We start from the raw sequence: 53,891 nt of genomic DNA, 5'->3' as shown, positions 1-53,891 counted from the left end.
GGCAGGGAGGGCTTGCTGGCGGAGGAGGCATCCATATCAGTTTTTGAAGGATGGTGCCATTCAATTGGAATCTCAGCACTCAGGAAGCTGAAGCAGGAGGATTGCTGCAAATCTGAAGAAGTTACCCTGGGCTACTAGTAGTGAGTGCCAGGCCATTCTGGGCCACACTGTGATACCCTGTCTCAAACAAAAAAGTATATGGAGGATGCATAAATTTTATGAAAATATTACACCATCTTTTCATTATTAAAAAGTTCTTAGCTGGACAATGGTGGTACATGCCTTTAATCCCAGCACTTGAGAGGTAGAGAGACAGGTGGATCTCTGTGAGTTCGAGGCCAGCCTGGTCTACAAGAACTAGTTCCAGGACAGGCTCCAAAGCTACAGAGAACCCTGTCTCATCTTTATTTACTGTGTGTGAGTGCATGCCCGTCAATGCGTTGGAGTCAGAGGACAACTGGCACTATTAGTTTCTCTTGTTCTATCTACCATGTGGTCCTGGGGATTGCACTCAAGTCTTCAGGCTTGGCAGCACAGCCTTCTCTGCCACCCTGTTTCTGTACCGTCTTCCCAGCAGCCACCGCACGTGGTCCTGCTGTGCATTTGTTTCACTTCCCCTAATTCATTAATGTAAACCCAAGTCCAGGGCTATAGCCGTTCAGTTGCCAGAGGCACAGGAGCTGGGAGCTAATTACATAAACTATCCATTTCCTGCTGGCCCCGCAAACCTGCTCTGTCACTGGAAGGGTCAATAGCCCCTGCTGGGAGACAGGAAGCCCCTGTAGCACAGGGTTCCGGCAGAACGTGTAGAATGCTTTGCGTACAGACAGCGCTTTTGAATTCTGCAACAGACAGAAGCCAAGGACTGAAAAATGAGGCTGAAATGTGAAATCAAAAGGGACCCATTTTTACCAATATTGAATTTTTTTAGGAATTTAACTGCACATACTCTAAAAGGAAAAAGACAAGGAACGGGGGAGGAGAAGGAAAGAAGGAAGGAAAGAAAGAAGCCAGGGAGGGAGAGGCAGGACAAATCTATTAGAATCTGGACAGGTAACATCAGTGAGTATTTTATTTAATGTATTATTTTATGTGGATGGGTGTTTCACCAGCCTGTGTGTCTATGTGCCACATGCATGTCCTTAGAGGCCAGAGGAGAATGTCAGATGCCCTGGAACTGTAGGCAAAGACGGTTGTGAGATGCCATGTGGTGTTGGGACCTGAAACCGTCTCTCCAGCTTCCAATTCTTTGCCATTCCAGCGGGCAGTCAGGACTGTTTGTGATTGCTGTGCAGCCTAACCTATCCCCACTGAAACAGCCTGATGAGGGAGGAAGAAATAACTTACTTTAAATTTTTATGAGGACATTCTCTTTAGATTAATTTATGTGTGTGTGTACATGTATTCACAATGTATAGAGGCCAAAAGACAACTTTAAGGAGCTATTTCTATCCTCTGTGAGTCCTGGGGATTGAATACAGGTTTGGCAACAAGTGCCTTTGTCCATGGAATCATCTTGTTGCCCCCCCCCCCTTTTCTTTCTCACTCTCTTTAAAAATAAAACCAAACAAAACAAAAACAAAAAACAAGAAGCTGGGCAGTGGCCCATGCCTTTAATCCCAGCACTTGGGAGGCAGAGGCAGGTGGATCTCTGTGAGTTTGAGGCCAGCCTAGTCTACAGAGTGAGTTCCAGGACAGTTGGGGCTACACAGAGAAACTCTGTCTCAAAAACAAAACAAAACAACAACAAAGCCAGAGTCTCTCTATATATCCCTGTTCTGGAACTCAATGTGTAGGCTGGCTTTGAACTTGAATCCTCCTGCTTCTGCCTCCTGTTTGCTAGATTACAGATGTGTACAACCAGGCCTAGTTTGCAACACAGTTCTAAGGTTAAACTGTGGATGTGTGTGAGCTGTTGTTAACAACTGTGTGCCCCAAGCTGGTACTACAGTGTTTCGTCTTGTCCCTTGACACTAATCTATACACGTGTATTTTCATTCTATTAAACATTACAAACTAGGCATAGCCAAGCACTTGGGAGGCCGAGATAGTAGGACTAACACAGTCTAATCTGAGCTACACAGAGAGTCTCTGTTTCAATCGATCAATAAACAGGATTCAGAAACACAGCTCAGTGACAGGATGGACACTTAACATGCACAAGGCCCTGCGCATATCATTTTCAGAACCAGTTAAATAAACAACTAACAAAGAACATAAATAAATAAAGAGGCTATTGTTTCAGACTAGGCTGCTGCCTTGGGTCCCAAAGGCCTATGGGAAATGAAATGGTAAGATTGGAAAGAGGGCTCAGTGGGTAAAATGTGTGCTGTGTGCTTACAGGAGGACCTGAATTCTAGCCCCAGTGCCCAAATGAAAAATTATGGGGCTGGTGGTGCACACTTGGATCCCGGTACTGGGGAGGCAGAGAACTCAGGCCGTTTAGTAACCTGGACTCTCCTGCTCCTACACTGCTCACCTCCAGAGGCTGCGTCTGCTCATTCTGCAGGACTGGGGGTGGAGGTGGGGACTCTTCCCATGTCTTCTGTGTCCCCTGATATGGGTCTGCATTGGGACAGGTACACCAAGATCAGGTGTGGTTCAGAATTGTAATCACAGGACTCTGGAGGCTGAAGCAGGAGAATGACTGTAAATTCAAGGCCAGGCTGAGCTACAAAGTAAGACCCTCTTTTTCTTTTTTTTTTTTAAGCTGTTAGTTATGGTGGTGACATCCCATAATCTCAGCACTTAGGAGTTAAAAACAGGGGGATCAGAAGTTCAAGACCAGCCCCAGCTACGTAGTGAGTCTGAATCCAGTCTGTATTACATGAGATCCTGTCTCAACACAAAACAAAACCAGGCAGGAGCAGGGCTGTAGCTCAGTTGGTCACGTGCTAGCCGAGCATGAGGAAGCCCCAGGTTCCGTATACAGTACCCCCAACACTGGATAAAACTAGCACTGTGGTGCATCTCTTTTGAGCCAGCACTTGGGAGGTGGAAGCAGTAGGCTCAGGAGTTCAAGGTCATCCTGGGGGTGGGGGTGAAGGAGGCAGCAGGTGTAGCCAGAGAGTTCCTGCAGAGCCCTGCAGCTGGTTTGATTCCAGAATGTTAGCACTGGGACAAAGAAGGGACTTGACAGGTAGGAGCTTTGGTTTGCTTGAGTTGAAGGCCTGGAGCTTCCTGCCCCTGGCCTCTGAGTCTGGAAACTGGAGAAGGTCCCACCCCGCCTTTCCTACCTTCCTACTTACTTATTTACAAGCTGGCTCTCCCAGCTGTAGCCTGTCAGGCCCGGTGGTTTGCGGCACAGCACTGGTCACTCCTCTCTAGGCCTGGAGGCCTAGCCTTTCCTGGGGCCTGTGCCCTTGCCACCACTCCAGACCCAGGAGTGGACCCTATAGGTGTCTCTGGACTCAGATGACCTGGATAGACAGATGTATGATGCTTCTGAGAGACAAGACACGATAATGGTAGAGAAGTGAGGGTCAGGCACAGGCCGTCAGACTCGTTGGGGACCTCGATGGAGAGGGAGTCACCTGACCCTCAGGTCCTTATCTGTGTGGCTTGGGAGGACAGCAATAACTATCCCAGGTAGTAGAAGGACAAAACAAAACCACTGCTTAGCTTGGGGTGGTGGTATACCCCAGTAATCCCAGCACTTGGGAGGCTGAGGCAGGAGGATTGCTGGGAGTGTCAGAGTAGCCCAGGCTATACTGAGATGCTTTTGTCTTCAAAAGAAAACAACAGGGGGCTGGAGAGATGGCTCTGCGGTTAAGAGTGCTGACTGCTCTTCCAGAGGACCCAGGTTCAATTCCTACCACCCACATGGCAGTCAACAGCTGTCTGTAACTCCAAGATCTGACACCCTCAGATAGACATACATGCAGGCAAAACACCAATGCCGATAAAATAAATTATTAGGAAAATAAATATATAAAAAAAAAGGTTGTTTAGCCTTTAATCCCAGCATTAGGAGGCAGAGGCAGATGGCTCTCTATGAGTCTGAGGCCAGTTTTGTCTACAAAGTGAGTCCCAGGGCATACGCATACAAGGGCACACAACGAAACCCTATGTTGAACAACCACAAATAAACAAACAAATAAAGAGATAATAACAATAAAAAAAAAAAGAAAACAACAAAACTGGGGGCTGGAGAGATGGCTCAGTGGTTAAGAGCACGGGCTGCTCTTCTAGAGTTCCATGGTTTGATTCCCAGCCCCCACATGATGGCTCACAACTGCCAGTTCTATGGGATCTAAAACTCTCTTCTGACCTTCGGGGGCACCAGACATCCATGTGGGCAAAGACCCATACCTATAACATCAAATGAAAATAAAATTAAAGACAAAACAACTACATCAAACCTAGGAAGCTGGAGAGTTGGCTACGAGTTTGTACTGCTTCTGCAAAGGACCTGAGTTTAGTTTCCAGCACTCAAGTCAGGCAGTTCACAACCACCAGGGGATCCTACACTCCTGTGTGAGTATAATTCCCTCTTCCCCCCACACACGTACACACACCAACAATTACAAATCTCCCAGCCTTCAGGCCTGATTACATGGTTCCGAAGGTAAAGGGACTTACTGCCAAGAGTTCGATCCTGAGGACCTACATGGCAAAAAGAGAGAACCAACTCCAGCAGTTGCCACCTGATCTAACATTTTACACTTTGGCATGCATGTGCTGACAGACAGACAGACATAAACAAGAGTTAGAGACCAACCTAGCACCCCGTCTGAGCGCTCACTCCTGTGGCAGTGCTGATGTAGCTGTCGCTCTGCCTTTGGATAAAGACATACTCTGTCATTGGAAGAGGAAAAAAGAAAACACAGGAAGAAACAGCTAGCACAAAGTCCAAATGCTTACTTCATGGATGTAAAATGGCCAGGTTGCTACAGGGGTGCCAGGGTTTTCAGCCATGCTCAGAGAGTGGCTCTTTGAGTAGGGTGTGCCAGTCCAGAGGAAGAAACGCCAGGCTCACAGGAGGCTGTGTAGGCAGCCCACAAATACCTGTAACTCCAGCTCCAGGGAATCCCATGCCTCTGACCTCTATGGGAACCTGCACTCTGTGTATATAACCCCCCCCCATATACATAATTTAAAATGGAAATCTTTAAAACAAACCATTGTAAAGCAACACTAATGATCGATACAACCTCCTGAATTTGTGTTTTCTCACAGAAAGTCTGTCTTTAAGTTCAGCTACTCTACCAATATGATATTATGTTTGATGTTTATCATACACGTGCATACGCACACACAAAAAATGGTCTATTTTGGTGTCAATTTTTTCAATAAGGTTTTAATTGTGGGCAAAACATTTTGAAGAACACAGATACCACATGGATGGATGTGGGTTATTAAATGAAGAAATTAAAAAAAAAAAACAAAAAAAAAACACAAAAAATACTCCAGCCTGATCTCCATGGTGAGTTCCAGGACTGTTTCACAGAGAAACACTGTCTAAAAAAAAAAGAAAAGAAAGAAAGAAAGAATGAAAGAAAGAAAGAAAGAAAGAGAAAAAAGAAAAAAACAATAAGGTCGCATATCTCATGTAGTCCAGGCTGGTCTTGAACTTGCTTTGTAGGCAAAGACTGAACCCAGGGCTTTGTGCATGTTAGGCATGCACTCTCTCCCAATTGAGCTGCATCCCTAACCGATTTGTTTGTTTTAGTTTTATGTTTATTTATTTGGTGAGAAGGGGTATGTCACAGTGTCCATGAGGTCAGAAGCAAACTTGGAGAAGCTGGTTCTCTGTCTCCATTATTAATCCTGGGGATTAAGAAATACACACACACACACACACACACACACACACTTACATGTGCATGAATTCAAATAAGTAGCAACTTTTTTTTTTTTTACAAAGTTCAATAGTTTCTCAGTGAGGTGGCTGTTGGCAAAGGAAAACAGGCATCTGAATTTATTTCGGCCTCCGTCACAGATATGGCCCCCGCCCACTCGATGCTGTTCAGAGAACAAAGTTGGAAAGCTACCTACTCAGAAGAGGCTGAAATCACTGCTTAACTTTCCCTTTAGAAAACAGGGCATGGTGGCGTGTGCATGTGATCCTGGCACTTAGGAGGTGGCGTCAAGCGTCAACTTGGGCTATGTAATGAGTTTGAAACCAGTCTGACTCAAAAACTCCTAAACCAACCAACCAATCAGGCAAACAAGAACAATTTTCCTTTCCAAAGCAAGTTCAGAAGCAAGTCAGGCCATGTGTGTGTGTGGGGGGGGGACGACACACGGATGGACACGACACCACACAGACAGACGGACACATGACGCGATGGGACATGGGACTCTGAGAGGATTCAATCCCATGTAGTGTCAGGTGTTGTGTGGAACAGGGCTCTGTTCTGGGGATTCTGAGGGAACACAGGTACCTGTCCTGAGTTAACTCAAGGACTAGGACCTTGTTAGCAGTGAACTCAGAGAGCAGACACCAGACCCATTCAAAGCACCTCTGTGGGTTTTCCCTGAGGGTCAAGCCTGAAGAACCAGGACATTTTCTATCTGGGAGACACTTGCCTCAAACTGCTGCAGCACCCCAGGGAAAGATGTCACCACCATTGTCTCCTTCTCCCTGCCTCTCTCCCTCCCTCCCTCCCTTCTCCCCCCCCTCCCGTGTGTATGTGTGAAAGTGTGGTGTGTGTGCCATGAATGAGGATGGATTTGCCTGGATGTCCATAAGAGGGGTCTGGAGTAGGGCATTTGATGTCCTCTTTTTTTTTTAATGATTTATTTATTTTTATTTTATGTGCATTAGTGTTTTGCCTGCATGTATGTCTGTGTGAGGATGTCAGATCTTGGAGTTATAAAAAGTTTTTAGCTGCCATGTGGGTGCTGGGAATTGAATCTGGATTCTCTGGAAGAGCAGTCAGTGCTGTTAACTGCTAAGCCATCTCTCCAGCCCTGTGTTCTCTCTTACTCCAAAGTGTTTATTTGAGGCAGGGTCTCTGTAGTGGTCTGTGCTGTCCCTTGAAGAGACATGCCACGCCCACTTCTTCTCCATCTCCTCCCCAATCTGCAGAGGCAAGCTGATCTTCAGCTTCCAGCCTAAGTTCCTTCTTTTCCTTCTCTCTCTCTCTCTCTCTCTCTCTCTCTCTCTCTCTCAGAGGCAGCTCCTGTCTCTCCCTTCTCCCCAATTTACCCTTCTCTCCTCTCTGTTCTCTCTCTCTCTCTCTCTGCCTCTTTCTCTGCTCTTCACCTTTCTCCCCTTCCCTTCTGTAATCCACTAAATAAATATCCAACTTCACTCTGCATGGTGTGCCTATCCGTCTTAGTCTCTCACCTGCTATGCAGCTTCCTGCCTGGAACTCGGCTGCCTTTGTGGCCTGCCGTGGTCTTGGGACCCGCTGCCTACTGCCTACCACCACTCAGGGACCTGCAGCATGGCCTCATGGCCCACTGCCCACTGCCGCCACTTGGGGACCTGCAGTGTTTTACTCAGACCATTACATTGGTGCTGTGGGACTCAGTAGGCTCTCTCGCCCCTCTCTCAAGGTTGTGATCTGGAATCGGGTATTTTTTCCACAACAACCACATGTTCCATCTGCCTGAGCGCTGACCTCTATCTACACACACCAAAAGCTTCGGTGTCGAGTTTTCCCCTTCCAGTCCCCAACCACAGCCTTCACAGCTACAGCTGAGCCCTTCGCTGCTTTCCATAGCTAAAAAAGTGACCAGACGAACCAGGGTCAGTCCTCCTGCGCTAGCACTGCACACGCTGTTTGGTGCATTCAACTGGGGACCCAGGGCCCCTTGGATTTTTCTTCCTCCCTTCTTTTTCTTTTCTTTTGGACCACTCATCAGTTTTCCCCGCTGTGAGAGACCACTTGGAGCAGCCTCTAGCCTCTCTGGCTTCTGAGTCGCCCTTACCGGAGCCAGTCAGGCTTTAACACCCACCTGTAGATAGAGGACGCTCTTCTACAAGTCCTGCAGTGTTCACCACCATTTCACTCACCACCCATAGAGGGGAGACATCTTGTGGTGTCACCGTTTTCGTGGGTTTTTACATTTTCAGCTATGGTATAAACCCTCATTCTGCCAGTGTCCTTCCGGCTCCACTGGCTCCACTTTTCCTCAAACTGTCCCTGCCACCACCACTGCTGTCAACAAGATTGGTCAGATCCATGAGGTGGCTGTTTTCAATTCTAGCCTTTTGCTCCCTGCCATAGCCTGTGGCATGGTAGCTCCACAAAAGGGCAGACCAAGCCTCTCGGTCTCTCTTCCATACAACATGTAACTGCTGCCATTTTGACTGAGGTCAGGTAACCTTATCACCATCTTAACTGAGGTCAGGTGACCAAGTTCTGCCATCTTTACTGAGGTATTCCCTGCCTGGTTCTGGTTTACTTATGTTTTTGTCTGTAAATTCCTCTTGCTGACTCTGTCACATGTGTGTTTTGCACAGTGGCATGCCTTTGGAAGGGCCCACTAAGAGCATCCACTTCACCCATCCTATTCACTCTGTGTGTGTGTATTCATACATGTATCTTAAATGCATCTATGTTTACTGAATTGTCTGTTCATTGAATCTCATTTCAGACTGCAAAACAATAAGTCTCATGTTTTAAACTGGTATGTACTTTTTTTTAAAAAAATATTTATTTATTTATTTATTATGTATACAATATTCTGTCTGCGTGTATTCCTACAGGCCAGAAGAGGGCACCAGACCTCATTACAGATGGTTGTGAGCCACAATGTGGTTGCTGGGAATTGAACTCAGGACCTTTGGAAGAGCAGGCAATGTTCTTAACCGCTGAGCCATCTCTCCAGCCCCACTGGTATGTACTTTTAAGTCTCTTACAAAAATACTTTATATTTAATCCAGTCCTGCTTTACCTGTTAAGTTGAGAGCCACTACAGTCAAGCTTGGACCCAGCTCTTCAGGCTGATTCTGTATTGTGGCTGTACCTGATAAACAGCCCTCAACTGCTCAAAGATCTGGGAAGTATGACATTTAAATATTTAATTATTAAAAGACTTTTCGTAACAAAAAGAGACAGGTTGGTTCCTAGCAGCAGCGCTCTATTTCCTCCAAAGAAGACAGAAGACAGATGGCACAAAACAAGGTCTACCTGCAATTTGCTTCAACTGCCAAGTGCTGACCACTGGGCAAACTGCCTTTTATCTAAACTGAAGAACTCCAGACAGTGGACAGAATCACTGGAATCAACAGCCTAGCTGCTCTGGTCAAGGCAGGCCTGTCTTCCTACAGATTTCTTAGCCCACAGGATCTTTTGAAGCCTGGCAGGCCCTGAGCTAAATAGCAAAAGGCAAATACGACTTCAGCAACCATGGAGGACCCTGAGGAATATCTCTTGGTGCCAACTAAGTAAGTTCTCTGTTGTTTTTAAATCAATAACTCAAGTAAAATTTTATCCTTCTCAAAGATCTCTGATGCAGTTTGATAGCTGAGAGGTTTTGTCGTTTAAAAGGACAACTTCACCAAACAAATTTCAACAAAATACAAGTCATTAAGGTATATACCTATAAATTATAAAGGTGTGAGGACAAATACACGCTATGAAATTTCTCTCTCATACTGCCTTCCATAGTCTTAAAATACTTTTCATTGTGCAAAAACATCTGTGCACAATCATTCTACTGCTGTCTAAAACTTCTGTTTTCACAAACCCATAGAATTCTTGTGAGTTCCAGGGAGCTGAATTGAAAAATCCACCTTAAACAGGTCAGATACAACCCTCTCAATTCCCTGGTCCTAAATTTTTTTTCCCCTAAACTTTGTCCTCTGTTCTGCCATTACCTTAAACATGTATAAGAAACACAAGACATTTCCATACCACAAACACTGGACAGGAACAAAGAGACCAGCTACGCCAGGATGTGACCAGCACCCAGCCTTCTCAGGTTTGCTCCCAAGATGATGCCCACATATAAGTATGAAGCAGTCTTGAGAATCTGCCATCCCAATTCTTTTAATCTTTTGTGCCTAACCTCCCGCCTTTTTATTATAAAAAAAGATATGGGAATGTAATGATCTGTCCTGTCCCTTTAAGAGATAAGCCACACCCATCCCTCCCATCTGCCAAGGCAAGCTGATCTTCAGCTTCCAGTCTGAGTCCCTTCCTTTCCATCTCTCTCCAGAAGAGGTAGCTGCTGTTGTGCCCCCCCACCCCCGCTCTGGTTCTCCCTCGCGTGCTCTCTCTCTCTGCCTCTCTCTGCTCTTCTCTCTTCTTCCCTTTCCTCTTTTCTCTTCCCTTCCATAACCACTAAATAAATATCCAACCTCACTCTGCATGGTATGTCTCTCTGTTTCAGTCTCTCACCTGCCATGTGGCTCTCTGCCTGGGACCCGGCTGCCTTCGTGGTCCTGCTGTGATCTTGGGACCCACTGCCTGCTGTCTGCTGCTGCTCAGGGACCTGCGGCATGGTCTCATGGCCTGCTGCCCACTGCTGCCACTTGGGGACCTGCAGCATTTTACTTAACCATAACAGTCTCTCCCTCAACATGGAGTTCACACTTTTCTGGTTAGGTTGGCAGCCAGCAAGCCCTAGTGATTCAGCTTTCTCCATTACCCCACACAGTGCTGGGTTGTAGAGGTGAGTGAGACCACACCCACCTTGCTGTATGGGTACCAGGAATGAAACTCAAGTCTTCATGGCTGCTCAGCAAGTGCTTCTAACCACTAAGCCATCTTGGTCAATCTGTCTTCCTTCCTTCCTTTTTTTCCTTCCCTCTCTTTCTTCCTCCCTCTCTCTATCTTTCTTTCTTTCTTCCAACAGGACAGCATACCTGTGAACAACTTGTGAGAGTCAGTTTTTTCTTTTCACTGTGAGGGTCCCAGGGATTGAGCTTGGGTCATCAGGCTTGGTAGCAAGCACCATTACCTGCTGAGCCTTCTCACTGACCTGATCTCGCAGGGTGCTCCCACCCTCCTTCCCTCCCTTTCTTCTTTCTTTTCTCTCTTTCCTCCTCTGCCTTTTTTCATTTTCTTTTTTCTTTTTTTGAGGTAGGGTCTCATTATATCATCACCCTGACTGACCTGGACCTTCCTATGCAGACCTGGCTGACCCAGAACTCTCAGAGAGTGGCTTGCCTCTGCTTTCTAAATTCTGGGATTAAAGGCATGAGTTACCATGCTCAGCTCTCCTCCTCATCTTTTGAGATTTTTAAAAAACATTATTATGTATAAAGCGTTTTGCCTGCATGAATGGCTGCACGCCAGAAGAAGGCACTAGATCTCATTCTAGATGGTTGTGAGCCATCGTGTGTTTGCTGAAATTCAGGACCTCTGGAAGAGCAGCCAGGGGTTCTTAACCGGTGAGTCATCTCTACAGCCCCCCCTCCTTTTTTTTTTTTTTTTTTTTGGTTTTTCAAGACAGGGTTTCTCTGTGGCTTTGGAGCCTGTCCTGGAACTAGCTCTGTAGACCAGGCTGGTCTCGAACTCACAGAGATCCGCCTGCCTCTGCCTCCTGAGTGCTGGGATTAAAGGCATGCGCCACCATCGCCCGTTTCCCCCTTCTTTTGAGATTTTTGTTTTGTTTTGTTTTGTTTGTTTTTTTCGAGACAGGGTTTCTCTGTGGCTTTTTGGAGCCTGTCCTGGAACTAGCTCTGTATACCAGGCTGGTCTCGAACTCACAGAGATCCGCCTGCCTCTGCCTCCTGAGTGCTGGGATTAAAGGCGTGTGCCACCATCGCCTGGCCTTTTGAGATTTTTTAAATTGTATTTTTATGTTATAGTGGTTTGAACAAGAATGACCCTTGCATAGGCTCATAGATTTGAATGCCAAGTCATTAGGAAATGGAGCTATTTAAGAAGGATTAGGAGGTGTAGCCTTGTTGGATCAGGTGTAGTCTCGTTGGAGGAAGTGTGTTACTGGGAGTGGGCTTTGGGGTTTCTGTGGGAGTGTCATATATCAATCTGTTGATTTCATTGGTTAAGTAATAAACAAACTGCTTGGGCTCATGGCTTAGAACATAGGTGGGTGGAGTAAACAGAACAGAATGCTGGGAGGAAGAGAAAGTGAGGTAAGACGCCTCAGACAGAGACGCCATGCTCCGCTCTCCCCGGCAGATGCGATTCAGCTCCAACCCAGGATGGACGTAGGCTAGAATCTTCCCAGTAAGCGCACCTTGGGGTGCAACACAGATAATTAGAAATGGGCTAAATTAATATGTGAGAATTAGCCTAGAAGAGGCTAGATAGAAATGGGCCAAGTGGTGTTTAAAAGAATACAGTTTCTGTGTAATTATTTCGGGTAAAGCTAGCCGTGGGGGTGGCCGGGTGCAGGGGATGCAGCCCACCGCTCCTACTACAACAGGTTTCAAAAGCCCAAACCAGGTCCATGCTCTCTCCCTGGTGCCTGGAGATCAGGGTGCATAACTCTCAGCTTCCTCTCCAGCACTATGTCTGCCTTGGAGCCATCATGATCCACCATGCTTCCTGTCCTTCCAGCGATGGACTAAACCTCTGAAACTGTAAGCAAGCACCAATTCAATACTTTCCCATGGTGAGTGCCTGCATGTGCACCATATGGGAGGCCAAATCCCTTGTGAGCTGCTCTGTGAGCGCTGGACACTGAGCCCTGGTCTGATGGAGGAAGGTCATTGACTAATAAAGGAACTGCCTTGGCCCATTTTATTGGTTGGAAGATAGGTGGGAGGAGTAGGCAGAACAGGACGCTGGGAGGAAGAGGAAGTGAGGTCAGACTCCACAGCTCTCCTCTCTGGAGCAGATGCCTCAGAGAGACGCCATGCCCTGCTCCCGGGATGAAGCTCCGACCCAGGATGGACATAGGCTAGAATCTTCCCGGTAAGCGCACCTTGGGGTGCTACACACAGATGATTAGAAATGGGCTAAATTAATATGTGAGAATTAGCCTAGAAGAGAATGGGCCAAGCAGTGTTTAAAAGAATACAGTTTCCGTGTAATTATTTCGGGCATAAGCTAGCCAGGCTGCCGGGGTGCTGGGGATGCAGCCCCGCCGCCCCTTATTACTACACTGGTCCTCTGCAAGGGTAGCCAGAGCTCATAACCATGGGGAGCCACCTCTCCTGCTCCCTCTTTCTTTTATGAAAATAAGGTTTTGTTGGACTCTAGCGTCCAAACACTGAGGAGGAGTTGCCCCCAGAGACCATCTCATATACCACAGCCGATGCAAAAGCATGAGGATTTTATTAATTCTGTCATGACAGGGTCCCCCAGCATTCGGGAAGCCGAGGGACCTCGAATAGCTGGTACAGTCTACTTTTAAAGGGGCCACAGAAGTAAGGAGGTTGTTCTTTGACTATTCTGATTGGCTTATTCGAAAGGGCTATTATCAATAATTGGCTGGAGAGCTGTTGCCAGATCAGATGAGGTAAGAGGTCATTTTGACCCTGTTTCCCAGGGGACTGAACCAAAACATACGTATATGGGTAATTGTTCAGGAACTGAATACGTGCATGTGTAGCTGTTAGGGCCTTGGTTCCCAGGGGAGGAGGGGAAGCACTATGGCACAGAGGCTGAGAGGATTCAGAATTGTCAGAAATAGCTTCAGGATTGTCTTAAAGTCTTACAGTTTCATGATAGCACAGACAGGTCTGTGATTTGGACTCTTGGGTAGCCAAAGATGACCTTGAACTTCTTACCCTTCTGCTCACTCACCAAGGCATCAAAGGCATGAATCACCATACCTGGTTTGGTGGCTATGCTTGGTTGTCAAGTTGACTGCATCTAGAATTAACTAAAATGCCAAGATGTGGGAGATTTTTGTTTAATTTGAAGTTGGAAGATAGACTTCTAATCTAGATCTTTGAGGTAGGAAGATAAGCCTTTAATCAAGATCATTTGGGCTGGGAAAACCTACCTCGAATCTGGACCACACATTCTGCTGAAAGTCTATTGAAGGACAAGATGGAGGCTTTTGCTCTTTGCCTGCTTGCCCTAGTCTTGCTCACGAGTCCATTCCTTCACTGGCATTAGAGCCTACTTCTTCAGGGTTCCAGTGTCTACTGAAGACCAGCTGAGCCATCCAGCCTCGTGGACTGAGAACTACTGGACTCTTGGACCTTCTGTCCATAGGCAGCTATTGTTGGATTTGCAGGACCCCAGCCTCTAAGTCGTTCTGATAAAACCTCTTTCTTTATACAGTGAGACTCACTCAGTAAGTTCTACTACTCTAGAGAACCCTGACTAATACACGTGGTTTACACCGAGCTGGAAGCGGAGCTCAGAGCTTCATGCATGCTAGGTGAGCTCTCTACTAATTGAGCTACAATCTCTGTCTCTCTCTCTCTCTCTCTGAGACAGGATGTCATGTATCCCTGGCTGGCCTCCACTGCTTTTTTTTCCTTCTTTTTTGAGTTAGGATCTCATTCTGCAGTCCTGGCTCACAGAGCACTCACTATCAAGTTCACCAGACTGAACTTGAAGTTTTGACAATCATCCTGCCTTAGCCTCCCAATTGCTGGCCTTGAACAGTAAGCCAGGTTCCCATCTTGCTTTCCATGGGTGAGGAAGACTAGTAGAAGGTGAGGACTGGATTTGAGGTGTTACAGTTTGAACCCCAGCCTGTACCAGCTGAGGTTGTAACCCAGTGCAGACTGAAAGGCCCTGAGCAAGGTCCTCCCGGTCCTTAGGAGAGGAGTGTCTGCATTTTGATGTAGGGAGGGGATAGTAAGGGTGGGCTTCGGATTCTGGCCTAAGAGAAGCCCAAGGACATGTGGCCTGTGGGCCTTCAATCTGTTTTCACACAAATGAGGAAACTGAGTCCAGAAAATCCTGGCCATCAGAGGACAACTTTTGGAAGTTGATATCACCAAGTGGGTTCCAAGGATTGAACTCAGGTTATTGGGCATGGATGGCAGTGTCTTTACCTGCTGAGCCCTAGGTTTGGCCACTTTTTTGAGTGTGTGTGTGGTAGACACATGTGTTCATATGGTGCAGGTGCATGTGAAGGCTAGAGGCTGCCCTTGATGTCTTTAATCACTCTCCACTATTGTTTTTTGAGGCAGAGTCTCTCACTGAGCCTGAAGCTTGCCTAGTCTGTTGGCCATAGTTTTCATGGCGTTTTCAGCTTTGCAAACAGGTCCAAGTGTGGCAGGGTTAAATGGATTCAGCCTGCTGAGAGGTCATAGGAAGTAAGGCCCTGTACCCTCTACCCCCAGAGAAAGACATGAGCAGCCAGAGTGGTGGGGACACCATCTACTTCTGAGAAGAGACAGCCGGTCTTCTGGAGCTGTCCTGTGGAATTTAGAAGGAGTCATGATGAGGTCTTAATGTAAATTTGCAAGAAACAGGGACAAGGTGAGACTGTGAAAGCCTGTCTAAGGGCTTCGGGCCAGGAACCATCAAAGGGTCTGGGCAGTGAAGTTGGCCTCAGTAAACTCCCGTGTCCTCTAGCATACTTGCTGGTGGGCGTGGAAATGGACACAGCCTCCTTCGCTGGCTGCCTGCGGGGCAGGGTTCCCAGCGGGGCCTCCCACACCCTTTGACACAGCAGTTCTTTGCAGGATGGCTGTTGCAGCTGGAGTCTGTTGTGTGAGCCATTCCTGAAGCCCTCTTTGTGTGAGTAAAAGGCTGGAAACAAGGGAAGTCAGAAAGATCCCCAAGTGTAATTCCATTACTCAGGAAGCTGAGGCAGGAGGACGGTGAGCTCGAGGGAAGCCAGTGGTGGCTCACGCCTTTAACCCCAGGACTCAGGAAGCAGAGGCAGGTGGATCTCTGTGAGTTCAAGCCCAGCCTGATCTACAGAGCTAGTGCCAGGACAGCTCCAAAGCTACAGAGAAACTGTCTTGAAAAACCAAAAACTCAAACAAACAAAAAACAGAAACAAAACAAAACAAACAATAACAACAACAACAACAAAACTGGCTACAGGGGCTGAGGATGTGGCTCAGTGGTAAAGGCTGTTGCCTCACAAGCCTGAGGACAGGAGTTTGGATCCCCAGAAACCCAAATAAATGTCAGTGTGGGTGTAGTGACCCACCTCTAATTCTAGCTTCAGAAAACAGGTGGGGATCCCCACCGAAAGATGGCTACTTAGACAGATATAGGAGCAAATTCTGGGCTCAAGGGGAAACCCTGCCCACAATGAATAAGGTGGGCACCAAGCCACTGAGACTGATTTCCAGTGTGTCAATCTTAGGACACACATACACACGCCCACACGCGAGTTCATACACAAAAACATGCACTCACTACACACACACACACATACTCAAGCCCACAACGTGTTCATCCACATGCAAAAAAGCATGTACTCACTGCGCATACACACGCATATAAAAAAGGAAAAAAGTGGATGCAGTGGTTGCATCCAGATTCCCAGGATTCTTCCCCAAGGTGGGAGACAGACAGGTGAACTGCCCAGAAGATGGGGCGTAGAGCAGTAACCTGGAATACACGGTGCAGTAGCAGAAACAGAGACCCAACTTCAACACGGCAGAGGCAAGGACTGACTTCCTGAGTTGTCCTCTGACCGCATGCGTACCGTGAACAAATGGATGTAATAAAATAAAACACACATCTTCAAAAATGTAATCGAAGCCACTCCCTGCTGCCGCCTTGGGAATGGAGTAAAGAGAACTCTGGCAGAAAATCTGAGTTTGATTCCCAGAACTCACTGCCTGTAACTGTAGCTCTGGAGGGTCAGAGTTACCCTTGGGCACCTGTACACATATGCACAAACCCACCCCACATCATTTTTATTTTTAATAAAATTAAAGACATTTTCTTTATTTTGGACATGGAAATATGATCATATCTACCCTCTTATTTCTCCTTCTAACCTTGCTCATGTCCCCTTAACATATCCCCCTGCCCACCTTCCAACTTTCTTTTTTTCTTTCTTTCTTTCTTTTTTTTTCAAGACAGGGTTTCTTTATAGCTTTGGAGCCTGTCCTGGAACTTGCTCCGTAGACAAGGCTCGCCTCAAACTCACAGACACCTGTCTGCCTCTGCCTCCCATGCTGGGATTAAAGCCGTGCACCACCACGGACTGGCCTTTTTCTTTTTTTGACTAAGTTAGTACTATCCATATGTGCATGGGTGTAGTGAACCTTTCTCTGTACTGTCAGCCAGCTCCCAAATAACTACATGGAAACATGGAAACTTACTGTTAATTATGAAAACTTGACTGGTAGCTTAGGTTTGTTTCTAACTAGCTCCTGTAGGTTAAATTAACCCATTTCTATTCATTACAAGCAGTCACGTGGGCTGGGCAGTGGTGGCGCAAGCCTTTAATCCCAGCACTTGGGAGGCAGAGGCAGGCGAATCTCTGTGAGTTCGAGACCAGCCTGGTCTACAAGAGCTAGTTCCAGGACAGGCTCCGAAACCACAGAGAAACCCTGTCTCGAAAAACCAAAAAAAAAAAAAAAAAAAAAGCAGTCACATGGCTCATTGCTTGTGACCTCATCTCCTACATGTCATACTTTCTCGGGATCTTCCAGACTCTGCCTTCTTCTTCCCAGCATTCTCTCTGCCCCCCAAATCCTGCCTAGCTATTGGCCATTTAGCTTTTTATTAAACCAATTACAGTGACATATCTTCACACAGTGTAAAGGAATATTCCACAACGCATGAGGGTGGGGCCATCCACTGGCTCGCGGGAATTGTACTAGTGATCATATTCTCCAACCAGAATGATTCTCCCTCCCCATTGAGATGGGCTCAGTGGGTGAAGGTACTTGCCTCCAAGCCTGAAGACATGAGTTTGATTCCCCAGGCTCCACATAGTGGAAGGAGAAAACAGACTCCTGCAAGTTGTCTTTGGATCTCCATGTGCTGAGGCCACATATGTAACCTAACATACACATGCACAAATAAATAAATATAATAAAACTTCAAATCACCAATTAAAAATATATACACACAAACACGCATACATACACATGCATACATACAACACACACACACATACACACACACAGGTCTGGAAATGTGTCTTAGCTGTTAAAGTGCTTGCCTAACATGCAGGAAATCCTGGGTTCTATCCCAAGGATGCCATAAACAGTAATGTTAGCACTGAGGAGGGGGAGACAGGAGGATTGCTTTGAGTTTAAGTCCAGCCTGTGGTATGAAGCAGGTATGTAGCAGGACTCTGTCTCACTGACATTCCTGAGAAGCCTTAGCTTAAGTTCCTAGGAACATACATTGAAGGTCTATCAACATACAACACTCACACACAAAACACACATACACACACGACACATGCACACACATACACACACAACACACATGGACGCACACACACACACAGTTGGATTGTAGATCAGGTGGTCAGAAGAGTGACTGTTTCTTTTTCTTTTCTTTCTCAGTCTATTTTTTGGGGACAGAGTCTCATGAAGTCTAGGCTGAGCTTCCTGCCTCTGCTTCCAGAATGTTGGGATTACAGGTGTGAGCCACCATAGCTGGTTCAGAACAGAGCTAGTCGTGAGACAGAAGCTGGGGTACAAATCTCAGAATTTTTTTTTTCTTTTTTAAAGTGGTCAGAGAAAGCTTAACCAATGTACAGAGGCCACAAGGAAGAGAGAAAGTGAGCCCAGCGGGTTATCTGGGGTAAGGATGGGCACAGGCCCAGGATGAGTGCAAAGGCCCTGGGGCAGGAAAGGTCAAGAGCAGTGCACTGTGGGTAAAGAAGCCCGACAATCCTCAGGCAGCCCCAGCATTTGGTGTGGGGGCTGGGAATGGAGCTGGGTAGTAGGGAAAAAATGCTTCCCTGGTATGCATAAGACCCCAAGTTTAACCCCCAGCACCACTATCAAAACAAAACAAAAATGACCGGCATTTGCTTTCTTATCCTGGAGCTCTGTCAGCATCTTGGCATGTTCTGGGATCAATCCTTAGCTCTAGAGTGGATTGCTCAACTTTGGGATTTCGCAGGCCAGTTGGTTGCTTTTCTGATTTTCCCCCTTTCCCTTGTTATGGAACCCTGGCTGGCCTGAAACTTGCTTCAGACTAACTACAAACTTATGGCAATCCTCCTGCCTCTGCTAACTGAGTGCTGGAATTAGGTGTGTACTAACATGCTCATTTTTACAAGCTAGTAGAAAAAATAGATCATTGTTTTGAGACAGGTTCTCATGTCACCCAGGGTGACCTCAAACTCGCTCGTGGCTGCAATTGGCTTTAATCTTCTGATGATCTTGCCGTCATCCCCAGGGGCCAGGATGAAGGTTTGAGCCACCATCCCTCCGGATAAACTTCCCATGAGGGTTGAAGTCTGAGGACAGCTGGTCAAATCAGTACTCTCCTTCCACCCTGTGGATTAGACCTGGACCATCAGACTTGGGAGCTATCGCCTTTGCTCGCTAAGCCGTCTTGCCAATCCATATTGTGTTTAAGGCAGGAACTCAGAAGCTAAGGCTGGCTTTGAGCTTCTCCTGTTCCTCTTCTTCAGCTCCCAATTACTGGGAGGACAGGTGTGTGCCACTGTGCCTGAATTAAGTACACTGTTTTTATTTTTGTTTTATTTAATAAGTTATTTTATTTTGTGTATGTGGATGTTTGGCCTGAATGTAAGTTTGCTTACCACATTTGCCTTGGTGCCCACAAAGGCCAGGAGAGAGTGTTGGGTCCCCTGCAGCTGGAATTACATCTAGATGGTTGTGACCTGCCATGTTGAACCCAGGGCCTCTGGAAGAGCAGCCAGAGTTCTTAACCACTGAGCCATCTCTCCAGCCCCAGCAGCAAGTGTTAACTGCTAAGCCAACTCTCAAGCACAAATCCACCCTTAAGTACAAAAACAGTAAGGCCTAGGGCCTGTGAGTGTTCTAAGTAAAACTTTCTCCAGCTGTGCTTACATAACATCTGCTTTGTGAGAGAGAAAACACAGAGCGCTGGAACCCTGGCCTGGGGGCTGGTCCTCATCTGCAGGCTCCACCCTTCCCCACTTGGGGCCTTCTGAGCATCCTGCAGGGAGGTCCTGCCTGAGGCGGCTGGGGGCCTCTGATGTGGCCACTTCAGAGCCTCCACCTCCGGTCAACAGTCCACCCGGCTGGAGCCCAGAGTTCTCCAGATGTGCCTTTGAGGATGGGATAAAAGAGGCTAGGGTACCTCCTGGGAATGGGCTAAGAAGATGGGAGAGGGGGAGGAGAGATAGGTGGGTTTTCATCATCTCTTCCTGTCCGGTGCATGTCATGTGCCTTCAGTTATCAATTCCCATATACATATATTCAAAAGTGGTCTATAAAAAGTACCAGCCGGAGGGGTTGTGTCAGAGAGCAGGAAGGCGGGGGGGGGGGGGGGGGGGTGGGCTGGTCCTGAAGGAGGAGGCAGCAGCTGAGCAGCAGAGGTTGCCAAGCTTCCTCAACATGTTCCAGAAGGTCCAGCAATGGAATGTTCTCCGGGCAGCCCATAGAAGGCTCTGGGAGGCGAAGGCTGGGTCTCTGGAAACCCTTGCAGAGTCTTTCAAAATGACAACGGACACCCTCTGTCCCGAAGTAAAAAGATCCCCTGTCATTCCAGCTGCCTCCAAGTGACCCACGAGCGCATGAAGGTTGTGTCTGTTTCAGGCTATGTGAGGGAGGTCCTGACCCACAGCTCCCCTCAGCTTCCCAGCCCCACCCCTACCCCAGCACTCCCTGCTCCCCGTCCTCTGTTCTTCTCCCTTCATCTTCCAACTCTTCCTCTCCTATCGTCCCCTTTCACCCTATCTCCTTCCTTCCCCCATTTTCTCTCTTTCTCAAATCTTTTTTTTGGGGGGAGGGGGAGCATGTGGAGTTGGGGCAGAAGCAGACAGATCTCTGTGAGTTTAAGCCAGCCTGGTCTCTGTATTGAGTTCCAGGCCAGCCAGAGCTACACAATGAGACCCAGTCATTAAAATAACATTACATATTTATTATAAATAAACAACATACATAAAATATAAAATATGATCTCCTTACATAGCCCAAGCTAGCCTGGAACTCACTATGTAGTCATGGATAACCTCTAACTTCTCATCTTCCTGTCTCCATCTCTCCAGTGTTTGTGACATAGGCATGAGCCACCATGTCCAGTTTGTCAAGGTGCTGGGGAGTCAACCCAGGGCCTCACACACATCAAGTAACTGCTCCACCCACTGAGCGACATCCCCAGCTCTTCCCTGAGAAAAGGTCTTGTGGCATCCAGGCTGGCCTCAGATTTGATGCCACACTTTCATCTTAGCTTCTCAAGGGCTGGGGTGACAAGCACAAGACACCAAGCCCAGGTTTCTTTCCATTTCCAATCTGTTCCTCATTTCCAGCAGCCGGACCTCCCTGTGGACCAGGGCAGGTCATCCCTGCATGCTCCTGTCCTAAGCCTCCTCTTAGCACACACTGTCCCCCCTGGACCCCCCTTCTCCACCTGCTGTCCCTCTGTGATTGCCTTGTGGCCTGACATCCGCTCTCGGGCACCTCGCCAAGGCTGGAGCAGAGGGAAAGCAGAGCCCACATCCTACCAGGAAGGCTGGAAACAAAGGGATGGTGATGAAGAACTTCTGCAGGCAGTCACAGTCTGTGCCCTGAGAAAGGTCCCAGGACTGGGAAGGGAGAAGTGGCAGAGGCAGAGGGTCAGGAGTTCAAGGCCAGCCTCAGCTGCACAGAATGCTTGAGACAAACTCGGGCTGGCTATATGAGACCCTGTCTCAAAAACCAAAGAGAGATAGAGAGAGAGGGAGAGAGGTGGAAAGGTGGGCTAGTAGGGTTTTGTTTTTTGTTTGTTTGTTTTGGTTTGTTTTTCAAGATGGGGTTTCTCTGTAGCTTTGGAGCCTGTCCTGGAACTAGCTCTTCTAGATCAGGCTGGCCTCGAACTCACAGAGATCCACCTGCCTCTGCCTCCTGAGAGCTGGGATTAAAGGCGTGCACCACCACCGCCTAGTTGGGCCAGTAGGTTTGGAAGTGTGAGGGACAGAGTTGGAGTGCTCTCTGGCAGCAACAAGCTACACAGCAGGTAACAGAATGAGGCTGTGGAGCCTCCTGGCCAGGGCTTAGTTCTCTGCACTTCTATTTTTATCTCACATCATTTTAATGCTGCCCAGTGGGTATCTGGATGTGGGGTCGCCATGGCAACCACATGTTCATCATTTTGGACTGAAGGATGAAGCCTGGCATTTATCTCCATAGAAACGGGCAGATTCACATGGTGGAGGGAGAGGTCTCCACCTGGGTAAGGATTGTCTTTTCTTCCTTCCTCCCTTCCTTCCTTTCATGTGTGTAGGTTTGTGGTACATGTAAATGCTCATGTGCGCCTGTGGTGTAAATTCACCTGTGTGCCTGGACACACGCTTGTGGAGGCCAGAGGTTAACATTGGGCATTTTCCTCAATCACCCTCTGCCTTATTCTTTAATTAAAAATTATTATTTATCAAAAACCCCTAAATTTATTATGAGGCCAAGTGGTGTTAGTGCACACCTTTAATCCCAGCACTCGGGAGGCAGGGGCCAGCCTGGTGCTTTCCAGGATAGCCAGGGCTACACAGAGAAACCCTGTCTCAATATATATATATATATATATATATATATATATATATATATATGTTCCAATCATGGGTATATGGAGGTCAGAGGACAGTTTTGTGGAATCTCTCTTTCCATCTCTTCATGGCTTCTGAGAATCCAATTCAGGTTGCTTAGGTTTATGTAGCAGGTGCCCTGTGCTGGTTGTTTTCTGGTTTTGTCAACTTCTCACAAGCTAAAGTTTTCTGGGAAGATGGAACCTCTACTGAGGAATTGCCTACATCAGACGGTTGAGGCTGTGGGGCATTTTCTTGACTGATTTGGGAAGGCACAGCCCACTAAGGATGATGCTATCCCTGGGCAGGTGGTCTGGGTGAGATAAGGAAGCAGGATAAAGCCAGGCGGTGGTAGTGCAGGCCTTTAATTCCAGCACTTGGGAAGCAGATCTTTGTGAGTTCAAGGCTAGCCAAGTCTACAGAATGAGTTCCAGGATGGCCAGGACTACACTGAGAAATACTGTCTCAAAAAACAAAAACAAAACAAAATCAAAAAAATCCCTAAACAATGGTAGCAACAAAATCCCCTAATCATTCATTTATTTGTTTTCGGTACTACTGGGGATTGAACCTAGGCATCAAGCATCAAAGGCAAGTGCTCTACCACTGAGCCACTCCCCCAGCCCCTCACTGGGGGGTTCTAGGCAGAGGCTCTACCACTGAGCCATGCCCCCAGCCCAGTGAGGGGGCGGGGGTTCTAGGCAGGTGCCTCCTCTACCAGGAGGTTGTGTTGGATCATTTAGGGGTAGGGTCTCATTTCACTACAGTAACATAGCTTGACTTTCTCATTTACTCCAGCTGGAAGAGGTCACTTTCCATACAGGAGCCTCCCATCTGGCCAAAATGGAATTCACCTTCAGTGAAGAAATGAATTTCAGAGAGAGAAATCCATGACGCAGAGCTGTTGTTTTATTTTTTTTTAAAGATTTATTTATTTATTATATATACAGGGTTCTGTCTGCATGTATGCCTGTAGGCCAGAGAGGGTTCCAGATCTCATTACAGATGGCTGTGAGCCACCGTGTGGATGCTGGAAATTGAACTCAGGACCTCTAGCAGAACAGCCTGTGCTCTTCACTGCTGAGCCGTCTCTCCAGCCCAAAGACAGTGTTCTTGAAAGAGAACCAGTGTGGCGGTACACGACCATAGGATGTGAAGAGAAAGCAGGGCATCACGAGTTGGAAGCCATCCAGGGCTACACCGTTTCCTTTGGGGATGGAAAGATGGTTCGGGGTGAAGAGCTGTATTGTTCCTACAGAGAACCCGAGGGACCTGACACCCTTTTCTGACCTCCTCTTCCTCCCAAGTGGTGGTGTGAGGACCTTTCCGTTGGCAGCTAGTCCGGCAGGAGATGATGGTGCCGGAGTAGCTATCTGGGCCAGCCTCTGTGTTTCCAAGGCTGAATCCACAGGATTTCCTGCAGGATGCGATGTGGAATGTGAGTGTCAGGAATCCTCTCAGAGACTCCAGGCTGAGGGCCAGGAAGGTGGTTCCTCTGTAGCTCATCAGAGTAGGCCCCACCCACCCAGGCTGTGCAGTTGGCAGAGGGAGCGCCCTACCTGTGAGCGTCCTGTGTCAATTCTGGTGGATGTTGCAGCCAATTTGGGGATTGCATCATGGTTGGGAGCCCTTTGCTGACTCTGGTTAACTTTGACAAGGCTTCAGCAGGTGTCGGGCCTGCGGTTAACCTTATCTCCAGTCTCACATTCCCTGTCTGGCCTGGGTCTGATTCTTTCTTCCCAAGGCCCAAACAAAAGTAATGTTTTCCATCTTCACCTTGGATTTGCTTTCAGCCATGTCAAAGGACTCCCAGGCCTTTCTGTTAGGCCTACTCTTTTGTTGTTGTCCTAAAGGATGGAGTCCAGGCTTCTACAATGTAGACATGAGCCTTATTCCCTGCCCTTCGCTAGTGGATCCTAAACAGCATTCAACTGCATGCCTGTCTCAACAAAGGAGAGAGGACTCGGGTTCAATTCCCAGCACCCACATGGCAGCTCACAACTGTCTGCGATTCTAGTTGTGGGGAACTTGACACCCTCTGATGGAGGAAGGTCATTGGTTAAAAAAATAAAGAAACTGCCTTGGCCCATTTTATTGGTTAGAACATAGGTGGGTGGAGTAAACAGAACAGAATGCTGGGAGGAAGAGGAAGTGAGCTCAGAGACGCCATGCTCCCCTCTCCCGGGCAGACGTGATAGCTCTGCTCTCTGAGGCAGACGCAATCAAGCTCCGGCCCAGGATGGACGTAGGCTAGAATCTTTCCGGTAAGCGCACCTCGGTGCTACACACTTTATTAGAAATGGGCTAGTCCAGGTGCGAGAGTTAGCCGAGAAGAGGCTAGATATAATGGGCCAAGCAGTGCTTAAAAGAATACAGTGTCCGTGTAATTATTTCGGGTAAAGCTAGCCGGGTGGCGGGACACAGCCCCGCCATTCATATTACTACAACCCTTATACTGATATACATACAGGCAAAACAACAATGCACAGAAAAGAAAAATAACTAATTAAAATATTACTACTACTACTATTATTTGAGACAGGATTTATCTGTAGCCCTAGCTGTCCTGGATCTCACTTTGTAGACCAGGCTGGCCTTGAACTCAGAAATCCACCTGCTCTGCCTCCTGAGTGCTGGGTTAAAGGTGTGTGCCACCATCACCTGGCGAGATTTTAATGTATGTGTGTGTTCAGGTACTAGCCTCCTGCCATGTGTGTGTTCAGGTGCTAGCCTCCTGCCATGTGTGTGTTCAGGTACTAGCCTCCTGCCATGTGTGTGTTCAGGTACTAGCTTCCTGCCATGTGTGTGTTCAGGTGCTAGCCTCCTGCCATGCCATGCAAACACCACTTTCTCTTGGTTATGAAGGCAGAATTTTAATTTCTGGTTGGGTAATCTGTCTTGTATTTGGCCTTAAAAGGACGGTGCCTTTCTTTGAGGCTTAGTATTCCCACAGGTCTGTTTCCTTGGATTGCTGCAACAGTTCCCAGAAACATGTGGCTTTGACCACAGGAACTTACTGACTCCCTGTTCCGGAGGCTACAAGTCCAAAATCTGCAGGACCAAGCAGCCACCACCCCCAAAGAAATTCTGTGAGACAGATGTGGTGGCCAAGCTCCGTAATCCCAGCACTTGGAAAGCTGAGGCAGGCGAATGATGAATTTGAGGTCAGCATGGGCCACACAGCGACATCCAGTCTCAGAACAAACTAAGCCTGGTGGTGCAGGCCTAGAATCTCTGCACTTGAGAAGCTGAGACATCAGTATCACAAAGTCAAGGGCAGCCAGGGCTACAAAGTGAGCCAAGGGCCAGTCTGGATATTTAATGAGACTTGTCTCTAAAAATAAAAATAAACCAATAAAAGAAGGAAAATAAAAGGGCTGGGTATATATAAGAGGGTTGGGTATATAGCTTAGTTTAGGGCATCTGCCTGGAGTTCCCCAGAAAGGATAAGAAGGTGTTATCAATTGCTCAGCCCACATAGGGCTGTGTTCAGTCCCTATTACTGAATAACAAAAATTAATCCTGTGCATTAAGCTGTACTCCGTTACTTCCTTTCTCTCCCCCAGCCTTAGGACACTGCTGGTCAGCTTTCCATTCTGTTCTGGACTTCTGGGCATTTCATATACTTGGAACAGACACTACATGGTGGGGAATCTTTGTCAACCCATTATCTTTAAGAGATGGGACCAAGTAATGGTATGACTTTCTGGGACCGTGAGAAAAATGGTGGGTAGCCCAGGTGTGCTCTCTCTGTGTGGAGTGCAGCTGAGCTTCGACTTCTTGTTTCTGTTTCGTGAGTTTGCCCGTTATAATAAATAAAAATATAATTGTTTTATCTTTTAGCTAGCCTGGTTATTTCAAGAACCAAGATAATTCAACAACTACATAGTATTTTTTTTCTTTTTTTGGTTTTTTGAGACAGGGTTTCTCTATAGCCTTGGCTGTCCTGGAACTTGCTTTGTAGACCAGGCTGGCCTTGAACTCACAGAGATCCACCTGCCTCTGCCTCTTGACTGCTGGGATTAAAGGCCTGCACCACCACCACCACCACCCAGCTGTATTTTTTTTTTAAATTTTTTGGAGACAGGGTTTCATGTAGCTCAAGATGACCTGGATCTTCTGATCCTCCTGCCTCCACCCACACCTCTGCTGGGTGGTCTCCTGTGTTGTCCCCCTCCCATCAGGTGTCCTGTCCATGCTGTCGTGTGTGTGTCCGCGTCATTTCTTTTTATGGCCGGATGGTTTCTGCCTGTGTGGCTTGATGCTTTCCCTCATTGATGGACTGGCATCCGGGTTGGCTTTGCCTTTTGGCTGCTGTCAACAAGGCTGCCACGGACACATGGGCACAAGTGTGTGGACACAAACCTTTATTTCTTTTGGGTAAGTCAATAGGAACAGCCTCGCTGAGTCACAGGGTGTGTGTTTACCTCTGTAAGAAGCCGCTTGGCCGCTTTCCAGCCTGGCTGCTCAGTTTTGCACTCTAGCCTCTGAGGAGGCCCGAGGGGTGAGATGCTCAGCTCACGTGAGGTTACTGAGCTTGCCGCTGTGTGTTTTGTGTTTGTGTGTGTTGTAGCACGAAATATAGTTGGTCTTAATAAGAAAAGTCCAGAGTCAGATACAGGGTTAATGCTGACGATGATCAGAGAAGCAAAGCAGTAAGCCACTAGAGTTTTCCATCAGTGCTCAGACCAAAGAGGCGATCCGGTCCTCAGACTGCACCCTCAGATTCAGACTTACTGACTCAGACTGCATTGAGCTCCTGTCTCCTCCTGCCTCATATTCTTCTCTCTGCCCAGCTATATCCCTCCTGTCTCTACCTCCTTAGTGCTGGGATTAAAGGTGTGTGATACTAAGTCCTGGGATCCCTTTGTGTGAGCTTTTTCTCTTTTAGACAGATTCAATCTTGTATAGCTCAGGTCTCTCTGCCTCTGTCTCCCAAATCCTGGGATTAAAGGTGTGTGCCACCACTGCCTGGTCTCTAGTGGCTTAGCTCTGTACTCTGATTTTCAGGCAAGCTTTGTTTAAAAAAAAAAAAACTAACAAAATATCACTACAGTGTGTGATATGTATACATGTGTGTACTTGCCCATGTGGAGGTCGGAGGTCAGCTCCTTCCACCTTACGGCATTTGTCTTGTTTCTGCATACATACTCTGCGCTAGCTGGCCAATGAGCTTCGTGGAGATTCTTGTGTCTCTGGCTCTTATCTTGTCAAAAGATTATAGATGCAGGCCCACTGCACCAGACTCCCCAACCCCCTGGGATCCAACTCAAGCTTGCTCAGGAAGTACTTACTGGCTGGGCCATCTGGCTGGCCTGGTTTTGATCATTGGAATAGGTTTGTGGTAATCTCAATGGCACTTCTAAAAATGCTTCAATTTCTAGGCAGGGTTTCACACATCCAGGCTGGTCTTGAATTAGCCATGTAGAACTCGAACTCCTGATCCTCTTGTTTCTACCTCCTGACCTAGTGCTGGGATTACAGATGTGGGCCACCACGCCCACTTTATCTGGTACTGGGTACTGACCCCAGGGCTTTGTGCATGCTGCATGCCAGGCAAGCACTCTACTAACTGAGCTGTAGCCCCAGTCCACTTTGTCTTTATAGTTAGTTACCTTTGGGGTCTCTGGAGATGCTCAGCACACTGCAGTCACAATGTCTACAAAATAATGTGTTTACTCATGGAACACACACAAACACAGATGAGGAAAAACTGTTACCGCCAGCTGAGCATGTCAGCCCAGCTCTGGGGAAGCTGAGGCAGGGAGATGGGAATAAACACAAGGTCAGTTTAGGTTACAGAGTGAGACCTTGGCTCAAAACACCAAAAACAAAACTAAAAACAAACTGTCACCAACATATTTTCCAGGCGAAGAGTCTGAAGCAAGGCAGGCTGAGGGGCTTTCCCGAAGGCCATGCTGCTAAGTGGCCATGCTGGGGGTAAAATCAGAAAGAAAGCAGTGTGGCATACCAGAGCTGTCCCTGCTTGCCTATGGTGCCAGTCAGAGGTGGAGATGGTGGTCATCACACTATGCTCTCAGAGGGCATGGGTGGATATACTGCTCAGAGATTAGCACACAGGGCCCTGTTTCTCCTTCACACTTTTAAGTACTTTTTTTTTTTTTTAACTTACTTATTGGGTGGGGACAGGGCAGGAGCACATGTGCCATAACATGCTTAATGAAAGTCAAAGGACAACTTGTGGATGTTGGTTCTTTCTACCATGTGGGTCTCAGGATTACGTTCAGGCCATCAGAATTGGTAGCAAGCATCTTTATCTGCTAAGCCATCTCACCCGCTCACTTTCTCCAAATTTTCCTTCCTCTTTTTTTTTTTTTTTTTTGGTTTTTTGAGACAGGGTTTCTCTGTGGTTTTGGAGCCTGTCCTGGAACTAGCTCTTGTAGACCAGGCTGGTCTTGAACTCACAGTGATCCGCCTGCCTCTGCCTCCCAAGTGCTGGGCTTAAAGGCTTGCGCCACCACCACCCGGCTCCTTCCTCTTTTTCATTTAGGGAACTAATCTTAAGGTCTCAAGCAATCTATCTAGGAGCCATTCCCCATCCCCTCACTGGGGGATTCTAGGCAGGGGCTCTACCACTGAGCCACACCCTAGCCCCTCACTGGGGGATTCTAGACAGGGGCTCTACCACTGAGCCACACCCTAGCCCCTCACTGGGGGATTCTAGACAGGGGCTCTACCACTGAGCCACGCCTCAGCCCCTCACTGGGGAATTCTAGGCAGGGGTTCTACCACTGAGCCACACCCCAGCCCCTCACTGGGGGATTCTAGGCAGGGGCTCTACCACTGAGCCACACCCCAGCCCCTCACTGGGGGATTCTAGGCAGGGGCTCTAGCCATGCTACAGCTCTTTTTACTTGAGATCTGGTCTCACTTATTTCCTTAGACGGGCCTTGAACTCACTCTTTAGCACAGGTAAGCTCTGAATGTGTGATCCTCCTGGCTCAGCCTCTTAGGTATCTGGTATTAGAGTAACCTGCCCCCAGGTCTGGTTTCAGGGCCATCTTCCGCTGTCACACTGGCCAGAGGGTCTACTGTGGTGCTCAGTGGGTAGAAGCTGGAGTCTGCCTAGGCTAAGGATTATCACAGTAGGAACTGTCCCAGCCCACCTGGCAACAGGGCTGTTGATGAAGAAACTAAACCATATGTACAGTGCCTACATTCCCAGTGACCACAGGGTCTAGCAGGTAGAAACAAACATTCTAGAACCACCTTCCAGGTCTTGAAATCAGCTCCACATCCACCTAACACAGGCAATCAACTTTGGTAAGTCTGGTCATCTTCCTGAACTCAGTCATGTCCCATGGAAAAAGGGACAATTAGGGTCCCTTCCTAATAATCTTGTAAGCACAAATTGCTCAGAAGCTGGGTGTGGAGGACACTGCAATCCCTGACCTTGGAGGCCAAAAGCAAGACTCCTCTCAATAATCCAGGGGCTCAACTAGACCTGTGGCTCTCACCTTAATCTCAGCACTTGGAATGGAGAGGCAGGTGAGTGCCATGCCCGGCAAAGCTACACAGCAAGGGCATCTCTCAAAACAAAATAAAATCTCAGGGCTGCGTATGTAGCTTGGTGCTTGGTATGCAGGGCAGTTGAGTCTGAAAACTGAGTAGGAATTTAGAGCAAGTTTCATGTGCTACCCCTCAATGTTGGGAGCCCTTTGTGGGCAGAAGCAAGTGTAAAGTATGCTTAGGTCTCTGCTTTCCTTAGACCAATGAGATGTGTTGTTGACTAACTCATTGATGGAGCAAGCACAAGGCTTCCTAAGGCTCCATGGTTCCCTGGGAAGACAGACAAGAGCTCAGAGGCAGCGGACCAGGCAGGACCACAGATTTATTGGGGGCTGCACACACACACACTCCACAGCATCACACAACGATGGCACAGTTACTCAGGACATCAAGGTGGCCTTCTGCCATCAAAGTAGTAGGGCCCAGAGGCAGTGGGTTGCAGCCTCCTCCCATGCGGCCTAGACCCTGCTGGGTCCTTCCTCTGGGGCAGCTGAGGAAGGGAAGGGGCTGCTGGGGTGGGCCTTGGGCCTGGCAGGGGGTGAGCAGGCAGGTTGGCCCAGCAGGCCGGGCTGGGCAGAGGCCACCTCACTCCAGGGACTGCAGCATCAGCAGCTGCTTCAGCACCTTCGTCTGGCTGGTCTCCCGGATTTCACCTGCCAGGAACATCTCGTCTACCACCGTGTAAACCTGGGCAAGGAAGGGAGGCCAGGAAAGCTGGAGTGAGGGAATGAAGGCTGCTGCAGAAGCCAGCCCTTGGGAGCCAAGCATCGATCCTGAGCAGGAAAGCAGCAACAGGGGGCCAGGCAGATCTCCAGTGGCTATAGCCACACCCTCCACCCCATGGCTGCTTCCTGCCCATTTCCCCGAGAGCCTACCTTGTAGAAGTTGAACACCAGGTCCAGTTCACAGACATTGTGGAAATATTCATTTAATACCTGAGAGAGGAAGATGAAGAACAGTGATAAGAGACAGGCACAGACAGGCCCGGCAGACAGCTGACATGGTGGGTAACAGTGCTTACTGTGCAAAGCTGAGTTCAAACCCTATATCCCATGGCAGGAGGAGAGAACCAACTCTCAGTGCTGTTCTCTGACGTCCATGTGTGAGCCGTGGCACATGTATGCCTGCATGCATACACATACCACAGACATTATATACACATATGATAAATATGAAATAAGTCAGGCAGGGAGGCCTGGGGAATATAACTGTGTTTGTCTAGCATTCATGAAGACCTGGGTTCTGTCTCCAGCACTGCATAAAACCCACTTGGAGGACCACATCTGTATTCCTAGCATGTGGGAGACAGAGGCATGAGGATCAGGAATTAAGGTCACCTCTAGCGATATAGCAAGTTTGAGGTTGGTCATGGCTATATGAGACCGTGTACCCCCCAAAAGAGGGTGTGTGCATGGGAGAGACAGCTCAGTGGTGAAGAACACAGGTTGCTCTTCTAGAGGGCTTAAGTTTGGTTCCCAGCACCCGTGCCAAGTGGCTCACATGGCCTTCTGCATCCTTGGGCACGTGCACACATGTCACACTTGTATGCAGACACACAAACGAAACAAAACCACAGTGGGTGGTGGAGGAGGCAGCTGTGTTGCCTGTCATCAAGCACTGGGGAAACCAGATCATGAGTCCCGGGCTATCCTCAGCTACATAGTAGTCTCACACAAACAGACCAGTTATCAAAGAGAGCAGACAGAAAGTGACAGAAGCAATGAGGATAGGAATATTGGGTGACAGACAAGACAATGGAAGACCTCAACTGTGACATCAGACAAGGGACCTGCAGGAGAGCTCAGCCAGTGAAGGCACCTGCTGCCAAGCCTGATGTCCACGCCCTGGAGCAGGCTGGAGCACCACTTCCCACACGTCATCTTCTGACCTCCACACGCATGTATAGGCACACTCACTGACAGCGAGACTCATGTCAAAGGCAAAGTTGGTGGCGGATGGGCAGAGAGGGGAGAAGTTGGCTGCAGTGGATGAGAGAGGTGATGAGGACAAGGTAGAGAGCAGAAGGACAGACCCATGCACACAGCAGGAGGCTGAGGAGAGGCCCAGTGGCCACCCCAGCCCTCTGGGGTCCCCTAGGCCAGCACGTGACTGACTCACTTCCACGAAGTTATGGATGGCCTCGAGATAGGCCAAATTGTTATCGTTGACGTCCACGCAGATGCAGAAGTAGAGGCCAGCATAGCGTCGGTAGATGATCTTGAAGTTCCGGAACTGTGGGCAGAAAGGAATCGGGACTGAGCCTGGCGGAGGGGGCTGGATGCCAGCTGTTCCACTGTGTGTGTGTGACCCCAGCACCCCTGTTCTGGCTGGGGGAGGGGCAGTACTGGCAGAGCCAGCTTTGGATCATGGCCCAGCCGAGGGTGACTCCCCCAGGCAGTGGGGTGGTGCCCAGGGTGGGCAGGGTTGGGTTTTGGGGGTTCAGAGTGGAGCCCTAATCCTTTCACCCTGGGAGTGTGTGTGTGGGGTGGCTTCCTGACAGAGGGAACTGCGAGTTACAGCTGAAGATGGTCAGGGGAGTTCCAGGAACAGAGAACAGACTGTGAAGGAGCCAGGCCAGGTACTGCAACCAGGCCCGGCAGCGGGGATCCCAGCACTGAGGCTGGGGAACGGTAGGGGTGAGGCAGGAGGATCACAAGTTTAAAGAAAGTCTGTGCTGTGTAGTGGGCCCTATCTCAATACAAAGCAGAAATGAAGTTTCGGGCTTTTTTTTTTAAAGACAGACTCTACATGTAGCCCAGGCTGGACTTGAACTGGCTGTGTAGCTGAGACAGCCTTGAACCTATCTTCCCACTCCACTTCCTGAGTTCAGGAGGTGCATGCAGCACCACAGCTGGCTCAGAGCTGCAGATTCTGAACTGTGTGTAGTGGTGCAAACCTTACATCCTAGCTACTCAGGAGGCCGAGAGGAAGGAGATCGCTCCAGCCAGGCATTTCAGACCAGCCTGGGCAACACAAACAGACAAACACAGAAGTTTCTTATTTGGGGCTATTTTGGATTTTAGAGTTTCAGGTAATGGAAGCTCAACTGATAGATTGTAAATATTAGAACAATCTTCACAGGGCTCACAAGTTAGACACCTATGCTAGGGGTAGACTTAATTCTATGTATTAATTAACATATATACTAAATAAAGATAGAGATGGGCAGGGTCTGGGGGTGTGACTCCGTGGTAGGGCACCTGCCTGGAATCCTCCAGTGAGGAGGAGCTGGGGGAATGGCTGAGTGACAGAGCCCCTGCCCAGCATGTAGGGTGCCCTGGGTTCTGGTCTCAGCACAGTGAAAAGACAAAAGGAGGAGTGCATGGCTGACAGGCAGATGTGGAGGGAAATCCTGCTTCTCTGGGATGTGTGCGGAGCACCACCTGGTGGTAATTGGGGAGACCTGCATATTTTGTGGGTCCTGGAATTTTTACTATTTTCAGCTCAACTCATCCTTTTTATTATTTTGCTTATTTATTTATTTATTTATTTATTACTTTTTGAGCTTCTCTATATATAACTCTGGTTGGAACTTTATATACAAAGCAGACTAGCTTCAACATTTTTCTGATCTTTCTGCCTCAGCTTCCCAAGTGTAGGGAAAACTGTCACCTCAGAGGCAAAGACAGGAGGATAGTCGGGGCTGGAGGTCAGCCAGGGCTACAGAGTGAGACTTTGTGGATGTTGGGGAACAGCTCCTCTCTAAAGGGCTCACTATGAAAAAAAAAAAGGAGTGGGGCACATCCCAGCGGTTTGCTGGAGTTTTCTGGCCAGTCAGATTAGACTAATAGGTGAGCCCCAGGCCTCGATGACAGACCCCTATCTCAAGACACAAGGAAGGTTCCTGAGGGATGACACTCAAGGCTGACCTCTGGCCTCCACATCCTGCCCTGCCACAAACTTGAACAAACAAAAGAATTCAATGCCTGGGCTACAGTGCAAGGCTAGTGTTATGGGTATGCAGTGCAGGGCTAGGGTTACAGGCATGCAGTGCAGGGCTAGGGTTACGGGCATGCAGCGCAGGGCTAGGGTTACGGACATGCTGCTAGGGTTACAGGCAAGCAGCGCAGGGCTAGTGTTACGGGCATGCTGCGCAGGGCTAGGGTTACAGGCATGCAGCACAGGGCTAGGGTTACGGGCATGCAGCACAGGGCTAGGGTGACGAACATGAAGTGCAGGGCTAGGGTTACGGACATGCTGCTAGGGTTACAGGCATGCAGCGCAGGGCTAGGGTTACAGGCATGCAGCACAGGGCTAGGGTTACGGGAATGCAATTTTTTTTTAGACATAGTGTTTATGCAGGCTATCTTGGACTTAAACTCACTATGTGGTTGAGGACAACTTCAATCTCCTTAACCTCTCTGCTTCTCAAGCACTAGGGTATAGGCATATGTGTCCATGCACATGTTACGTTGTTCTGGTTTGAGCCCAATACTTCAAGCACTCCAGTTAAGCACTTTATCAACTGAGCTTTATCCTCAACCTTTTCCCCCCTTTCTTTTTCTTTATTTCCTTTTTCTTTTCTTTTCTTTTTTTTTTCAATTTTGAGACAAAGTTTCAGGTTTCAATCTGTAGTTCTGGCTGGCCAGGAACTCTCTATGTAGACCAGGCTAGCCTAGAACTAGAACTCACAGAGATCTGCCTGCTTCTGCCTCCTCAGTGCTGGGATTAAGGACACGAGCCACAGGCCCAGTACCCACCAGTTCATTAAGTTCATTGGCCATGTCCCCTTTGCCATGCAGTGTCACATACTCATAGCTCTCAATTAGGATGGGGTTGACTCAAGCGGCAGCTGCTCAGTGTTAGCCCAGTACAAGGTAGCACAGGAACACCGGGGGACAGGCTCAGCTTCTTTACAGACTCAAAATGCAGTGGGGTTCCTGCGCTGTCCCTAGACTGTGAGGACTTGGAATGAGATGGAGTGGTGATTGGTCTGTGCTTCTTCACTGTCCCAGTGAGCTCCTGAGCCCAGATGTCTCCAAGGAATCAGAACTTTATTTCTGTTCCCCTCCCCAGCCTCTCCCTTATTGGTGACTGTCACTCTCTCCTAACACCTCTATGGAATGAGAGCAGACACCTTCCTCCTGCTCTGCACCCCAACCTACTCTTTTGTGGGAGCATTAGAAGAGCAGGGCTGTCCAGCTGGGAGCTCAAACAGAGCCGCCCACCTCTAGTTAGAGATGCTGGCTCAGCACTAACATCCTCTGCTGCCATCCCACCGGTACCACCTTGAGGGTCTCCTGCTTTTGTTCTTGCTCCCTAAGGGGGATACTAGTCAGGTGTGGTGGTACAGGCCTGTAATCCCAGCACCAAGGAGGCTGAGGCTGCAGATTATGAGTTTCAAGCCAGTATGTGTTCCCTGCAACCATATGATGGAGGCAGAGGATTGCTTCAAGTTCAAAGCAAGCCTGGACCACACAGTGAGTTTCAGGCTAGCCTGGGCTACAGAGTAAGTCTCAAAAAGCAAAACCAAGGTAATTCAAACATTTGGGAGGCAGGGGCAGGAGAATCTGAAATTCAAGGCAGCCATTCTCAGCTAGATAGTGACTTTGAGGCAGGCTGGAAGCACCTGAGGCCCTCTTTTCAAAAACAAACAAACAAGCTGGGCAGTGGTGACACACACCTTTATTCCCAGCACAGGGGGATCTCTGTGAGTTCAAGACAAGCCTTGTCTACAAGAGCTAGTTCCAGGACAGGCTCCAAAACTACAGAGAAACCCAGTCTTGAAAAACCAAACAACAGAAAGTCAAATTAAACCTAAAATATGGCCAGCAGGCAAAGGCGCTTTCCAAGCCTGGCCCCTGAGGTCTATCCTTGGAGTCCACATCAAGGTAAAAGGAGAAAATGACTCCACAGAGTTGTCTTCTGACCTCCAAACACGTGTATCCGTGGCATTCAAGCTCTCCCACAATAATAAACAATACCCAAACCTATGCATAGGAGATCCTGGAAGCTTCTGCCAACCCATGCCCCACTGCTCGGAAACCCTTGTGTGGCTCAGGACCTTAGCCACACTGATTCTCCCTGCAGGCTCACCCTGGAATTCTCCACCTGTGCGTCTGCCTCAGGGCCTCTGCAATGGCTGTTCCCCCGGGGCTTGGAATGTTCACTGGTCTGGAAACTTCTCCTATTCACTCAGCCCTTTATATCTTGGCTGAAAAGTCACCTGAACAAAGTTGTGGCTGTTGAGGACCCAAAGTCAACTCCTTATGCTATGCAACAGCACTTTACTTACTGAGCCATACCCCCAGCTCCTGAAAAATAAAAAAAGCTAAAAGCATGCGGGGTGGATTAATAGAGGGGAGATTTGGGCTGTGCTGCTGGGCTGCTATAGAGGCAGGCAGGAGGCAGAGGCTCCAGGGAAGTAGGGGGCTGAAAGAGGGGTGGGAAGGGTGTCAGTCACCTCCACAAAGTTGGTGTGCTTGGCATCTCTGACGGTGACCACGGCGTGCACCTCCTCAATCAGCTTCTGCTTCTCGTCATCATCGAACTGCATGTACCACTTGGCCAGACGCGTCTTGCCTGCCCGGTTCTGGATGAGGATGAAGCGGATCTAGAGCAAGCAGGAGAGGAAGTGGAAGAGGTATGAACAAGGCTCAGGGTGGGTACCATGAGATACCCTATGGGGAAGATGGTGGGGCCCAGGGTCTCCCTGTAGCCAACTTTCTATGGCTGCCTCCCTGGGCCCTGCTGGGTCACACCAGACGCGGGCTTGATCCATGTCCCTGCAAGCCCCTCTTCCATTGAGCAGCTGACCAAGTCCCAAGCTTTAGTTCATCTTATATGCATCTTGGAAGCCATTTCTGTACATTCAAACCAAGTTTCCTAAGATGCCCCAGCTTATCAGAGACTGGGGGGGGGGGGGGGGAGAACACCCAGGTCCTTGTGCAAGCCAGGAAGGAACTCTAAGGAGCTCTCCTGCTGAGCCACACCTCCAGCCCCTCACTGGGGGATTCTAGGCAGGGGCTCTACCACTGAGCCACACCCCAGTCCCTCACTGGGGGATTCTAGGCAGGGGGCTCTACTACTGAGCCACGCCCCTGACGGGGGAATGATAGGCATTAACACTGAGCAGCAAGTTATTACCCAAGCTCAACGATGGCTAACTAGATATTCAATAATGTCTGTATTAAGCCTTCTTGAAGCTGAGGATCACAATCTACTCCATATGCTTGGGGGGGGGGGGGTGCTTGCTTTAGCCACCAAGCCATTTCTCCAGCCTACTTACTAAATATAATTCACATGTCAGCTGACTTTGCTGGTGCTTGATGGAATCCCAGCACCCTGGAGGCAGAGGCAGGAGAATTACTGTAAGTATGAAGTAAGCTTGGTCTATATCCTCAGTTCCAGACCAGCCAAGCCTACATATCAAGACCTGGTCTCAAAAAAACATAACAAAACAAAAATCAGGCACCAGAAACTCCACCCCTTCCAATGTTCTAAGGCTAATTTAGGGTGACCCCTTAGTCTCTTCACAGCTGTGCAACTGTTACCACCAATTCTAGTATGTACTTTCCCTCCTCTCATTCAGATCCTCCTACCTCAGCCTGAAGGCACAAAATTACAGCCCTATCCCGCCCACTGCTGTTCTTTAGAGCCAAATGCTTTTCTACTGTATAATCTACAGCATTTCATTTCTTCATTCTCCATCTGATGGACAACTGGATAGTTTCCACTTCTGGGCTACCGTGAAGTGTTCTACAAGTCCCTGTTTGTGTACTCCATGTTTTGTGGTTGCAAACTTAGGAGCAGGATTGTATGGAAACTGCCTATCCTTTCCAGGAAGTGTTACACTGTTTCCCAAAGCATCTGACAGTTGTTTTTTTGTGTGGAGGTCGGAGGATTTTGAAGATGGCCATTCGCCCCCTCCACCTTGGGTTCCTGGTAAAACTCAGGTCATCAGGCCTGTGTGGCAAGCCATTTCAGCCCATGACTGTGTTTCGTTGATGGAAACAGGGATGGAACCTGGGGTCTCACACCTGCTATGCAGCATAAGTGAGCCTTGACATTTAAGTATGGTAACTGCTTGGGGCCTCAGAGTACTGCAGGCAGTAAGTCATGTATGATATCCACCCACGGCTCAGACCCCATACACTCTGTGTTAGACTGATTTTTTTCTGTCTGGCTCAGAAGTTGGTTAGTAAGATTCCAAAGCACTAGGTCACCTGTCGCAGGGCAATTCTGAAAGCTGAGTAAGTCAAGCTGTCATTCCAGCTTTTTGGGTGGCGGAGGCAAGAGGATACAACTTCAAACCCTGCGTAGGGAACTTGGTGAGACCCTGTCTGAAAATAAAGAAGATGGACTGAAGAAACAGAGAGCTTGCTTACAACGCTCAAGGTCTGGTACTCAATCCCCAGGACCACAGAAACGAAACAACTGAAGGAGTTAAAGTCACAAGTGCTAAGCACAGCACTCAGTACCCACTGAGTCCTCAGTAAAACTAGTATTCAATCACATAGCTATAGGCATGCATTCCTGAGCTAGAAAAGCATCGTAGTACTATTAGACAGTGGCTATATGCTCATGGGCAGAGCACTTAACTTCCAAAGGCCTCAGCTTCCCCTTCTGTGTAATGGACATAAACGGGATTCTCGCCTTCATTAGAGTAATGAGCAGGGTAACACCTATAAGAGGTGCATATGCATCGTAAACCATAAAACCCAACCTCCTAGTAGCATTACAAAGTGTGTTGCCATTTCACTTTCAGAAACTCAAGTCCAAGCCAGATAGTGATATCCATTTGCAATCGCAGCTACTGTAAAGGCTAAGACAGGGAGGTTGGGAGTTCAAGGGAAGCCTCAGCTACCTGCCAGACCCTATCTCAAAATGAAAAATAAAAGGGGGGGGGGGCGGAGAGATGGCTCAGCAGTTAAGAGCACTGTTCTTCCAGAGGTCCTGAGTTCAACAGCAACCACATGGAGGCTCATAGCCATCTGTAATGAGAGCTGGTACCCTCTACTGGTGTGCAATCATTCATAATAAATAAATCTTAAAAAGGAAAAAGAAAAAAGGGGGGCCAGTGAGATGGTTCTGTGGGTATGGGTCTACAGGCCTGGAGACCCGAGTTTGATCCCTGAGACCCACATAGTGGAAGGAAAAAACTGCCTCCTGCAGGTTGTTTCTGACCTCCACACACACAATGTAAAATAACTAGCACAGTAGAAAGGGCTGAAGTACAGTTCAGTGTCAGGGTGCTTGACTACCATGCACAAGGCCCCGAGTTTCATCCTCAATACAACAACAATGGGAGGAGGAGGAGGAGGAGGAGGAGGAGGAGGAGGAGGAGGAAGAGGGAAGAGGAAGAGGAAGAGGAAGAGGAAGAAGAAGAGAAAAACCACACGGTTGGAAATTTAGCTAAGGGCAAAGTACTTATGTAGCATACCCAAGACCCTAGGTTCAGTCCTTAGCATTGAAGAAAAAAATGAAAAAAGAGAAAATCATGGTTTAAAGTTTCCCTACTGGGAAGCCTGGCTTTGAGCCCTATCTGTCCTACACAGGCACGCTCCTGTCCATTTTACAGATGATAAAGCTAAGGCCCAGGGAAAGCAGATATCACAACCAGAAAGCAGAGACAGCAGCATAAGTCTTTACCCTGAGCCCTGTTTTCTTTATGGACCTTCACTCCCCAAGTCTCATTCTCCACTCAAATCTATTCGCCTTACCCAACCTAAGCAGAGAAACGGGAACAGGATGTTACATGCTCCTTCTAAGAACTCCTTCTGCTGAGCCAGGGAAATCCAGTTCTGGGCAGCCCAGGAAGGCAGGCAGGCTAAGGCAGAGCCAGGCACAGGCCCACAGGGGAAGAGCAGCGGGAAGGCCGTGCTGAGCTGAGCCCTCTGTGTCCTTACACACCACCCAATACTTCTTTTGGTTTCCCCCAGTGAGAATCGTTCTACCCCCAATCGAAATACAGCCGAGAAGACCCTTGTCCCTGCATCCATCCACTTCAGGGAGCTTCCCAACCATCTCCCCTGTGTTCCCTGTCACCAACTCTCCCCCAGCCTCCTGCCCCCTCCTCATCCCATGAAGCTTCTTCCAGCCTTCAGTACAAGCATCCCTTCTCCCTTTCCAAGACTGGTCTCCCTTGTTACAAAGGTCAAACTGAGTCTCCAAGTCCCCTATTCCTTGGGCGAAGACTCATGTCCTGTTCTGACATCCCCCTACTATTCATCTTATTTCCCAAGTCACCATCCAAAGAACTCTTAGTTCCAAAAGCCCCATCTGGGAGGTGGTGGTCTCCGCTAAATCCATTGCTCGGTCTTTGCTCCAATACCCCCTACGTCACATCTCCAAGCCTATTCTGCACCCCAGACCTCTCCTCTATAGAACTCTGTTCAGCTGCTCCCATTCTCTTCTAGATCCACTCTACTTTCAAAGCCCTCTATCCTTTTGCAGCAACCTAATCCTAATCCTACGGGGGGCCGACTTCCGGTTTCCAGAGTCCTCTTCCTCCCTTGAGAGAGTCTCTCCCCCTGGCCATATCTAACTTGTCTCCAACACTCGCGCTTCCTAAAACCAGCTCCTTCTCCATAAGGAAGCCTCCCAACACTCTCTGTAGAGTCTCTAGTTCTTCTCCATCATCCCTTCCTCATCTCCAATGTCTTCTCCCGCCTCTGTAGTTTCAAAATCTTCCCCAAATGTCTCCCACCAGGACAGTCCTCCCCCTAGACACTCCCGTTCGTATCCTCTTGCTTGGAACCCAAGCACACCCCACAGTGCAGCATTCAGGCCCCGATCCCCCTTTCCGACCCCAATTCCGAGAGCCTGAGTTCGGCCCGGACCATCCACGACAGGGGGAAGCTTGTCAGCTCCGAATCAAAACTCCGCAGGCCGTGCGTGGACCTCCCTCAGCCCGTCCCAGGTACAACGCTCCCCCTCATTACCATGGCGACCCCTGTCCGGACCCCAAAGGCCCGGGTCCCGCAGAAACTGGGCGGCTCCGGGTTTGCTTGCAGCTGTGGGGCCCAGGGTTAAACCTTACTTCCGGTAGGAGAACCCGCCTTCCTCCTCATGCACAGCCCTCTGGGAGTTGTAGTTTAAACTCTTGCGTTGGCGAGTAAGGGTCGCCCAGGTCGAGACGTCTTCCCAGCATACTCTGCGGTTGTCCTTTTCCTATCGAGAAAGCTAGCCTCCAGGTGCATGCCGGGCTTTGTACATCAAGATCTCTGTATAAAGACAATTCTCAAAGGTTAAAAAAATGGGAGAAATGAGGGTTGCATTTCGGGAAATGAGGCACTACGGCTACCCACTCACCTCCCTGTCCCAAAGTTCCCTCCCAAGGGCATGCTGGGAATAGTAGTTTTTCTTTTGAGTTTTTAAAAATTTCATAATTTCATTCATGTGTAATGTATTTTGATAATATTCCCGCACTACCTTCTATTACTCCCTTCTTTCCCAAATTCCTACTTTCGTGTCTTTCTTTCTTTCTTTCTTCCTTCCTTCCTTCCTTCTTTCCTTCTTTCCTTTTTTTCTTTCCTTCTTTTTCTTTTTCTCTCTCCCCAACCCCGCCCAGAGACACGGTTTCTCTATATCTCTGGCTGTCCTGGAACTCACTCTGTAAACCAGGCTGGCGTCAGATTCATGGAGCTCCACCTGCCTCTGCCTCCCGAGTGCTGGGTTAAAGCACCACCACCGCCCAGCAAGAATAGTAGTTTAAATAAGGAAACACTGTGGACCTAAAAATGTACCTGTCTTTCCGTGTTCATGCACTATTCTATTTAAAATAGTTGAGGTTAGGGATTAGCTCTGGCACAACCTTTCACATACATATAAATACCTATATACATAAAATTAAGAACCAGTCCAGACACGGTGATTCCACTGAATTGTGAAATTGAAGTGTATTGCTATGGATTTGAGGCTCTCCTAAGTTACATGGTGACTCTCTGGCTGGCCTGGTCTATAGAGTCAGACTTTGTCTCAAAAATCTCAAAAAAACAGCACTAGGGAGATGGGTCAATGGATAAAGACACCCTACTGCCAAACATGCCTGAGTGCAGTCTTCAGAAGTCATGGAGGAAGGGGAGAACCGACTCCCTCCATTGTCCTCTGACTTCACACACACACACACCCCACACACACCAGTCCAGTTTGTATTCTCGTTTTATACCCTAAAGCCACAGGCGGGGCAGACAAGCAACACTTCACAGAAGGCTGTGTGGCCCTCTCTTTGGGAGGGCAGCGACCATCGTTTCCACTGTGTCTCCAGGGCACTCTGTTCCAGGTTGTCAGCGAAGTCACGCTCTGCCAGATAGGCAGTACAAGCAGCGCTTTGTGCAGATCACTAAATAAACTGATCAGTCGGTATCTATTAATTGGTCTTTTCTATCTTATTCTACTTCATACTCTCCTTACCTTCATAAGACCCACGTCCCGATCCTTAAGATATGGATGGCTACTCCTGGCCTGCCACTTCCATTCTAGTTCTGATGATCCCGAAAAGACTAAGACGCATGGTTCTAATAAAAGTCCTAGTTATCATCATAAGAGGTCCCACAGCAGAGCCAGCCAGGGTCCCCATGTTGTCCACATCGTCCTCCAGTGGCTCTCATTGGTACTCTTGCCTTAACCCTTTCTTATAAAATGTTGGCATTTTCTCATACTGTTTCTGATTAATTAGCATTGAGACGGCATTCTTCATTTCAAATGGTGGTTATGCCTCCCTCTTTGGTGGTTTTCAAATCTAAGCTCTATGGTTTTGGAGGAACATTGCCACCAAAGAATCTCTCTGATTCTGGAAAGTGACTAGGCTTTCCTGAGCTGAGTAGGGTCCTGGCTGTTCTGAACTTGTTGGATGTCTATTGCAGAGACCGGGCCATTCCTACAAGGTCTGGTAAAAGTACAGGAGTTTTCTTTTATTTTTTTGACTCTCAGGGATGTAAGTATTTCTGGACTTCAGTTCCTGTGAGCACTTCTAAGTAGGGTATTGGTATGCACCTGTCTCCTGGGTATCCTTAGGTACTCCTTAGGAGTAGGTGAAGTATGTACTACTAGAAGATACTGGGTTTTTTGTTTGTTTTGTTTTGTTTTTAACTAGGACCAGCTAAACATGCCATTTTGTGTTATTAGTCAGGCTTTCGTTAGCCGTTCCTACCCCAGTGTAGGTACCCTGGCCTTCATACAGGCACACCCACAGGCCTGACTTAAAGATGGATCCATTAGATTAAGGAACTTGAGACTAGCATTTACAAAAGCCAGCATTTTGAGGCAGGGCTTTCCCACATGAAGGGCTTCTCTATGGTCAGTTCCCATATTATTCCTCCCAGGTTTCCTCACAATGACTTATTGTAGCCTTAATTACTTGTTCCTCTGTGGGAGGTCCCTTCTAGACCCCTTTCATGGCAAAGTCACACATGACCAGTATTTAAGATAACTCCAATAGGTTCACCCACAATCATTGTTTTGCCCTCTGGCCCCTCATCTTTGAGGCTATCTTCAAAATGAATCTCAATCAGCTTTACTGGTGTGGTTAGTTCCATTACAGCATCATGAGGTCTGAGAGATGATCCATGGCTGACCTATTCGCAAGTGGTACCACCCAAAGGAGAAAAGACAAAACCCCTCAGGGGAGCAGTTAGTTACATAATGGGTGTCCAGGAATTGGAGCTGCCCTGGGACAAATTGGTGAACTGGTTCGAATGTGCATCTACAGTATCAAGAAGGAGCTGGCTGAGGAGCTGAGCTGTTGTCTCCATCCTGAAGCCATTTTGAGATGGTCAGTTTCAGAGGCCAGTCTGGGTCATCTCTCATGTCACAATCCTGGCTCAGTCCCACAGCAGCCTTGGGGTGTATCCATAGCTTGACACCTTCAGCTTTTTGTGTAATGTCAGATAAGTCTTGCAAGAACCACTGTGGTGGTGCACACCTTTAATCCCTGCACTTGGGAGGCAGAGGCAGATGGATCTTTGTGAGTTCGAGGCCAGCCTGGTGTACAGAGTGAGTTCCAGGATGGTTAGAGAAACCTTGTCTCAAATACACACACACACACACACACCGACAACAACACTGGAAGCAGGTGTGTCCATACTCTCAGAGGTTCCCTGAATCCTTTGTGGCAGGGATGTGGTGGGTGGACAAGCATTACCTCAAAAGGAGAATAACCACATTTACAGAACATACAATGCGCCTTAAACAGGACAGGTGTCAGAATTTCTGGTCGAGGGAGGTCTGTTTCTGGGCAACGCTTGGCCAGTGCCTTTTTTTTTTCTGTTGCATTTTCTTATTTTAAATATGTATACTCTATCTGTATGAACAACTTTATGCCAGAAGAGGGCATCAGATCCCACAATAGATGGTTATGAGTCACCATGTGGTTGCTGGGAATTGAACTCAGGACCTCTGGAAGAGCAGTCAGTACTCTTAACCCCTGAGTCATCTCAGTGCCATTTAAAAAATCTTGTTTATTTTCCCAAGCATGCTTAAAGGTTGGGGGTAGTAACATGTGCACAGGTTCCAAGTTAATTCTCTGTACAGGCAGGAAAGGGGTCTACCCAGCCTCAGAATGTGCATACCATAAGCAGCAACCATTGGTGCCTTCTGTTGGGTTCAACGTCTGTAAAAACCACCTCTAGATGTTTAAATGGTAGGCCCCTAGTTTTAGTGTTAGCATGGGGCCCTGGGACCCTGCTTGGGGTTATCTTGAGCACACTGCAGATAGTCCTTGTTAGCTTATTGGGTCAGTGTTGGCAACATCAGGACCACCAAATATATTTGCAACATTTCTTTTTGTTGCGGTTTGTTTTCAAGACCGCCCTAGTTGTTCCAGCTCTCCAACTCTGTCTGTAGGTTAGGCTGGCCTCCCAAGTGGTGGGATCAAAGGTGCCACCACAACTGGCCTCTTGCAACAGTTCTGATAGGGCAGTTTTCCCAGAGGGGTTGCTGTGCGAGCTTGCCAGACTAGACTGGGAGCTGGGGTCTCTGGTATTATTTTTCTATCTGTGGCATTCAGCCAGCCCTACTGATTTTTAGTAGCTCTGTTATTAGGTTTTTATACATTTAAACTTATTTATTTATTTATTAGTGTGTGTGTGAGGGGTGCATGGGCGTGCCACAGGTTCGTGTGGAGGATAGAAAACAACCTACAAGTGTTGATTCTCTCTTCCCCCTGGTTGGTCCTGGGAACTGGACTCAGGTTATCAGGCTTGATGGTAGGGTCTTCACTCACGGGCTCACTGAACCATCTCGCTGGCCCGTATCAGTTTTTGTTTGTTTTCCCCCTTTTCTGGCCTATATGAGAAAGGAGTTTTTGGGGTAATGAGAGGAGACTTTGGAGCTGTGTCCTCATGGACTGGACCTTGGCTCTTTGTGTGAGCCTGGTAGTGTATCACTGCCATGCCATGGGAGCTCAGACAGCTTCTAGGAGCTGGAGAATTTGGACTCCGTGTTTAACTTCTTTAGCCTCTGAGGTAAGCAGTCTCCTTTCTTGGTATATTGTTGGTTTGAGTATTCCCCTGCCGGGGGCTTCAGCTCTCCTCAGTACTAGGCTCCATATCTGCATTGCGGAGCCCCTAGTCCTTTAAGTATGACCAAGCATGTGTTGTAGCTCTGAGGGGAAAGGCATCCTGACAGTTGGGAGCCAAGGAATACCAAAGTCACACTGCACAACACACCTCATGCAAGAGCTTTATTGTGGAAGACCCAAAGTGTGGAGGGAAGCAGCAGGGAGCTGAGCAGGAGACAGGCTTATAAAGGGCTTCTTGGGGGCAGAGGTTTCCAGGGTGGAGATTTCGGGGTGGGGATTGGTAGGATTTCAAGTCCTGAGCTTGGGTCAGAATTGGTGGGCTTTTGAGCTCATGAATTGGTGGATTTTCAAGATCAGGAATTGGTGGATTTTCAAACTCAGAAGTGAGTTCATACTTTTCTCCCTCCAGTGAGGAGACACTCCAACAGGTATTTCCTTGTTCTTCGTAATTATCTTCTGGGAAAAGACTCAATGGGTAACGTATAAAAAGCAGCTCTTTGCCCAGTAAGAAAAGAGCAAATATTACAGATCGGTATCCTATACAGTATGTATTTTATAATCAGAGTGATAATAGTATATAGTATGGCTGAGAATAAAGAGTCATTACTCTGCTTCTCAAGTAAGTTGAGACTTTTGCTGTTCTTCAGTCCTGTGTCCCTGGCCTCCTCGACCCCAATCTTTCATGGGAAATTGATGACTTCACAGCTAAAACAGCATCCTGCTATCTGTGCAAATTGACACCTGTCTAGTGTAGCCAGAGGGAACTTTCTTGCATGGATAAACATATGTCCTTAGTTTTCCATGGTGGATCAACTACAGAGTTCATAAGATTAACTCTGCCAGGAACCTGACAGTACCTGATCACCTAAAAGACATACTGGCGGTAGACGTTCCTTTGTTTTAACTTTGGCTAAGTGTCCTGAGAGAAGCTTACCCAGAATGAGTTGACATGAGTACGTGCCCTCAATAAAAGTGGCTGATATGTGGGGGCTGGAGAGATGGCTCAGAGTATAAGACCCGTGGCTGCTCTTCCAGAGGACCTGAGTTCAATTCCCAGCAACCACATGGTGGCTCACAACCATCTGTAGTAAGATCTGGTGCCCTCTTCTGGCCTGCAGGCATACATGCCAGCAGCAATACACTATGCATAATAAATAAGTTTTATTTTATACATTCCGGCTCAACCATACCCTTTTTCCTGGGATGGGACATAGAGACCCCACAGGAGTAAACTTATGCTAGCCTTGTCATGGGATAAGGAAGCATGGGGACTCCCAACTGTACAGGCTGGCGTATAGGAACCCCCTTACCAGCAGGGATGGTGAATTACTCCTCATGTCTCACATGGCAGGGTAATAGAGGCTCACCTCCCCCATCCATGTCTCAAGCAGCAGAGGAGATGTTGCAGTCACTCAGTACTCACTGTGTCCTGAGCTGACAGTGGTGCTGTGGACAGGACAGCTTTCCTCAAGCCACACCCGACTGGTCTAGGACCCTCACATTGGTCCAACTACCCATACCCTTTACCCTGGCCTTTGGCCTTTAGTTCTCCTCTTAGCAAAACTAATCCCAAGGCTGAGAGGCCATTACCCGGTCCTCTGGTATCCACCCTGACTCTATCCCAGGGAGTTGCAAATGAATTTAAGGCTGAAAATCAAGTAGACAGACTGTCCTCTGGTGGTCAACAGGAGACAAGAACGTAAAATAAACAACAAAAGATGTACCAAGTGTACCAGGGATGGCCTTTAATGAATATCTAGCCAGCAGAATGCCGACAACAGAGTGGCTTGAGAGAACAGAATCACACTTTGTATGAGGCTAACAAAAAAAGACAGATGCCACATCCAGAGAGACAGAAGAAGACTGACCGTCCCAGGGGCTGTGGCTTGGAAATGGCCTAGAAACTGACAGTCGTGGTGTTTATACAGTGATATAAAGATGCATTATGCCAGTGAACCGGACACTTCAAAACAGCTAAAGTGGGAAGCCATTTAAATACATACATGCACACATGTGTGCATGCACACACACATGCTGGCACACGCCTACATCTTGTTAACAGAAAAATCAGGGACACACTGTACATGGCAGTCTCAGGACAGAAACAGCCCAGCTGGGCCTTCACACCATGGGTTTTACATCTGTGGATGGAAAAAACCGTAAATTTAAAGTATTCAGAAACAAGGTATGTCCTCAGTGAAACACGGGCAGTTCCTTCTCCTGTTCCTCTTCCTCGCTTCATGTGGATGAATGGTGTCTAGGCAGCATTGGTGTGGGCATCAGAAATGACTTGAGCCTGTGGGAGGATACGTCTGCTTCTGTGCAGACACCGCAGCACAGGGGATTCAGAACATCCAGAAGTCTGGGGGCCCTTAATTAATCCCCTTTGTAGTTTTGCTTAATATATATATATATATATATATATATATATATATATATATTTTTTTTTTTTTTTTTGAGATTGGGTTTATCTTTGTAGCCCTCGCTGGTTCCAATGCACATTCCTCCTGACTTTGTTTAATCCGGGACTACAGATCTGTGTCGCCATGCTTGGTGTCTTATGGTCTTCACTGATTTCCCCCTAGAACGCTTCTCCATTTTCCATATCATTGGCAACCCTCCCCCCTCCGCCCTGTGGTGCCTGGAGAGAGGACAGGTCACTCACTGGTCACAGACATTTGGACTGGGGGACTCATCTTAGAACTGTACCCGTTGGAGACCTCACACTGATACTCCCCAGCATCCTCCATCCTGACCGGATCTATTACGAGTTGACTGTTTTTCTGGGACAGCGTCATCCTGCTGTTGAAATACAGGCTCTGGCGATTGAAGAGCCAGCGGATGGAGAGTCCAGAGTTTTCTGGGAGGCAGGTGAGGGTCACAGAACCATCTTCTGTTACTGTGGTTTTGTCTGCTTGGAGGGTAGGCTGTGCCACAGGCTCTGTGAAGGAACAAAGGAGAGGACCGAATGATGGAGGTTCATCCTCAGCCTCAGAGCCCAGCCAGCCCTCTCTGGGCCATGGACACCTGGTAAGGCATCCAGGGTGGAGAAGTTGGTCCTGAGGCTGTAGACAGACATGTACTGCTTCAGATCTGCCTCCTACAGTCTGTGTGGCCCTAATTCCATCACTGTGCTTCCTGTATGTATCTCTGTTTCCACATAATAGGGCACATGGCTTGGTAGTGTTGGCATATGCCTTTAATCCCAGCACTAGGGAGGCAGAGGAAGGCGGAGGTCTGTGAGATCGAGGCCAGCCTGGTGGGTTCTAGGATAGTCAGGCCTGCACTAAGAAGCCCTGTCTTGAAAAACAACAACAACAACAACAATAATAATAATGCACATGACTCAAATGATCGCTGCCATGTCTGTAAGGTGACATATTTAAGGTGACTTAAATATGAACTAGGACCTGATCTTCAGAGGTGGGGGTTTCCCAAACATCCGAGTCTGTTACTCTGCCTACAGGAGAGAGTCAACTGGGCTGGACAGTTGCCAGAAGGACGTGTGTCCCCATGAACCCCTCAGAACAGCGGGACGCTCCACACTGAGACTCAGAAGATGTCCGGCTGACCTAGCCTACCTGTGACCCTCCATCCAGGGCCCGGCTGACCTAGCCTACCTGTGACCCTCCATCCAGGGCCCGGCTGACCTAGCCTACCTGTGACCCTCCATCCAGGGCCCGGCTGACCTAGCCTACCTGTGACCCTCCATCCAGGGCCCGGCTGACCTAGCCTACCTGTGACCCTCCATCCAGTGCCCGGCTGACCTAGCCTACCTGTGACCTTCCATCCAGTGCCCGGCTGGTCCCACCTGATACGAGACAAACAGTCAACAAAGCCTTGTCCCCTGTCATCTCTAACAGGAAGTCAAAGTCCAGCCCTGGAGGAAAGATCCCTGGGTCCCCTGGAGACGAGTCTGGCACAGAGATCTGGAGTCAGGACTTTCTTGTGGTCACCTCATTGTGAGAACCCCATGGTTTCCTCAGTCAGGCCCTTTCTGAATCAAAACCATCTTTGTCAGGGCCATGTTCATGGTGAAGCCCCAAGAGTTTGGGCTAAGGGTGACATCCTCAGACTGAGTTACATAGCACATGCCCTGCTCTCTGGAGGCAGCCAGGTAAAGGACTCTGACCTACTGTTGTTTTTCCTCCTCAGTGTGTGTCCTGTACTAAATGCTCAAACGCCAGTGAGGAAACCCATGCAGAAGATGGGCATTGTCTATGCCTGATGGGTCCTGTGTGTTTAAGTAGAACGAGCCCCACCCGGCACCCAGAGGTCACATGATCACTTACTGTATACTTCCAGATGTACGTGTGTGAGTTCACTTTGCATTTCTGTGTTGAACGTCAGTAAGGTGTAGAATCCGCTGTCAGCCTGGGTGACGTTTCTGATCAGCAGGGATCCACTGTAGAATACTGTTTTCCTACCACTGTGTTGAGGCATCTTCGACGTTGTGTTATTGGGTGTTAAGTAGCGTGCAACTTCGTAGCTCTTGGTCGCATCTTTCTGTTTGTACCAGTAAAATGCCTGGACGTTCAGCGGCATTTTATGCACAAATAGGACGGAGTTTCCACCTTCAGCAACCATGGGGGGCACTAATTCAATAGTGAGTTTGGCAGTGGTAGGTGCATTCCAGCAGGTTAAGAGGAAGGCTAGGAAGAAAGAGAAATATCCATCAATATGGGGACCTTAGTGTTTGGTGGAAAGATGAACCCCAGCTCCTGAGCAGGAATGTTCGTCTCTCGGCCTAGGTGTGTGGTGGGGGCGTGCCCCTCCCACTCGGCGCAGGGGCTGTGCCTCTCCCACTCCGTGTCCTTCAGTTTCTGCATGGCCCGCTTACTGCCCTCATCTCTCTGCTCACAGCCACGAGTATATTTGGGGTTGGGGATGGCTCCCCTGACCTCCTCCTCTAGAGACCCTGGGTCATCACTACCTGAGAGTTGGTGGTTTGTTCCCTGGGTTTGCAGTCACCCCCTGTCTGCACCTTCCATGAGAACTAGGGCTTTGCAAGGGCAGGGGTGAGGGAATGGCCTTTGGGAAGGCCTTGTGCCTGGGAAAGACTCAGACCTCTGCGGAAGAATGAATGAATGAGTGAATGAATGTGCAGAACTGGGGGTGTCCAGGGCTTATTATGAAATTTTCAGTTTTAGAGCTAATAACAGTGTTTAATATCCCAGTTTGACTTAAACTGTTTTTTGTAAATTTATTTGGGACATGTGTCTATGTGTGTAAGTGTCTGTATCTGTGTTTCTCTCTGTGTATCTGTGTTTTTCTCTCTCTCTCTGTGTGTCTTTTTATCATTGTGATAAAATTTTACAAAGCCTAATTAAAATGCAAGATCAGATCAATTCCTTCCCAGCCAGCAGGAGAGGCTAAGTTTTCATGGTGACAGAGAAAGGAGTTTGCCTTTTTCTAAAGCAGCGGTTCTCAACCTTCCTAATGCTGTGACCCTTTAATACAGTTCCTCATGTTGTGGTGATCCCCAACCACAAAGTTATTTTCCTTGCTATCTCATAATTATAATTTTGCTACTGTTATGAATCATAATGTAAATATCTGATATGCAGGTTACTGCTCTGAGATCCCTGGGAAAGGAAGACACACAGGGGTTGCAACCCACAGGCTGAGAACCACTGTTCTGGAGATCAATGGATACTACACGCGAACCCTGGCCAGAGAAGGAGCAAAGAGGCCAGCGGTTGCCAGAGGCTCTGACAGCATCGAAACTCCACACGGCTCCTGGCAAGCACCAATACGACTCCTCTAATATAACCACCCCAATGTTCCTCATATCCCTGGGTTCCCTCCTCAATGCAGACTTGAATCAGTTCATCTATAACACAGTCCAACAGGCTGCTCAGATTCGTGGACAACACCCTACTGACTTGAGAATGCCTGCAAGAGCCGTGACTCAACAACTGATGATCCTCTGAGGGTCAAGGAATCATCTTTCTTCATCCGTGTCCAGCTCGTAGAAGCCAGACGAGTGAGTATCTACGAACCATCTTTCGGACAATGCACACTCCCCTCCCCTCTCTCTGTGGTGTGTGTGTGAGCAAAGAGGCTGGAATGTCAGTTTAGAGTTAGTGGTTAAACAGAACACATTCCCCCCGCGTCTTACAAATGCTAGCAGGCGGTCCAAATCAGGAGCCGAAGGAGAGGGAGCACGAGCAAGGAACTCAGGACCACTAGGGGTGCACCCACACACTGAGACAATGGGGATGTTCTATCGGGAACTCACCAAGGCCAGCTGGCCTGGGTCTGAAAAAGCATGGGATAAAACTGGACTAGCTGAACATAGTGGACAATGAGGAATACTGAGAACTCAAGAACAATCGCAGTGGGTTTTTGATCCTACTGCACGCACTGGCTTTGGGGGAGCCTAGGCAGTTTGGATGCTCACCTTACTAGACCTGGATAGAGGTGGCCGGTCCTTGGGCTTCCCACTGGTCAGGGAACCCTGATTGCTCTTCGAGCAGATGAGGGAGGGGGACTTGATGGGGGAGGGGGAAGGGGAGGGACATGGGAGGTGGTGGCAGGAGGAGGCAGAAATCCTTAATAAATAAATAAATTTAAAAAAAATTAAAAAAAAGAAAAACTAAAACCAAAACAAACAAACAAACAAAAAAACAAACAAACAAAAAAAAAACCAAATGCTAGCAGGCATGGACCTGGGATCGAGTCTGTCACACAGCCCTGGGCTTCTGAACTTCTGGAAAATTTAAATTCCCTTTCAAGTAATTCTGGGCGCCCCTGAAACTGTGTGGAGAAGGAAAAGGCCTGTCTCAGTGTGTAAGACCATCTGCTTCATAGGTGTCCTGATGTCTTGAGTGACAGGCACCTAGGAACATGTGCCCTCAAACTTCACTGGGTTAGGGCACATCCCCTGCTCACCCAAGTGAAAGCACCCATCATACCCTTCCTTGACCCCTCCTCCACTCCTGACTCCCCCACAGTGACAATCCCTTTGCCCCTTCCCAATGTCCTTAGAGCATCCTCCCTCACCTTTCCCAGCATGCAGAACTCCTCTGCCGCCCCACCCCACCCCGCCCCACCTCACCCCACCCCGCACCACACAGGTCCTCTCTAGCATTGTACAAAAACCATGGCTTCACAAAAAAATCTTTGTCTGTTCCTGTGCCGTATCTCAGGCTCTCAGCTCTCTTCCTTGAAGAGAATCTCTCCAGGGCTGTCTCCTTCCCACTCCCAAATTTCCTCCCTGCCCATAATGCCAGCTCCTTCTCCTCACACAGAGGAGACTTCCGTGCCCTCTGTGGAGTCCCAGCACCTTCTCCATCATCCTTCCACCTCATTACCTGTCACACTGTTTCTGTTTTAAAAGCCCCAGCTGCCTAGGTCTCCTCCAGCACAACCCTGTCCCCTGCACAATGTGCTGCTCCCTGGAAACTCCAAGCACAGCATCAAGGCCCTGACCCCCTTCCAGAGCCCCTTGATGGGTCACAAACACAAGAACCTGGGCCTGACCCAGGACATTTGCGGTCCTCTTGTGTGCCCCTCACTGGTAAATCCCCAGTGGGAAGCACACCCCCATGACCACAGCCACTCCTGTCAGGCCCCCTGTGACTAACTTTGTATAAAGAATGATCTGGCTTTTCCTCTCCTCGGAGCTTCCAGCTGAGCAGCCTCTGTCCCCCCCACCCCCCCCACCTTGTGTCTGCTCCCCTCAGCCTGAAGCAGAAAGAGAGTCCCCTCCCAGGATCCCTTCCTGCCAGAGAGCCCTCCCCACACCACTGCAGGACTGATCTCACCTGTGAGCAGGAGCCCTTTGCAGAGAAGCAGAGAAGAGGTCTCCATGGTCTCCAGTCCCCAGTGTGCTGTCTGGTGTCAGGCCTGCTGGTGTCCTTCTCTCTTATTTCTACCGTCCTTAGCCCCAGGGGCATTTCCAGGAGTCACAGGGGCTGTGGGCAGGGTCTCTGCCCAAGGCCACGGTCTGTGTCAACTCTTCTTCTTGCTGTGGCCTGGACTTCCTGCTCCCCCCCCCACACCTGTCCCAGAGATCCATCCTTTAAGATTTATTTGTTTGCTTTTTTTGACACGGGGCCTCATTATGTAGTCCTGGCTGTCCTGGAACTCACTATGCAGACCAGGTTGACCTTAGACTCACAGCGAATGCTGGGGTCTGACTCAGGACATACTAGGCAAGCCCTCTGCCTACTGAACAGTGTAGACTTATAAAGACCCAGGCACAGGGAACTCAAAAACTTTTGGAAACCTTCCACAAGAAGAAGACACACATCCTCTTTCTAGGACACAGGTCACTTCCTCCCACATACAACGAATGTCCCACTCCTGACACACCTGCTCCTGGGTACCTGTCCTGGAACTGAACTCTGATCTGTGACACCCGTGATCATAGATAAGGTCCTTACACAGTCATCATCCATTAGTCCCTTAGCCCCGGGAGAAATCCTTCACCTGCGTACTGGGTGTAAATCCTACCTTCAGGGCAGCC

The 53,891-nt window shown here is 48.4% G+C and overlaps 2 protein-coding genes across 2 annotated transcripts; both read right to left on the bottom strand.

Annotated features, from left to right (window-relative positions):
• Window positions 1-30,260: 30,260 nt before the first annotated feature.
• On the bottom strand, window positions 30,261-40,984 carry Ap2s1 (adaptor related protein complex 2 subunit sigma 1). Its single transcript, XM_041654092.1, has 5 exons — window positions 40,842-40,984; window positions 36,362-36,511; window positions 32,077-32,190; window positions 30,834-30,893; window positions 30,261-30,645 (listed from the first exon to the last, which is right to left on the bottom strand). Exons 1-5 carry the CDS (start codon window positions 40,842-40,844, stop codon window positions 30,544-30,546), a joined length of 429 nt encoding a protein of 142 aa, XP_041510026.1. The 5' UTR covers window positions 40,845-40,984; the 3' UTR covers window positions 30,261-30,543.
• Window positions 40,985-48,075: 7,091 nt separating this feature from the next.
• On the bottom strand, window positions 48,076-53,233 carry LOC121449063 (carcinoembryonic antigen-related cell adhesion molecule 21-like). Its single transcript, XM_041653267.1, has 3 exons — window positions 53,188-53,233; window positions 49,711-50,070; window positions 48,076-48,359 (listed from the first exon to the last, which is right to left on the bottom strand). Exons 1-3 carry the CDS (start codon window positions 53,231-53,233, stop codon window positions 48,076-48,078), a joined length of 690 nt encoding a protein of 229 aa, XP_041509201.1.
• Between the last annotated feature and the right edge of the window lie 658 nt (window positions 53,234-53,891).

This window comes from Microtus oregoni, unplaced genomic scaffold (assembly GCF_018167655.1).
Source record: "Microtus oregoni isolate MIOR12 unplaced genomic scaffold, Mior012 000006F_ref0000085, whole genome shotgun sequence".
In the NCBI taxonomy this organism is placed as follows: domain Eukaryota; kingdom Metazoa; phylum Chordata; class Mammalia; order Rodentia; family Cricetidae; genus Microtus; species Microtus oregoni.
The sequence above is the reverse complement of the archived record's forward strand: the minus strand, read 5'-3'. Positions and strand labels throughout refer to the sequence as shown.

Excerpts from the sequence above, each read along its gene's own strand:
- LOC121449063 (XM_041653267.1), bottom strand. The coding sequence starts at position 53,233 with ATGGAGACCTCTTCTCTGCTTCTCTGCAAAGGGCTCCTGCTCACAG. Across the intron at positions 50,071-53,187 it reads CAAAGGGCTCCTGCTCACAG|CCTTCCTCTTAACCTGCTGG; the intron begins GTGAGATCAGTC and ends CTTTCTTCCTAG. Across the intron at positions 48,360-49,710 it reads CGTACATCTGGAAGTATACA|AGCCTGTGGCACAGCCTACC; the intron begins GTAAGTGATCAT and ends GTTCCTTCACAG.
- Ap2s1 (XM_041654092.1), bottom strand. Across the intron at positions 32,191-36,361 it reads AGCACACCAACTTTGTGGAG|TTCCGGAACTTCAAGATCAT; the intron begins GTGACTGACACC and ends TTCTGCCCACAG. Across the intron at positions 30,646-30,833 it reads TGGTGTTCAACTTCTACAAG|GTTTACACGGTGGTAGACGA; the intron begins GTAGGCTCTCGG and ends TTCCTTGCCCAG.